This window comes from Notothenia rossii (assembly GCF_949606895.1).
Source record: "Notothenia rossii genome assembly, chromosome: 4".
Lineage (NCBI taxonomy): Eukaryota > Metazoa > Chordata > Actinopteri > Perciformes > Nototheniidae > Notothenia > Notothenia rossii.
The window spans coordinates 43,365,268-43,437,356 of record NC_136902.1 but is presented as its reverse complement, the minus strand read 5'-3'; the positions used below and the strand labels follow the sequence as shown (position 1 = coordinate 43,437,356).

General features: G+C 41.1%; 3 protein-coding genes and 2 long non-coding RNA genes across 6 annotated transcripts; 3 read left to right on the top strand and 2 right to left on the bottom strand.

Moving 5' to 3' along the window:
- Positions 1-27,894: 27,894 nt before the first annotated feature.
- On the top strand, positions 27,895-32,441 carry LOC307037211 (uncharacterized protein; the record flags this gene model as incomplete). The annotated part of the gene is made up of 5 exons (XM_079677988.1): positions 27,895-27,945; positions 28,296-28,473; positions 29,740-30,171; positions 31,123-31,166; positions 32,195-32,441. 4 exons carry the CDS (start codon positions 27,895-27,897, stop codon positions 31,143-31,145), a joined length of 684 nt encoding a protein of 227 aa, XP_079534114.1. The 3' UTR covers positions 31,146-31,166; positions 32,195-32,441.
- A 12,121-nt stretch (positions 32,442-44,562) lies between these two features.
- LOC307037402 (uncharacterized protein) lies at positions 44,563-47,216 on the bottom strand (the record flags this gene model as incomplete). The annotated part of the gene is made up of 3 exons (XM_079678251.1): positions 44,563-45,893; positions 46,447-46,546; positions 46,777-47,216. 3 exons carry the CDS (start codon positions 47,214-47,216, stop codon positions 45,423-45,425), a joined length of 1,011 nt encoding a protein of 336 aa, XP_079534377.1. The 3' UTR covers positions 44,563-45,422.
- A 357-nt stretch (positions 47,217-47,573) lies between these two features.
- LOC307037403 lies at positions 47,574-51,945 on the top strand. The gene is made up of 4 exons (XR_013807667.1): positions 47,574-47,707; positions 49,229-49,423; positions 50,787-50,947; positions 51,773-51,945. It is a non-coding gene; the product is annotated as an uncharacterized lncRNA (long non-coding RNA).
- A 65-nt stretch (positions 51,946-52,010) lies between these two features.
- On the top strand, positions 52,011-53,784 carry LOC307038307. Its single transcript, XR_013807955.1, has 2 exons — positions 52,011-52,791; positions 53,675-53,784. It is a non-coding gene; the product is annotated as an uncharacterized lncRNA (long non-coding RNA).
- A 5,015-nt stretch (positions 53,785-58,799) lies between these two features.
- Positions 58,800-67,541, bottom strand: LOC307035538 (uncharacterized protein). Of its 2 annotated transcripts, none has more exons than XM_079675009.1 (18): positions 66,079-67,529; positions 65,047-65,158; positions 64,785-64,917; positions 64,611-64,683; positions 64,047-64,442; positions 63,755-63,859; positions 63,414-63,646; positions 63,156-63,334; positions 62,473-62,566; positions 62,156-62,391; positions 61,824-61,938; positions 61,305-61,422; positions 61,133-61,224; positions 60,564-60,681; positions 60,365-60,466; positions 60,093-60,266; positions 59,451-59,627; positions 58,800-59,223 (listed from the first exon to the last, which is right to left on the bottom strand). In XM_079675009.1, exons 5-18 carry the CDS (start codon positions 64,312-64,314, stop codon positions 58,901-58,903), a joined length of 2,334 nt encoding a protein of 777 aa, XP_079531135.1. In that variant the 5' UTR covers positions 64,315-64,442; positions 64,611-64,683; positions 64,785-64,917; positions 65,047-65,158; positions 66,079-67,529; the 3' UTR covers positions 58,800-58,900. The 2 variants fall into 2 exon arrangements, with proteins under 2 accessions (XP_079531135.1, XP_079531136.1); XM_079675010.1 differs by having other exon boundaries at positions 59,111-59,249; positions 66,079-67,541.
- Positions 67,542-72,089: the final 4,548 nt, after the last annotated feature.

The following is a 72,089-nucleotide window of genomic DNA, read 5'->3' as shown; positions in this document are numbered from 1 at the left end:
GAATAAACAATTTTTGACGATTTACATGTCGCAAAGGACTCAAACTACTCCAAATTACTCAAATACAATTGTTCCAATATTCATGAAACGCTATATCTACATTACTATTATGATTGCACACATATTTCAATTTGCTTTCTATTAGCCCCGCCCCCCGGGAAGTCGGCCATTTTGAAATATGTGCGTTTTTCATGCATTTTAAGCACATTCTTGCAAACTCCTCCTAGGGGGATGATCGGAAAAATTCCAATGCAGGACAAGTTCAGCCCCTATCCAATATGATACTTAATTGCGGAGCATATTTTGGAAAAATTACTCGTGGAGGTCGTAAGCTAAAAGCGAATACACAATTTTTGACGATTTACATGGCGCAAATTGCTCCAAACTGCTCGCATATAATTTTTCCGATATTCACGAAACGCTGTATATACATTACTATTATGATTGCACACATATTTCAAATTGCCTTCCATCCCCCCAGAAAGCTGGCCATTTTGAAAAATTTGCGTTTTTCAGCCATTTTAAGCACATTCTTGCCAACTCCTCCTAGGGGAATGATCGGAAAAATTCCAATCTAGGGCAACTTAAGCGGATTTCCAATGTGATGCAATATTGCGAAGGAATAGTCAATCGCTTGAACATGGAGCTCGTAAGCTAATGGAGAATGTACCATTTTTGACCATTTATATGTCACATACTACCTTAAAGGGGACCTAAAAACAGGGCTGCAACGGATTTGATACATGCGGATTCTGATTTGCACCTCTATGATGTCACAGAGGTGCACTCCACCTGTATGGTCAACTCTCCACCTATCAGGGGAATGAGAGGTTGCAGTGGCATGGCAACAGCATAGCAACAGCATGGCAACAGCATAGTAACATGACGCTTGTGTCTCGCCCCCTCCTTTGCATGGGGGGGGGGGGGTGTCAGCTCCAGCTCATGCAAAGACAGAGCTGGAGTTAGGCAAAATGAGGCATGGCTAAAATGCATGATCTGTTTGGTATTTTGAAAAATACAACTTATAAATATACCTTATATAGGTATGGCCCTACAATATATTATTCAAATATAGCATGATAGGTGCCCTTTAAGCTACTGAGACCCGCCTGTCTGCCCGCACCTTCAACTCTCTCACACACACACACACACACACACACACACACACACACACACACACACACACACACACACACACACACACACACACACACACACACACACACACACACACACACACACACACACACACACACACACACACACACACACACACACACACACACACACACACACACACACACACACACACACACACACACACACACACACACACACACACACATGGCTCTCCTGAGCAAGAAGAGAAGGACGAATCCCCCGTTCGGTGCTGTTATATATCCTCTGCTGGCTCCTCCCCGCCAGCCGTCTCGCCTCGCCTCTAATGTCCGTTGTTGCATTTAAACAGAGGATTGGTACTTTTCACCTTTAACATATGCTTAACACGCCTTTTCTCCTCATATTCTCTTTCATCACTTTTCATGTAACACATTCTAAACGCTGTAAGCAATACTCTAAAACATACAGAAAATGCTTCACGGCTGGTTTGGTTTCCGGATATTCCGGATGTTGTCACATGCTACTCTCTTCTGTAAACAATAGTGTATTCAAATAAACTGTACTTTCATTTAATATTCAGCATGGTAGTATCTCGACATCTATAGTTGTAGTGTTAAATCAGTAGGTTTCGGTTTTCACCACACCACGTCATTTCGCTACTCAATTCACCTCTTTAGGAAATCGTATATTAGCCACATGCTAAATGCTAACCGTAGATGAAGGATTTTCAGAATAAAAGCTTAACTGCTTGTGCACAAGAATTTCTGGTTTTTCAGTATAAAAGAGCGTTTAAACTAACGGTATCTTTAAGCTACATTATACCATCAAAACATTGATTTTAATTTCTAACAAGCTACGGCCCTTGTATATTTTATTATGTGAAGCACTATTTGGTTTCATGAAAAATATCTACAGTTTATTTGTAGATATCTCCTAAAGCCTACAAATAAAGTGTGAAATGTAGGCCTGTTACATTATTGAGCGATATATATTATACACACTGTTCTGCTTTCTGCACTGACCTCAGCAGCTGTTCTCACTGTAAACATCGCCTCACAATGAAAGCATAACCTAACATCCAGGGGAGATGTGATTAGTGAGTAAACAAACAAACGGTAAAGGACAGAAAGTCTGATGCACATTTGATCATCTTGAATAACTTATAATCACAACGGGAACAGTTTGCAGAGCTGTGCTTCGTTGACATCCAGCCATGCGTCACGCCTCTTTTAAACATCACTGTTGGCTGAAATCGTCTCCGGAGAATACTTCACTGTACCCTCGGTTATAGCTCCTCCAGAGACACAAAGTCGCACTACAACTCCGAATGACTTGATATTTTGCACACATATCCGGGTGGACCTGCTCTACAAATAATCCTCTTGGAATTCTAAGCTCCGCCTACATTTTTTTCTTCTAAATTAGCATAATGTTCAAAACAGTTAAATATTCACTTACATTTCAATTTTCCGTTTTTCAACACCAAACTTCATATCCAGCATCGGTGGAGAGTCAGAAACAGTACCGTAGAAAATGAGCATGTTAGGACGATAAATATTGCCGCCGTCAATCAAAACATACTCGCAAAAAGGCGGGGCTTAGAAAGAAATGCTCCTAACTCATCAACAATGTATCCAAACAACACAGATTTTGGTAGATAGGTTCAAACTGTCTTGGGAAATAGGCACACCAAAGCATTTCCATTTTGGACTATAGGGGGCGCCAAAAACACCACCAATTTATAACTCAAGAGCGGATGGACTAATTGTTTAGTTTTTTTTAGACATACTCTCAGGGTGACTACGAACTCAGATTTAAAGTGTCGCAAAAAATGCAGAATGTGGGCGTGTTCTATACATTTTTTTAAAATTGCGATAGCATAAAATGAGCTTCGGACACAAAACGTGGGACACACGTCAGAGCCCACGACCTTTTCGAGAATGTTAAAAAAAACGTAATTTTTCAAAAAGGCTGTACAGTAGCGCCCCCTATTGTGTGGTAGTCACATATAGTTTCTTAGAACTTCACGATTTTTGGCATAGACATTCCTCATCGAATTGCGGACATATTTGTAAATAGATTCCATTAGCCCCGCCCCCCAAAAAGTTGGCCTTTTGGAAATATGTGCGTTTTTCAGCCATTTTAAGCACATTCTTGCCAATTCCTCCTAGGGGAATGATCGAAAAAATTCCAATCCAGGACAAGTTCAGCCCCTATCCCTAGCACATTTTTGAAAAATCACTCGTGGAGGTCGTAAGCTAATAGCGAATACACCATTTTTGACGATTTACATGGCGCAAATTGCTCCAAACTGCTCGCATATAGTTTATCCGATATTCACGAAACGCTGTATACACATTGCTATTATGATTGCACACATATTTCAAATTGCTTTTCATTAGCCCGCCCCCCAGAAAGTTGGCCATTTTGAAAAATGTGCGTTTTTCATGCATTTTAAGCACATTTGTGGTAATTCGTTATAGGGAAATGATCTGAATAATTTCAATCTAGGGCAACTTAAGCGCATATCTAATGTGATGCTACATTGCGAAGGAATAGTTGATCGCTTGAACATGGAGCTCGTAAGCTAATGGAGAATGTACAATCTTTGACCATTTATGTCACAGACTACCTTAAGCTGCACCATCCACACACACACACACACACACACACACACACACACACACACACACACACACACACACACACACACACACACACACACACACACACACACACACACACACACACACACACACACACACACACACACACACACACACACACACACACACACACACACACACACACACACACACACACACACACACACACACACACACACACACACACACACACACACACACACACACAGCTCCTAAAGCATAACTAAATATCAGGCTACAGCCCTTGTATATTTTATTATGTGAAGCACTATATGGTTTCATGAAAAATATCTACTGTTTATTTGTAGATATCTCCTAAAGCCTACAAATAAAGTGTGAAATGTAGGCCTGTTACATATATTATTGAGCGATATATATTATACACACTGTTCTGCTTTCTGCACTGACCTCAGCAGCTGTTCTCACTGTAAACATCTCCTCACAATGAAAGCATAACCTAACATCCAGGGGAGATGTGATTAGTGAGTAAACAAACAAACGGTTAAGGGCAGAAAGTCTGATGCACATTTGATCATCTTGAATAACTTATAATCACAACGGGAACAGTTTGCAGAGCTGTGCTTCGTTGACATCCAGCCATGCGTCACGCCTCTTTTAAACATCACTGTTGGCTGAAATCGTCTCCGGAGAATACTTCAGTGTACCCTCGGTTATAGCTCCTCCAGAGACACTCCTCTCTCCTCTAAATCAGTGTATCCTCGGTCACGGCTCCTCCAGACAGCCTCCTCGATAATCGATCCTCGACGAGCCTTCAGAGAAGTTAGTTTTCCTTCCAGACCGCGCGCCGACATCCGTTTCCGGGTTGCTGCCGGAGGACCTGGGAGTCTGGGACACGAAATTAGAGAAATGACAAACGGCTCATTTCCGAGGACTCGCGCCCGTCTGATTGACGCCGGGACAACCGGCCGCCCTCCCCGAGAGGCGCACGGACCGCAGTGCGACCGCAGTTTTAATTATTATTATTTTTAGTCGCCATCTTTCCGGTTTTTGAGGCCTTTAGGATGCTGACGGACGCCAGGACCGGTAAAAATTGCAACATTCTGGAGTCAATGGGTTAAAAATATTCTAACGTGCTCAATAGCGCCACCTATCAAAATCCCATTTCGGAATCGATTTACATTTTTGATAGGTCAATCGTGGAGGTCGTAAGCTAACAGCGAATACACCATTTTTGACGATTTACATGTCGCAAATGACTCCAAACTACTCGGATATAGTTATTCCGATATTCACGAAACGCTGTATACATATTTCTATTATGATTGCACACATATTTTAAATTGCCTTCCATTAGCCCCGCCCCCCAGAAAGTCGGCCATTTTGAAAAATGTTCGTTTTTCAGCCATTTTAAGCACCTTCTTGCGAACTCCTCCTAGGGGAATGATCGGAAAAATTGAAGAACTCATTGATTTCAGTATTGTTTACATACCTTGAAAAGGTATGTAAGGAGGGATTGTAAGAAATTAAAATCAATGTTTATATGGCGTAATTTAAATTAAATACACTGTTTTAATTAGGGCTGTTTTATTCTGAAAACCGGAAATTAAATACACTGTTTTAATTTAAAACTGTTTTTATTCTGAAACCGGAAGTTCACACAACGACTTCCGATTTTGCTAGTAAATATTGTTAGCTTCAATTTAAGGTTAGCATTAGCATGTGGCTAAAGACTACGTTTTGAAACAGTGAATTTAAGGTTAAATTACACATAGTGTTGCACACTAAAAACACTGTCTTTAACCTTTACTTATTGACACTGCAATACTTTTATTAGGGAATGTTTAAATAACCACAGACATTAGAATATTATAAAATTCAAAGAGAAAAACGACAGGATTTGCATTGGACACGCCCCCGTCGACGCCGGCCAATAGGAGAAGACCACAGATGAAAACAGGAAAAGCAAGCCAAGAATCGACCTCTCTTCCACCCAGGACCCCACGCGAACCAAGCCCCCAGGAAGTGCGCCGGACTGTGAGGAAAATATTCGTTGTGGCCAAATGGCGGTACTACACTTCCGTTGCTGGGCCCGGAAACACTGTTTCCCACTGACTAACATTGGGAAAGGGTGGTCTGTAAATGGTTGGATAATTTTTTTGAATCTAAATAAACTACCCAGTAGGAACGTTTGTATAGCCCTTATTAAAATCATTCGGTCCTCAAGTTGTAAAATGTGCTAATAACTGTGCTTATTCTGAGAGTTATTCCCCTCGGCATTATGAACGCGCATCTAACCCACGGGACCGAGCCGCCCGGTACGTTCATGTTACGTGTTCAGTACTACATGCGTTTTACCTTTACCCATGGATGCACAATAAGAACGGACCATATCGCCTTACTGCCAGCCCACGGAGCTGTAATAATGGATATATTGCACATGTTTGCTGTAATTCATCATTTGTAAAATATTATACTACATGGGCTGTATGATATAAATCTTGTACCGTAAATCTTGTATTAAATAAAGTTAATATTACAGACGTAGATTAACGTCCCTGTAGCTTCTTATTGCACTAAGAAGCTTATTGCACTGTTTGTGTATATATACAAACCAGTAGCGTAGGCAGAAATGTACTTTAGGGTGGGCCTGTAAAAAATAGGGTGGGCCAGATTTTTCTTCTGCGCATCAGAAGCTAACAACAATCCCCGCCGGTACCGGTGGCAGATTACTTTTAGAATACTTTTGGAATACTTTCTTTTTCCATAATAGATGGGTATGTTTTGGTGAATAGGAGACACTTATTTTACTGTTTTAATGGCTTATCAAGAGCACAAACACAACATCTTGGTGTCATTCTGGACAGCTCCCTCTCATCTGCACCCCACATAAAAAACATCACCCGGACTGCATTCTTTGTACTGTCTTAAAACCTTTCCTTAGAATATGTTATGAATTGTAAGGTGTCCTTGGGTGCTTTGAAAGGCGCCCCTAAATAGAATTAATTATCTTTATTATTATTATCTGAAACGATGTAATAACTTTTAAAAACATTTCCAGTCACTTGCCCCATCCCTTCAGCATTAGCAGGCCATTGACTTTGATTTGATCCCGTTATAAATGTCATAATTTCGACAATAAAGAAATGCTACATAATGCTATCTTGCACATTTTATCTAACCATCTCCGTTTCTAACTTTCAATATATTTTAAGAGATCTCTCTCTCTCATCTGCGTGCGGGGGCGGGGCCTCAAAGACACGCTGCATATCTCTCTCGATCACTGACATGCTGCAGCGCTGTGCAGTGTGCACACAGTTCTGCCGGTAATGAATATTACATTTTGTGAGGAAACTTTTCCACCAATAATTCCAATAAGTATTCCAAAATGTATTCACTTCAGGTTTACGAAAGTAACTGTTATCAGATTACTCGTTTTTCAAATGTAACGCCAGCGGAATACACTTGATTTGTGTATTCTGATTACGTAACGCCGTTACATGTATTCCGTTACAACCCAACCCTGTGAATATCTCTCCGGACTGTCCACCAGCAGATCAAAAACACCCACCTCTCCGCCTCTTCCAAGGGACGAGGGAACCGTGCGGCAGAGTTTCCGTTAACATTTTTTTTCTTCTGACAGCCCAGCGGCAGGAGAGGTGGGGAGAAGGAGACGTGGGGAGAGGGAGGCGGGGCTATTTCATCGTTATCAGAAAATGATCGTAGAGATCGCTGCTAGATGAGGGCAATGGGGGCTCTTCTTGGAGTCTGGCTTTTTTTTAAAAACCAAAGTTCATTAGCGAACTTTGAGCCATCATTTATTATGCAGGCAGCTCTCTGCCTCTCTCACGTTATTATCAACAATCAGTTTTTACCGTAAATGAGTATGGTTCAGAGGATAAAGCACATACAACATTAATTAAACTCGATATTCGTTCACTTGAATTTCACTTTGAATTCTTGGATATTCACAATGGGTGAATACATTTTTTTATAACAATAATAAAAAAATAAAGGCCCACCCTGGCCTTATGGTGGCTACGCCACTGATACAAACAGTCCTCTGTGTTTCTGAAAGAGAAACAACGTGCAGACCGGGGGTAACACTGCCTTTCCTCTGCACCCCCGGGGCTGATGGGTAATCACTCCCAAATGAGTTTAAGGGAACAGAGACAAGGTATTTGAGTGCTGCAGGATTTCCCCGTTAATATCAGTGTCTCGAAAACACATGTTGGCGACTGAAATACATCCAGTGTTTGGTCTTTTCCTGAAGCATCCATTACATTGCATTTAGCTGACGCTTTTATCCAAAGCGACTTACAATAAGTGCGTTCGACCAACAAAATACAAACTTGAAGAAAACAGAATCATATAAGTACATCAGGTTTCATTCGTAGAATATCAGGAGCGATAGTTTGAAGGAGGTTTGAAGGGATAGGGTCCAGAGGACAGGTGGTAGGGCGGGCAGAGGTAATGAGGGTAAGAACCTCACTTGGAGAGAGAGGGGAAAAGGAGGTCAGTGTGTGGGTGAAGGGAGGGTCTGGTGACCCAGCGGTGAGTAAAGGTGAGTCAGAAAATGAAGAGCGAATATCATCAACCTTTTTAAGTGGTTAACAAAGTCGCTTGACAGAAGGGAGGAGGGGGAAGGGGCTTTGGGGGGGTCCAAGAGGTGGAGAAGATGGAAAATAGTTTTTGGGGATTGGAATAGGAAGATTGGATCTTATATTGAAAGAAAGGGCTTTTTGCCTGAGACATCGAAGCAGAGAAAGAGGATAGGAGAGCCTGATAGGTTAGGAGGTCGTCATGGTGTTTGGATTTCCACCGTTTCCACTCTGCTGCCCGAAGGATGGTTCTATTAGCACGCAGTGCATCATTTAGCCAGGGAGCAGGAGGGGACTGACGAGCCTGCCGAGATGAGAGAGGACAGAGAGAGTCCAGAGAGGATGAGAGAGTAGAGAGGAGAGTTTCTGCAGCAGAGTTTGGAGGCGGAACGAGTCAGAGGAAGGGAGGGTTGAGAGCATAAAGTAAATATGTATTATTCTAAACTGTATTAAAGTAATCCTATATATATATATATATATATATATATATATATATAAACATCTCACTTACACTCACTGATCCAGATACCAGCACACACACATTATTTTCAAGGTTCTTTCTGGGGCCAATATATCTTTGTACAATGTTTGATTGTCTGGGAAAGAATAGTTTGTGTGAAATATTCTTTGGGAAAGTAAAGGAGTGAATTCAGGTGCAAGATAAAGATTGACTCTGTCCTTGTTTACTTCCGAAGCTCTCATGCTCTGTTCAGAAGTAAAATACTTTTTCCCAGAACTCTGATTCGCTGTATTGGGCACGGCCAGAAGTGAATCCAACCAGTAAGAACACCTAGGGGAGTGAGCAGCCGACACAACTCCTCCCCACGGTCTCTCTGTTTCGCTTAGGAGTGAAATCGACCAATTAGAGATTTGGGGGGGGGAGGGGGGGGGGCGGAGCAGCCGACACAACTCTGCCCCCAAATATGTCTATGTATACTGATGTTTATTCATGCACAATGCCCCCTGTTTCTGATTGGCTGGTCCCGATATCTGTATCGCACGGCAGTAGAGCGTGGAGCCCGGAGTGCTCTGTTAAGGGGGAACTCTGTATTTTGTATTGTTGTTTTTTAACATTAAAATCAGATTATTGTTATAACTTTTATTCCAGTGTTTTGAACTCCTTCTTTTATTAATCTGACCAGGCTCATCTAACGGACGGCGCGGAGCGGAGGTGGGCTTTAAGCCACCACCACTGTGTTTGCTCCTACAAGCACCGATGAGGCAAAGGTAGAGGGGGAGAGGGAAAGAAAGTTGCGGCGGACAGGTGCAGAATTAGAAGAGATGAGTTTGTTATGTTTGGAAAGGGGTAGAGAGAATGAAATGAAGAAGTGATGCGATGTGTGGAGCGGGTTTACAGAGAGGTTAGAAGTAGTGCAGTTCCTTGAGAATATGAGATCAAGGACATTGCCAGCTTTATGAGTTGGTGGGGATGGAGACAGTGAGAAAGCAAAGGTGGTTAACAGAGATGTTAGTTCAGATATCTTCCCTGTCTGGAGGTTGGAGTCTCCGAGAAGTACAGCGGGAGGGCCAGTTTCAGGGATGTGTGAGAGTAGATTATTTAATTCCTCCAAGAAGTCCCCCAAGGCGCCTGGTGGATGGTAGAGAACAACAATGGTTAATTGTATAGGATGGGTTACTGTGGCGGCATGGAATTCAAAGGTGGAAGGAGTGAAGTTAGGTAGTTTGAAGAGGGAAAAGCTCCATTTGGGTGAGAGCAGGAGACCAGTGCCACCTCCTCTGCCAGTGGGTCTGGGTGTATGGGAGAAGGAATATGCTGTGGAGAGAGCTGCTGGGGTGGATGTGTTGGATGGAGTAATCCAGGTCTCAGTGAGAGCAAGGAAATCCAGAGACTGCAGGGAAGCGTAGCCAGAGATGAAGTCGGCCATAGGAACAGCTGACTGGCAGTTCCACAGGCCCCCTGAAACTAGATGTTGGATCTCAGTGGAGCATGTGGGATAGACGAGAGCAGGCCGGTTATATCGATTAGGAAATACACGGGGCCAGTGATAATTGCGAGAAGACACATGAACAGGAATGGAGAAAATACACATGATTATAGCATGAGGGGCTAAAAAAAACAAAATAAAACACCAGTGATACTTAGCTCAATCAAAGTAGGATTTGCCTCCTCTTTGTCACTTCGCAGGACTCTAATGTCTTGGTCAGTCTTCGTCTGTCTGACGCTGAATCTCCAGGAAAGAGCTACCTAAAATGAACACCTGATTGCTGAGTTCTCACAGCTGTGGGGCCACGCCCCTTTAATTAGTTAACTCTCTGCAGCTGGTGGTCCTCAAAAGGAAATCTAGACTGGCTCCCTCCTGAGTTGTTATTGTGTTTTCAGTGGCACAATGGTTTTACAATTACATTAAACCCTAAGTTATAAAGTTATGAGTTTAACCCTTAATACAGTTACACCTACTCAATAAAGCTCTTAGTATTCTACAAATGTTTAAACCAAAGTTAACCCTAGCAGTCAGTTAGTTCAGTTTTAAGGTTTCAGTCAAATTACTTGTGCCAAGTTTCTGCCTGACAGATACTGTCAACCCAGTCTCATGGCATTTCGTGTTCACCAACACGATTTTTAATCTATTGATTCGTGTTCACCAACACGATTTTCCCCTTTTTTTCGTGTTGCACAGCACGATTTTAAAAGCAATGTATTTCTATTGGTAGTCTCACGGCATTACGTGTTATAGGAAGACCGGAAGCTGTGTGGTTCATGAAAACATGTTCTTACTCAATAGCAAGCCACAATTACTGCTTTGATTTGATCTCACCAGAATGCGTGACTCCACCACGACTCCTTAACACCACATTGCGTCGGGGAGTCACGACATTTGTTACATTTACGTGTCGGCACCACGCAAACAACGCCAATGTAAAGTGAATGAGGCTCCTTTGTCGTGGTGCACACACGCATTTCTACAACGTCCTGCAGTGAGCTTTTTATTCTATAAAACGTTTTTAAAATCTACTTTATAGCTTGTAGTAACTCACGGGAGGCTTGTTTTATTTTATTTGTATTGATAATTATTTTTATTTTTCGTCAGAATGTATTACGGTGCATTATTTACCAAATTTGTGTTCTCAAAGACAGTGCATTGTGTGTGATTTTTATTAAATTAGTTATTTTTTAAGGAAGGCCAGAGCTTCAGCTGTGTCAAATAGATTGTTCCCTTTAGTTTACGTTATTTAAAAGACAATTATATTCCTATTTGATCAATAAAGGGGTATTGTAGGCCAATATTAGTCATTTAAAAAATATATAATGATGATAATGATGGTGAAACCCACTCCCCCCACATCGGAATGACGATGGCTACTGACTCTATTTTAAATGCTTTTTGTTTAATAGTAATAATAATCATTTTTATTATAACAACAATAAACCAGAAGAAGATTCCGTCGTTACCACGGCAACGTTACGTCGCGCTTGACGGCAACGTGACGTAGCCACGTTACGTTACCCACAATCACCTCACTTTCATTAATTTCATCTGACAACGGACTACAGTAAGTATCGAAAATCAAGGGGAGTTTATTTCTTTAAAACACGAAATAATATTGCTTTTATTTATTCCACTGTAGCACAGTCTCTATAGCGTTTCATTCATGGATATTAGGTTGAGTTTTGTATTGTGTTTAGCTTTTACAATAGGCTACGCGCAACCTACAGTAGCGGCCACGTCCAGCTACCAGCTACTAGCGGCCTCCGGCCTTCCGGTCAAAGTTTTCAGCTGGATAGCATTTATAGTTTATACAGCTACATGACTGTGGCAGGGGGTGTGGTTTGGGCGCTGGCTAATGGAGTGAAGGGAGTGGCTCGGCCGGAGGCCAGACAGCTGATCGGAATCAGGTAATCAGTGCGGGAAGAAAAGCATGTCGCAACCTGGTTCTGGTCTGTTATGCAGTAGGCGGGATCCTGGAAGGTCGCCAAAGGACCTGTGAAGTTTCCCACCCGGGCAACGTTTGAGACCCGCGCATATTATTGTTTGGAGTTAATAAACGCCTGTGTTCCACCAACCTGCTCTTTCCGTCCCGATTTGAACCCTGTTTGAGCGGAGAGGCTCACAGTGGCACCTGAACAGGGACCTGATGTCGGAAGGAGAAACCCCGCTGGGTCAGGCCCTCCAACGTCTCGCTCACATGCAGGAGACCACCACAGCATTACAGCGACAGCAGAGCGAGGCTCTGCTCGGGATCGCCTCGAGCCAGCGCGAGGACCGGGCTCTCCTACGGGAGCTGCTGCAGCATCCGGCCGCTCGGGAGGGCGATCCCGCTACCAACCCGGCCCGACCACCTTCAATTGCCCTCCAGAAATTGACGGCAGAGGATGATCCGGAGGCATACCTGGACATATTTGAGGGCACAGCGGCGGCGTGCGGGTGGCCGGAGGAGGAGTGGGCAGCGCGGCTATTGCCTCTGCTATCTGGGAGTGCATAGCTAGCCGCCCACAGCCTGCCAGCAGCCTCTCGGCATGTGTACCGGCATCTGAGGAAGGCAATCCTGGACCGGCTTGGCAGCACGCCAGAGGGACATCGCCGCCGGTTCCGGGCCCTCCCCTTCGAGGACACTGACCGGCCCTTCTCCTACGCGCAGCGGCTCCTGGATGCAGCGAGCCGCTGGCTCCAGCCGGGGGTGCGCTCCGCTGAGGAAGTCGTCGGGCAGGTGGCGCTGGAGCAGTTAATCGCCGGCCTGCCATCTTCGACGGCGAATTGGGTCCAGTGCCATCGCCCCGCCAACCTGGAAGCAGCCGTCGTCCTTGCGGAGGACCAGCTCTCGCTTCCCCGGCGGAGCATGAAAGAGGAACCCCGACCACCAGCCGTCTCAGCGGGCAGACCTGTCCCAGCCCCGAGGAGGAGGTTTCCTGGAGCAGCTGCCCTTCCCTCCCCACCATCACACGGCCCCAACCCCGCAGCCCCGACACTTTCCCCCCTAGCTCTACCTTACCCTCCTGTTTTTATCTCTCCCCAGGGTCCGGCCTACGCTTCTGGTCGTCCGGCACCACGGGGGGCTCCTCAGACGTCAGGGCAGGATTGCTGGCGGTGCGGGCAGCCCGGCCACTTCCGACGTGAGTGTCCTCTCATGGAGGTCGGACAGCTGGTTCGGGTTGCAGGACCGCCAGTTGCCGCCCCCGATTTGGAAGGGACGTACCGTATACCGGTATGTATACAGGGGGGTACACACCAGGCTCTGATGGACACGGGCTGTAATCAGACGATGATCCATCAGCACCTGGTTCGGCCTGGGGCATTGATTGAAGCATCGTGGGTGAAGGTGAGGTGTGTGCATGGGGATATTCACCAGTACCCGGAGGTGACGCTGGAAATTTCTTATAAGGGGAAAAAGCATAGAGTCAGGGCTGGAGTTAGCACTCGCCTTACGCACCCTCTGATTTTGGGAACGAATTGGCCGGGGTTTGCTAAGCTAGCGGGGGCTATGGGGGTGCGTTCACGGATTGCAGGGAAATGTGAGTTGTGTGCTGTGTTTAGTGGAGAGTCGGAGGCAGCTGACGACATCGAGGGGGAAACGGACACGGAGGGGGTCGCGGAGGTCCCTCTGGACCCGCTGGTGTTTCCCGTGGAAGATTTCCCCCTCAAACAGTCGAGGGACGGGACCCTTCAGCACGCCTCCGGCCAGGTGGTGAGTATTGATGGCTACACCTAAACGCAGCACTCACTCACCCACACTTTACGGTGGTTAGGGACAGGTTGTATCGTGTAAGCCGTGACACGCAGACAGGAGAGATAAATACCCAGTTGTTGGTGCCAAAAAGCCATCGGGAAATGGTTTTCCAGGCGGCTCATTATAACCCCATGTCAGGTCACCTAGGGTACGACAAATCACTACACCGGATAATGGCCCGATTTTATTGGCCGGGCATTCGCGCAGATGTGAAGCGGTGGTGTGCATCTTGCCGTGAATGTCAGCTGGTTAACCCGCCGGCCATCCCCAGAGCGCCTTTGCGCCCGTTACCATTGATTGAGGTGCCTTTTGAGAGAGTTGGAATGGACCTCATCGGGCCATTAGACCGGAGTGCACGGGTATATCGCTTTGTACTAGTCCTAGTGGATTATACAACGCGATATCCCGAGGCAGTGCCGCTGCGTAATATCTCTGCAAAGAGCGTCGCGCAGGCACTGTTTCACATTATCTCCCGAGTCGGGATCCCGAAAGAGATCCTGACTGACCAGGGCACACAGTTTATGTCACGCACACTACGCGAGCTGTATGAACTATTGGGCGTCCATTCAATACGGACTAGTGTTTACCATCCGCAGACCGACGGCCTGGTGGAACGGTTTAACAAAACACTAAAGAACATGGTTCGTAAGTTCGTTCACGAAGATAGCCGTAATTGGGATAAATGGCTAGATCCTCTGTTGTTTGCAGTGCGGGAGGTGCCCCAGTCCTCCACGGGATTTTCTCCCTTTGAGCTGTTATTTGGTAGGAAGCCCCGGGTTGTTTTGGACCTAGTTAAGGAAAACTGGGAGGAGGGTCCAAGCACCAGTAAGAACGAAATACAGTACGTTATGGACCTGCGAGCAAAACTCCACTCACTGGGGCAGATATCACGGGAGAATTTGCTCCAGGCTCAGGAACGTCAGCAGCACCTGTACAACAGAGGGTCGAAACTGAGACAATTTTCACCTGGAGATAAAGTGCTTGTATTACTCCCATCCTCTAGCTATAAACTACTCGCCAAGTGGCAAGGACTCTTCGTGGTTACACGACGAGTGGGGGACGTAGATTATGAAGTGGTGCGTTCTGACAGGGGGGGAGCAACACAGATTTACCACCTTAACCTCCTGAAAGCATGGAGGGATGTGGCGTCGGTTTCTCTGGCCACCACGGTGATTGAGAGAGATGAGTTGGGACCGGAGGTCATAAAAAGCAACAAAGTAGCCCCGGTCTGTTGTGGCGACAATCTCTCACCGGGCCAGAGAGCAGACGTTGCTTCGTTGCAAAGGCAGTTTGCCGACGTGTTCTCTACGCTGCCAGGGCGCACCTCTCTCATACACCACCGCATAGAAACATTCGTTCACGGCCCTATCGGCTGCCTGAACACAGGAGGAAAATTGTTCAGGCGGAGCTTCAGGCTATGCTAGAGATGGGAGTGATAGAAGAGTCTGGTGTAGACTGGTGTTGCCCCGTCGGACTTACGTACCAGCACGACGGGGCAACACCAGTCTACACCGGTTCTGTGTGGACTACAGCAGGGTGAACGAGGTGTCCAAATTTGATGCTTATCCAATGCCCCGGGTCGACGAACTCCTGGATCGGCTAGGCACTGCTCGCTTTTACACAACGCTGGATTTAACCAAAGGCTATTGGCAGATTCCCCTTTCTCCAGAGTCTAAGGAAAAAACAGCCTTCTCCACTCCGTATGGTTTATACCAATTCATCACACTTCTTTTCGGGTTGTTCGGAGCTTCAGCCACCTTCCAGCAGCTCATGGACCGGGTGCTGCGTCCCCACTCTGCATATGCTGCTGCTTACTTGGATGATGTCATCATTCACAGTGAGACATGGGAGCAGCATATGCAGCAGGTGGGGGCGGTGCTCGAGTCCCTGAGGCAGGCGGGGCTCATGGCCAACCCGAAGAAGTGGACGGAGGGAGGTACGGTATCTGGGGTACCACTTGGGCGGCGGGCAGGTGTGGCCACAGATAGAGAAAACAACCGCCATTTCAGCCTGTCTGGCGCCCAAGACGAAAAAAGAGGTCAGGAGGTTCATGGGGCTGGCCGGCTACTACAGGCGGTTCATCCCGTCCTTTTCGGAGCTGACCAGTCCCCTGACCGACCTGACCCGAAAGGGTGCTTCAGATCCGGTCCAGTGGACGGAGCGGTGTCAGCTGGCGTTTGAGAGGGTTAAAAAAGCCCTCTGTGGTAAGCCGCTTCTGTATTCTCCTGACTTCTCTCTCCCTTTTGTGTTGCAGACCGACGCCTCGAACAGTGGAGTGGGGGCCGTTTTGTCCCAGCACGTAGAGGGGGTCGACCGCCCCGTACTGTACATTAGCCGTAAGCTCGCCCAGAGGGAGGTGAACTACAGTACGGTGGAAAAGGAGTGCCTCGCCATACGGTGGGCGGTGGGCGGTCGGCGCCCTGCGGTACTACCTCCTGGGGCGCCCTTTCACCCTCTGGTCGGACCATGCCCCGCTCCAGTGGCTCCACCGCATGAAGGATGCCAACGCTCGGATCACTCGGTGGTATCTGGCGTTACAGCCTTTCAACTTCAAGGTGATCCACAGGCCGGGTAACCGGATGGTGGTGGCTGATTTCCTCTCTCGCTCGGCGGAGGGGGGGGGGGAGAGTCAGCTTGCGGCCGGCGGGATCCCGGCCTGAGTCGGGCGGTGGGGGTATGTGGCAGCGGGGTGTGGTTTGGGCGCTGGCTGCTGGAGTGAAGGGAGTTGCTCGGCCGGAGGCCAGACAGCTGATCGGAATCAGGTAATCAGTGCGGGAAGAAAAGCATGTCGTAACTTGGTTCTGGTCTGTTATGCAGTAGACGGGATCCTGGAAGGTCGCCAAAGGACCTGTGAAGTTTCCCACCCGGGCAACGTTTGAGACCCGCGCATATTATTGTTTGGAGTTAATAAACGCCTGTGTTCCACCAACCTGCTCTTTCCGTCCCGATTTGAACCCTGTGTGAGCGGAGAGGCTCACAATGACATTAGCTGTCCCCGGCACAATTGGATAGTGGAGGTGCCTGCTAGGAAGATATGTTTAAATTAGGGCCGGGACTCGATTAAAAAAAATAATCTAATTAATTACAGGCTTTGTAATTAATTAATCGCAATTAATCGCATTTTAATCACATATAAATATTTGACCTGAGAACAGTGAGAAGCAATTTTTTTCACATGGATTTTAGTATACCATTGAATAATGACTGAATACATAAGCTTAAGCAACAAAACATTGTTTATTTTTTTCAAGGTGGTGCTTAACAAAGACCAACAGAAAAGTGCAATTTTTGCCATAAAGTGTAGCAATAGCATATTTAGGAATATAGTACATTTCAGAGATTCAGGTAGCCTATACAGATGGAGCACTGAATTTCGGACTCCAGTTTACAACTTCCTGCCTACGGCCTGCCAAAGACCAGTATAGAGGAATGTTAAGCCCTCCCACTATTTTCCAAGAGGGCGTTGCCAGATTTTCAATTTCAGGTTTTAACCAGGAGATGGCGCTTCATTCACAAATACAGAAAGACAAGTTTCATGGACTTTCAGTTGTGTTTTGAAGAGCATTTGAACACATAAATATTTTAGATCAACTAAAGTATATCTAATCTTGTAATTCAATAATATATATTCTTTATATATTAAATAATCATAATTATAATGTAAATGTTTACATTACACTTCTTTATTTGTTATGCTCATAGTTTAACCTTTACAATCGTTTGCTTTAATATGCAGTATATTTTTGTGTTTGCTTCCTCCTGCTCCCTTTCAGACACATACTGTATGATTTATTATTATTATTAATATGAAGATATTATTAAGATAAGATAAGATGTTACTTTATTGATTGAACATTTTAGTTTAGAATGTGCTGTCCCACGGTAATTCAGAAGGCTCACAGGTCACATTCCGACCATTATTTAAAACAATAGGTGCTTTCACACCTTCTACAGTTTGATTTGTATAGAGGGAGCTCTTTCAGTTTTCGAATTATCCATTTGCTTTCGGGGAGCCCTATTTTTCAGAGCACATCCTGCTACTAAATATGTCACACGCACGCTCTGTTGACTGGCGCAGCAGCGCGGATGCGATCAATTTCTATAAAAACACTCTTCTACTAATACAGACGGTGTCACTATGCCAGCGGATGTGGCCGTTGTTGAAGCCTCTTCAGGCTCCGCATCGGCAGGCCTCTCCCTCGGTGTGGAGCTGTCAAACTCGACCCTAACGCCGCTTACAGCCGGCCAACTAAAAGTTGTTTTCCGTTCACGTTGTCATTTTTAGACTCCTTCGCTTCTTTGCTTGTGAATCCAAAAGCTGTGACGCTTGGCTGTTTTCGTTTTGCCATATTTTTTTATTACACAGCCAGAGTTAAAAAAATATCAATATGAACATTTCAAATACCGCGCCGGCATCACCGCCATAATCATAGCAACGTAAGTAAGAATGCAGCGCCGCCACATACAGATGGCAACACCCAGACATATTCACAAATATAAAACAAATATTCAGAAACTGTAATGAACAATAACTATTATTTATTTCAAGAACTGTTATTTACAGAAACTCAACATTTCTAATCTGTGTGACACAAAGTCAGCCTTCAGGGGAGCTCCCTCCCTCTTCGGGGGAGCCAAGCTCCTCCTAGCTCCCCCCCATTTCGAACAGTGTCTGTGGCTGAATGGCCAGCGATTAGGTGCGGCGCATTTGTCATAGGTGATCAGAGCTAACTGCCTGCCGTCAGATTTCATTTAAAAAACAGATCTGATTTTAAGACTATTTCTGCGCTCATAAAGAATGATAAGAATAAGAATAATGCGTATTGAACTGGTTTCATTAATTAGTGAGTTTATTTAATACTAGAACCGCCAATCGGGTCAATTTGTGTGATGTGTTTTGTGTGTGTGCAATGTAACTTTTTTTCAATAAAATATTAAAGTCTCCCAGTCCCTGACTTTTCCTGAAAGTGTGTTATGTAGCACCCTATGTTGTTAAAAATTGCATTCTAATAGCGGGATTTGACAGGTTTAGGTAGGCCTATACAAAAACCTCTGGCGGTTCTAGTGTTAAGGTAATTAGGTACAGTAGAAGCCCTTTTTTATCAGTAACGAATTTAGCAGTTGAACATAAAAGTCAACTAACTGAGGGTCACTTGCAATGACAGTGTTGTGTCTAACTGTAAGCTTGTCACTCAGAGTAACCTACCGTTAATTTAGCTGCTGGAGAAGAAAGATCAAGGGGGGAGGGGGGGGGAGAGCTGTGGTTGATGGGCCATTAGTTGTGTAAATACACAGCTGAGAGCTGCCGTTTCATTCAGACTGCTTAAAAAACTGTAACAACGGACTATTTTTCTTACCGGATGCATGTCAATTTAAATCAATACATACAACTATTTTTTAAATCAAGACATACAACTATTTTTTAAATCAATAAAAGACATTTTCTAAATCCATAAAAGCATTTCAATTAATATTGGGAGTCATGTCGTTACTTTGTTGAGAATTTGGCCGTGTAATAAGCGGGATAATTTGCAGCGACTTGTTCCTTATGGGGAAAATAACACCCGTCATGTGTGTGTAGAGGTGTGTGTGGTTAAAACACTTTCATGAAGTGAAGGAATTTCCTTCTATAAAACAGCTGTGGGCAGCAGTGAGTGTCACGGACATGAATTCATAGATCAAGGCAGACTGGTGCACACACTCTCCTGTCCTGCCAGGCGACACGCACGTTCTAAGCCGTGTCCCTCACTCCTCACATCCCAAGCATCCCCACAAGTGTATTATGTTGTTACATCGTTACAGATGTTATGTTTCAGTTGTGCTCTGTCTATGTTCACTGATACAAACTTGTCACCTTTCGGCGAAATTCGCCGTTTTCAATCCAAAATAAGTCGTTTGTGTGATTCATGTAGATCTGCAATACAAATATTTTTGGGGTATGGGGGGGGCTGGGACCCGGAGTAATCTGCGGCCGTGAGCTGTTATGTGCCATCATGACACGCATGGTGTTTTTTTTATATATTATAATGAAGTACGAGCTGTGTGCTCGAGTCTTCCTGCCTGTCGGCTCTGCTCATGGATGTATAACGGTACGTCTACACTACAGGCATCAAAAAATCTTGAAGCTGGGCGTGTCTGAAGCTTGGCGATTTCTCGCGCCCAAAGCAACCAACAACCAATCAGGAATCTCCCGCCCGCCCCCGGCATACAAAGCGAAAAAAAAGCCCTCTTCTTCTCCACTATTGCCAAAATGGATGCCGGTTTTGTAGGAAGGGTAGCGTTGGTTTATGCAATGTCTCGCAGGAGGCCACGTATTGTGCGTCGCTGTTGGGTACATCCGATACTCAGAAAACGTCTGCAACGGGGGGAATACCACGTTCTTGTCCAAGAGCTCCGCCTGGATGGTGTACTGTTTCAGCAGTACTTCAGGTGTTCAACGAGTTGCTCGGAAAAGTGGGTCCACTGATTGCAAAGGCAGACACCCGTATGCGTTTGTCAATCCGACCCGCCGAGCGACTCGCCATCTGCCTACGGTACGTTTTGTGTATTTCTACTTCTTTAATATGACTCTGTATATAAAGAGAGAGAATGCATGCAATGGATGAATTATGAATGAAGTCTGTGATTTAGTTCAGATGAATGACATTCATTAAGATAGCTAGGTAAACACAGTATTGCTCCCCTGTGTGTGTGTGTGTGTGTGTGTGTGTGTGTGTGTGTGTGTGTGTGACATTTTTTTTTTTTAATCATGTATATTACTTTTTTCTCAGGTACCTGGCAACCGGTGACTCGTACAGGACCATAGCATTCAGCTATCGGGTCGGGCATGCAACAGTGGCTGTCATCGTGAAGGAGGTTGCGAGTGCCATCTGGACCGCGCTGGTCGAGGAGACCATGCCAGTACCACAGACAGAGGACTGGAGAGCCATCGCTGCTGGGTTCCAGGAGCGCTGGAACTTTCCGAATTGCGTTGGTGCCATTGATGGGAAGCACGTGGTGATCCAGGCTCCGGCAAATTCTGGGTCCCTGTACTTCAACTACAAGTCCTCCCACTCCTTGGTACTGCTGGCTGTCGTGGATGCCCAGTACCTCTTCAGGGTAGTGGATGTCGGAGGTTTTGGAAGGAGCAGCGACGGTGGGAGCCTGCGAAATTCCGCTTTTGGAGAGGGCCTCCGAGATGGCAGTCTGCAGCTACCACCTGACAGCGTCATCCCAGGAGCAGAGCGGCTGGGCCTTCTTCCACATGTGTTTGTTGGGGATGAGGCTTTTCCGCTGCTGGACAACCTGCTGCGTCCATTCCCTGGACGTCAGCTCACGCGTGAAAGGAGGCTGTTCAATTACCGCCTCAGCCGGGCCAGGTTGGTTGTTGAATGTGCGTTTGGCGTCCTTGCTTCACAGTGGAGAATGTTCCGACGTGTCATCAACACCAGCCCGGAGGTAACAGAGTTGTGTGTGAAGGCCACCTGTGTGTTGCACAACTTCCTCCGCAGGAAGACAATAGGAAAGCCATCACGCACACCTGTCGTCCTTGTAGTCGCAGAGTCGAGTGATGACGCTCCAACCCTGCGCGATGCACCTAGGATGGGCTCAAACAACGCCACACGCCGATCCATCCAACTGCGGGAGACCTTCTGCTCCTATTTGAATGAGGAGGGTGTAGTGTCATGGCAGCATAACGTTGTGTAGGGTCACCATGGCTCCTCCAAACCAAAAGCTCTTTTAAGAGCTACCCATTTTCTTTAAAGAGCAAATATTCCAAATGAGCCATTTTAAAATCAAACATTCCTAATAAACATGTTTCTTGAATTGATATTATTATATTATGAGATGACTAACAACCTTTTTCTTTCAGCCCTGTTTTTACTGATAAACCACTCATAATTTCAATAGGTTTTCACAAAAAAAATTACAGAAGAAAGCACATTATATATACCGACATACATGAAGCTTCTGGTATGTTGCAACTGACAAACCACATGAACAAGTGAAGAAACAGTATAGTCATAACATACTTTAATGTTTTATGTGGTAATGTTGTGAGTGAAGTGTGTGTGATGAGTGTAAAAAAATGTAATGTGGATCAGTATGTGTGAAAAAATTATTAAATTATAAATTGTCCTGATCCACGTCAAAAATTAGCTGGTGTATCCCGAGGCGGACTCTTGCCCTCTGTCCCCTTGTCATCAGCCTCATGGTGGGCAAGAGGCTCTTAAAAAACTGCAAGTCCTCGTCCTCCTCCACCACTGGTGGGGTTGGCTGGGCATTTGCTGGGTAATTGCTGACAGCAGACAGCAGACTTCGTTCAAACGAGGACATCTCCCTCTCCCTCCCCCGTTTTTTGCCACGGACCTCAGCATTCTCCTCCTGGCTGGCTGCTGCTGGCTGACTGGCGGCCTGACTGGTGGACTGGCTGGTGGACTGGCTGGTGGACTGGCTGGCTGGCAGGGTGGATGGAGGCAGGGTCTGCCGGGGGACATTGCTGGACGTCGCACGGTCTATGATGAATGGGGTTAAAAACCCCATCACTGCCATGAAACGCCAGGGCTTGTACCCCCCTGCAGACCCTGCCCCGCTTCTTTTTGCCTCCTTCTCCATATTCTTCTCCTTGCGGAACCTGTCCCTCAGAGTCTTCCATCTCTTTTTGCACACGTCCTCTAATAAAATGAAATAAAATAATAAAGTTAATAAATAAGTTAATTTCTTGAATTTACTAAATTATTCCTCCAATAATGAATGCTATTTTTATGCTACATGCTGGCTAAATATACTGTCTATGCTTGATAGCTGTGCATGTATTATACGTTATGTTATATATTATGCTTATACTTATTATATTATATATATTATTATTGTATTATTATATTAATATATATTATATGTTATGCTACATTACTAGCTGTCCATTCAATGTTAAAACGAAGTAAACTGGATATAAACTCCCCAAACAGTTGAAAACATACCAGTTTCACCAACTGTCTCTGCCACCTCCCGCCATGCCTGGTTCCTCCGGTTTAGGTCCCGGTAGGTGAACAGAGTACAGTCATACAGTACTGGGACACTTGCCACGGCAATGATTAATTTATCCTCCATTTTATGACATATGGAAAATAGTCAAGACCTGCGGTATCAGCATACACGCGGTTTGATTGGCTTGCGCTTGTACTGGCGGGAATTGCATAAACGGGATTTGATTGGCTGATGCCAAGCATCAAGCCTCAAAAGTTGAACAATGTTCAACTTTTGATGCCGATAGATGCTCGTGATGCTTGCAAAGCCATGCCATGCTCCCCACAATGCAGTTCGGCGAAGATTCAAAATCTCCTACGTCACCCCATTCAAGTGAATGGGCGAAGCGTTGAAAGCATTTTTTGATGCCTGTAGTGTAGACGTACCGTAATAAGGCTCTGCTGCTCCGAGATGATGGTCTAGCTTCAGCAGCTACATTACCTACGGGTGCGTTCGTTAATATTAACTGTGCATCCGGAGTCACTGTGGCACAGACTGGACCGCTGGTGAACAGCTGTTAGAATGGGCCGTTCAGGTGTTCAGAGCAGAGCTCCCTGTCGGAGCGGCAGAGCGTGATGTGAACTGAAAAGTTTTTCTGTGGCAATATTATTTAAGGAATCGTTGAGCTAGCTAGCTAGCATACATTGTCACTATCTGCTAACGTTAGCTTTAGCCTTCTATTTCTAATAGTTTTTTTCATAGGCTATAAACAGAGGTGGTATAAGTATATATATTGTACTTGTGTAAAAGTAGAAGTACTCAGATTTTTTACTTGACTAAAAGTAATAGTCCCAGAGTGTAGGAATACTCTGTTACAGTAAAAGTCCTGCATTCAAAATGTTCCTCAAGTACAAGTAGAAAAGTATTATCATCAAAATATAGTGAAAGTAGCGACAGTAAAAGTAGTCATTGTGCAGATTGGTCCATTTCAGAATAATAGATATATGTTTTATAATGATTGATCATGAAAGTGTTCTCAAAGCTGCTAAAGGTGCAGCTAGTTTGAATGACTTTGTATACTGCAGGGTAGCTTGTGGATTTACTCCAGGTGGAACTAAAGTCTGATTTAACACTTGATTATATTTCACTTAATTAATCCAGATCTGTGAAGTAACTAAAGGTATTAAATACATGTAGTGGAGTCAAAGTACACCATGTACCTCTGAACTGTAGTGGAGTAGAAGAACAATGTAGCAAAACATTGAAATACTTAAATAAAGTACAAGTATCTCAAAATTGTGCCCAAGTATATTACTTGTTGAGTTTATGAACTTTTTACTTTTCACCATTTGGCTATAAAGATAAAAAGACTTAAGCCTTGCACAGAGGCATGAAAATACATTTTCAAAATGCTCAACAGTGCTGCCAAAATTATAAACTGACTGCTCCACAATTTGAAATAAATGCTTTTATATATTTCTATTAGATGTGACTCTTTGGCGTTTCTGTTATTATTAACACTGCTGCTTTAGTTGTTCTGACTGCTAAAATCCTCTGTCATTCCGTGGGGTGGGGGAGCCGGGGGTTCGGATCCTTGTCACCTTTTTCATACCTGATGAGTTTGCATCCCTGTATGTTAAAAAGCCTCAGTCACCTTAATTCATGTAATAAAAACATCTCAGGTCAGTAACACTCAAAGCTAAATGTGCAATACCATGTTCAGCTATGTTACTATTTATAATGTTATTGTTGTTACATCAGAAGATGTACATATTGAAATGATTTCTTAACTTACAGTAGGCTATTTTTTACAATGTGTGTTGGAAGGATTTATTAAATTACAATGAATATTGTCATTGTTGAAGGCTTTTAGAGAAGGGTGAACTATAAGCCTGAATTACATAAAATTTGATACCTAAAAACATAAAAGCCACAATAAATAAGTCACAATTATTTTAGTTATTTTTACCTCCCGTATTGCTTTCAACCCACCAGCTTTTATGGTGTTGTTACCTCACTAACTGTAAGCTTGTCACATACAGTCTATGGTCACTCAGAGTAACCTACTGTTAATTTAGCTGCTGGAGAAGAAAGATCAGGGGGGGAGGGGGGGGAGGGGGGGAGAGAGCTGTGGTTGATGGGCCATTAGTTGTGTAAATACACAGCTGAGAGCTGCCGTTTCATTCAGACTGTTTAAAAAACTGTAACAACGGACAATTTTTCTTAGCGGATGCATGTGAATTTAAATCAATACATACAACTATTTTTTAAATCAATAAAAACATTTTCTAAATCCATAAAAGCATTTCAATTAATACTGGGAGTCATGTCGTTACTTTGTTGAGAATGTGGCCATGTAATAAGCGGGATAATTTGCAGAGACTTGTTCTTTATGGGGAAAATAACACCCTTCATCCAGATGAGGATCCCTCCGCTACACTTTGGGATCCCGATCGACCGACGAAACCCCATTAAAATATACATTTTTTTGGTGAATTACTGAGTTTAGGCACGTTAATAACGTTTTAATGAAGTTGAATACAGTATATTCATATGTGTCAGTGATTTCATGTCAATTCGGCGAACATAAACATAAATGATCGTGGTGAAGATGATGATTAAATTAGGATTAAAAATCGAGAGCCGGGCTGCATTTCCTCCCGTTCGTTTTTCTTCGAATAACAAAATTATTTTGTTAAATAACAACATGGTGATGTTTTGTAAATGATTACATGTCTCTTATTTAGCACAGTAGTATGATATCCGTGACATATGGATCTTAACAAAGTTCCGCTGTACATCCAGCATACTGTATCTCACTTTATTTCACATGAGCTCCAGTGTGGAACCTCACTGCACCCCCTGGTGGATCAATGATCCATTGCAGCTGGCTTCATTATAAATACATTTATCTATCACGGGGGCAGTCTCAAGTCAAGCTGGAGGTTTTCCCTTGAGCGAGGGCAGATCATGTACCAATCACGGCCCTCACGTTTCAAACTGTCTGAAATGAATCGCTACATCTGTAGGTAGGTAGACCTTCTGTAAACTTTAACACTTTGTTTTTTAAGTATAACACAATACTTTCAAGTACATTCAGAACATTGGAAACCCTGACTATTAAAAAACATCTCTCTGTTGCTTCAGAGGCCATAACAGACTTTGTTGATTTTCCAACAGTTGATTTAAAAAATCTAATCAATTTCAGTCCAACTCTCTCAATAACCTTGGCCAAAACAATAAACAGTTCAACATAAAGTGCCAGTTGCACCAACAACGTAATAAATAGTTCAACATAAAGTGTACCATTTAAAATAAAATAAAAAAGTGCCAGTGATTGACCTCAATCCCTCCTATTCTTCCAATATCCTGATGAAAAATAAAATCTCTCTGTTGCATAGGCCACTGTTTGATCAACGCAAATTGGGTGTGGGTCCTTGTACTCCGAGTCGGGCTAACGTCCACGCTAGCTTCCACGCTAGCTGCTATATGTTTTGCATTGAGGTGATACTTGAGGCTTGATGTGCTGCGGTGATATGCAAATTCCTTTTTGCATAATTTGCAAACAACCGTGCTCTTATCGATGCTTCCATCCGTCCGTTTTTTAAAACAAAATGTCCCATCCACGGGGCCAACCAAAGCGGTCTCATCAGCTTCTTCGTTCACGTTTGACTATTGTTCACTGTGGTTTGTTGTTGTTTGAAGTCATGAACGTTAGTTGGTGCTCCAGTATAATCGGTACCCCTGAAACTCATCCATTGAGAAACGTTCCGCGGTGCAAAAATAAGTGCAATTAAAATGCCTTAATTTTTTTAACGCGTTCATTTTTGTGTAATTAATTAATCTTAATTAACGCGTTAAAGTCCCGGCCCTAGTTTAAATGCATGTATTTGCACATGTGTTGTAAAGACAGTGTTCAACACAGAGTTTTAATAGTGGCTAAAGGGCATCGGCGATGGAGTGGAACAAAAATGTGGAACTGGAGTTTTTCCAGAGGATTTGACTGGCCAGTGGGGACCACCCAATGTCCCACTCTGAATCAGACATACTTAATTGATCTCCGGGGGAAATTGGGATTGTTACATTGTAGAATTAAAATATATAGTAGAAGATATAAGAAAAACAAGTATGTAAAAAATATGTGCATAATATAACAATATGCAGTGTTTCCCCTAGGTTTACTGCTTTGGAAATTGTTATTGATTAATGCATCAGTGTTTCTTAGGGTCAAAAACACTAAACTCACAATTTAAAATGAAAGCATTTAATTTATTTAATAAAAGAACATGTTCAATGTGAAAAGTGACAGTAGATATAGATTAGTTGCAATTTGGGGCTATATATATAAATTAAACATTTTTTATAAAAAAGTGTTTTTAAACACCTTGAATTTCAGGGGGAGCGCGGGGCTCCGTTGTCGGGGGCGCAGCGCCCCTCCAAGACAATGGTAGGGGATATGATATGCACAGTATAAATGCATAATGTGTGCCAGAGTAATTCTCAGATTAATTATTATTGCATATAGAGTAATGCACAGATTAATTATTATTACATATTGCACAGATGTTACTGTCACCAACACACACATATCCACACACACACACACATATAAAACCAACGGCACTTTTAAGAGCCACTCTCTCTCTCACTGTCTCCCTTTCTATCACTCTCTCTCACTTTCTCTTTCAATCACTCTCTCACTTTGTCTTTCAATCACTCTCTCAGTTTCTCTTTTAATCACTCTCTCACTCCTACAAATGGCTGGAGGGTCACAAAAAAAGACCTGCCCAAACTGTAGAGAAAATATTTACTGTGGAAATAAAATCTGCCCACTATGTGAACATCCACAGCCAAACAATGTGAGACTCAAAAAGAAAATTGACAAATTCCAAAGCCAGCAGAAGCAGTGGTTGTCATCCATGACTAAAAACAGAATCAAGTCCCACGTTCTTGATGACGCCGCACTTCTGGTATGTAGTTTACAGAATTATCTAATTCACCAAAAGTGTGAAAAGTAGTTTTATTACTTTGACAGAGGATTATAAATGAACTGGTATTGCTTCACATCCACAGTATTAATTGTATCATTAATGAGAATATAATTCATGATTAATGATTTTCAAACAGAATTAACTATTATGTGTTGGAAGTTTAGGAAGTGTCTCATAAGTTAAAAATCCCAAATGTATCAAACAAAACATTATGAACAAATCATTGTTTTTATTATGATGCCAGGATATTAGGATAAATTCAAATGTAAACAACAGTTTTGTGTATTTATCTAATTGATCTCTCTCCCTCTCAACAATTATTTTCCCAGCTGGAGAAGTTGCATGCCCTTGGCTTGAAGCCCCTGCTGCTGCAGGCGTATCCCCCTACCAAGAGGGTGCCACGGACATCTAAAATGAAGGTTTTGATGCCCATGCATGCCCAGCTTAGCCCATCAGCCAAGACATGCCTCGACAATGTGGAGGCCATTTTCAAGCTGATGGTTGCAGGTGAGATTGCATTTATTTAATAACCATCTGCACAAGTCACTCATGCATATATTGACTATCTGTTATACAATGAGTGGTGTTGATTTGTCCTGTTTATTTCAAAGCAACAAAGAGAGTAATTTTAAAGAGCTGGGGTCTCATTTATAACTGTTATGTATGCACAAAACAGGGCTTGAAAGAGGTGTATGCCACTTCCCATGCAAAAGTTGTAATTTATATATTTTTTTTAATTGACAGAAGATTATGATGACAGGGGAAATTGTCTATGCAGATGGTGGTGAATTGAAGCCAGATTGTAGAAATACATGTAATAAGCATCATTATACATATAATAAAGCCTATGAGTCCTAATTATATTGCAGGCCAAAACTTAAATAAATACATTTTGTTCACTTATCAAACTTCCATTTTCCAATGATAACCCAGTGTGGGGGATACCATTGACTTTTGCAAATATTGAAGCGATCAGTTTGATTGCTGTAAACATTTAATTACTGTATGATACTCGTAATGCTGCATGGTGGACCACTGGCACTGCTAGGACCCCCTGTATGTAAGAATTAAGAGGGGACAAGTGTTCTGGGACATCCTCCACCACAATCAGAGTCACAGTCACACAGTCAGAAAAAAAATGTGTTTTTTCTTCAAATAAATTGCGCTGAGCAGTGGCTCTTTGGACAACCCTCAGCTTCTCTGGCTCCTCTGCCCTGATGCCAAGCAGATACCTGTGGGTGAAATCATACTCAATCAATCTTTTTTTTACAGTTTAGCTTGATTAGGGTTGCCTTTGTTTGCATGTTTTGCACATTGGCCTAATTTCATATTTTATTTCATGTGTGTGTATTCCATGTTCCGGTTTTCAAACATTCAATGTTCAAAGGTGTTATTGTCATATGCACCGCTACAACGTAGTTGTTGGAAATGACAATCTTAACTCCCAGGCTCCTCCAACAATGCAGCATACAAATAGTACAAGAAGAAATAAAATAGTGCAAGAAGAAACTAGTCCAACAACGTAGGTGCAAAACTAACATGCAGGAATAAGTCAAATATATACTTATAAAATAGAATAAGATAAGACAGAAAGTAAAATGAAATACTAATATGGGGAGGCATGAATGAAAAGGTTGTATAAATAGATGTGGATATGTATACATATATTATATATGAACAGATAACTAACCAATGCAACATTGTGGTATTATACATAATAAATAAATAAATATGTGGGCTTTTAAACAGATTTGTACTGCAAACACTTTGTAGGTTGGACAAGACTCAACCCAGACCAAGAGGAGAACCCTGACACACCAACACCACCCCAAGACCCACCCAACCAACTGCCAGATGGAAGCTACATCTTAAATTTGGTGCCATGTGATCCATCACCCATCACCCATAGACAGCAACCACAGGAAACAGCAGATCCACCACCACACCGGGCTCCAAGCACCTACCCACCACCACACCAGGCTCCAAGCACCCACCCACCACCAAACCAGGCTCCCAGCACCCACCCACCACCAAACCAGGCTCCCAGCACCCACCCAACACCACACCAGGCTCCCAGCACCCACCCACCACCAAACCAGGCTCCCAGCACCCACCCACCACCAAACCAGGTTCAAATTATGCTGGAACAATCACACCAAATCCCACCAATGCGGCAGCCACGTAAAAGAACCAAAACAATGAAAGGTATGTTTAGCTTATATTCTACTCACATTTAGATGCCACATAAGCATCAGTAAGTTAATGTTGCGATTTTTGTAGACGTTCCAAACATTGATTTATTAAAGGCCGGACTCATATTTGCCTTCAAATGTTATGCATGGATGCTATATTTATGTTTCGCACACATGCACATTTTGGAGTTAAAACAAAGACACAACAGAGTAACCTGTATGTATGTTGTCTGATAAGCTGAAGTCATATTCATTAAAACCTTTCTATACTTTATAATTTAATAGAAAGCTTGCACATCATTGCTTAATGTAATATAGTGCTACAGAGCCCAAGTCCCAGTGTAATGAATATAATGTAAGACTAAAACATATCCACTCAGTAGCAAGCAATGTAAGATGTAATCAGTCCATTAGCAGACACAGCAGCATCCCGAAGGAATGGCAGAGAAGCTAAGATTTTGAATAAAACCATGTGTCGACTCTTAAACTTCTGTGATTTCTCAGTAGGAAACACTAAATGTGCTTATGTCACACAGTGGAAATGTTTGTGCATTCTGAGTTGAGCCCTATACAAAACGTACTTTACCTGTTAATAATGTATTCCATACAATTACAGATTGCTCTCACAACCATCTCGAGGTGTTCCCTGTCCGCAAAATAATAAAGACAAGGAATATAGGATAATGATTACCTTGATGACAGTGTTTGCTGTTGCATAACTTTTCTGAATGTGTATAGCAATTACTTTATCTTACCTTGAAGGAATGCTGTTGTCCAATTCACAATACTAAGCTATTTGTGTAAACATCCTGTAAATCCCTGTAGTCAGTCAGATGTCTTTTTTCATGACTATATTTTTAAATATATGCAAACTATTTGAACAATACATATATCATAAGTACTTGTGAAAGTACAAAGTTCAAAGAGCATACAGATGTACAATGTCTTTGTCTGCCTGCCACAGGGGGGGACGGAGCATCTTTATGACTGGGAGCCCTGCACCATTTGGTATGTTAATTGGCATTTGTACAATTACATCTATGTGTGCTGTTAACATTTGTGGTAATTGTCGGCACGCCATTATCTTAGGTGGCATTTGTTAAAGAAAAATGCAAAAAGTTCTGTTGTCTGTAGCACCAGCTATACACAAGTTATTTTAAATGTGCAAAGTCCACACTAAACGATAAATTGAAAAATAGGTAGTTTATTTAATTAAAGCTGTGTCAATATTTGATTAGACCAGAGACACCAGGTTCACGTTAGCTACTCTGGCGTTAAGTCCACACTTACTAAAGTATTAGTAAATAATCACCAAACAACAACAGAAATGTAAAGGAACTAGGACAAAGAATTATGATTAGACATTCATCTACAGATAGTGCAAATTAACAACAGTGACAATCAAGTGTTGAAACCGTAAACTACAACAGAGGGTAATATATCGGTTTGTTATCTATCAAATGCTATTTTATCCCTTATCTTGGAATACAATGTGCCTGTTGGAGGAGTTATTATTCACTTGAAATGTTGTGCTGTAAGGCTCTAGGGATGCAATGATTTTACATTTTGATGTTATGATAATAGTCTGAGGAAACATCACATTTGTCAGGGTTTTACAATTATTACACTAAGGATGGATGAATGTGTTCTTATAATTCGAGGTTTTATAGGATTTTTCCACAACATTTTTGGCATTTTCAGCTGCTGTGCCTATTTACCTTTATTAACACGATTAACCCGTTTTCCATATTTTTCAATGAGCAACAGTTGCTGTAAGGAACCTTAACGTACCATAATGTAGTTGTTTAGAGAGTGAGAACAAAAACACTCAGTGTAGCTGAACTGTTAAAAGTGACATTGGTTAATCGCTGCATCCATACAGTGGAATACCAAATACTTCATACAACACTGCACTTGTCTTCAAACGTTTCTAAAACAGCATAAACATTTTAAAGTAGCCTAATGAAAATCAATTGAATGTGTATTACTGCTCACTAATTCTTCTTCACCCTCCCTTTATTTTATTTTTTTCTCAGTGGTATGTCCTGGCCTCCATCCTGGCAAGCAGCCTAATTCCCACCACATGCAAATCCCATTGCCAAATAAAACAATAATTCCCTATATGCTCACGGCTCCATTTCCCCCTTTAGATATACCATTTCAGGATCGGGGTCTAATCGCCAAAGACTTAACATTTATCGTACGGCATGTGTCAATAAATGTTCTTTAAACAAAATGAAGTCTCTCCTGATTGAAATACACAGAAGCAGCACACAAGGGGTCCTTGAGATGATAGTACATTATTGAAAACATTAATAACAGAATGCTTAATGCACAAAACATCAAGAAATAAGTAGCCAATGCTTCAATCCTTTGAGAATACACTGTTTGTAGCCTATTTTAATTTAATAATACATTACATTTATAAAGCGCTTCTCCTGGTCCTCAAAGCGCTTACAAGCAAGTAAAAAAAAAATAACAAAAGTAGAAATTGCTAAGCCAGGTGGAATAAGGGAAAGGGGTTAGTTGATTAGGAGTTGAAGGCAAGAGTGAAAAGGTGAGTTTTGAGAGATTGTTTGAATGATGTGAGAGTATTGGCGGATCTGACGTGGCTGGAGAGGGAGTGGGGGAGGCTGCTGTGAAGGCCCTGTCACTGCAGGTCCGGAGGTAAAAAATTTAAGGTAAAACCTAATAGAGGTGTCATACATAATAACCTAATAAAAGTAAATGTAACAACTACTACAGTGCAACAAAACAGGAAGATTAAATGCGGTCTCTTAAACATAAGATCTCTAGCATCTAAAGCAATATTGGTAAATGATTTAATATCGGATTATAATATTGATATATGCTGTCTCACTGAAACTTGGTTGAGACATGAAGAATATGTCAACATAAATGAGGCCACTCCACCCAGCCATATCAATACTCATATTGCCCGAGGCACGGGCCGAGGAGGTGGAGTTGCAGCAATCTTTGACTCAAGTTTACTTATCAATACTATACAAATATTAAATTATACCTCCTTTGAAAGCCTCGTTTTTACTCTCACGCATCCAACCTGGAAAACTGTGCAGCCAATCTTATTTGTTACAGTGTACTGTGCACCAGGTCCTTATTCAGAATTCTTATCATAATTCTCTGAGTTTTTATCAGCTTTGGTACTTAAAACAGATAAAGTAATTATCGTAGGTAAATTTAATATTCATGTTGACGATGATAAAAATAGCCTTACTGTTGCATTTAACTCCATATTAGATTATGTTGGTTTCTGTCAGAGTGTAAAGAAACCAACCCACTGCTATAATCACACTCTCGACCTTGTTCTGACTTATGGTATTGAAATTGAGCAACTATTAGTCGAACCGCATAATCCTGCTTTATCCGACCATTTCTTAGTAACTTTTGAAGTACTGTTACTAGACTACAAAGGATTAGTCAAAAGCTCCTGCAGCAGAAACCTGAAATCTGTTTGTGCTATAGCCAAATTTAAGGAAGAGATTCCACCAATACTTAACTCGATAGCATGTCTGCATGTCAGGGAGGAAACTTATACAAAATGTACACCACCCCAAATTGATCATGTTGTTGATAGTGCTACAGATGCGCTGCGAATAAAATTAGACTCTGTTGCTCCTTTGAAAAAGAAGAAAATAAAACAACATAGATTAGCTCCATGGCATAATGCCGAAACCCGCAAAATAAAGCGAAAGTCGAGACAACTTGAAAGGATACGGCGTTCCACTAAACTCTAAAAATCTCGTTTAATTTGGCATATTACTCTCAATGAATATAAGAAAGCAATGCGTAAAGCGAGAGCAGCCTACTACTCTTCATTAATAGATGAGAATAAGAATAATGAAAGATTTCTTTTCAGCACTGAAGCCAGGCTGACAGAGAGCCACAGCTGGATTGAGCCTTCTATTCCCATAGCACTCAGTAGCAATGATTGTACGTGCTTTTTTAACGATAAAATTGTTACTCTTAGAAACAAAATTAATGACCTCTTGCCTTTGACCAGTATAGTGTTATCAACAGCTCCCGGAAACGTAAGTTCTAATATTACACTAGATAGTAAACTAGAATGCTTTTCAGCCATAAACCTTGAACAATTAAATTCAATGATTCTCTCTTCTAAACCATCAACGTGTATCTTAGATCCGATTCAAACTAAGCTGTTAAAATAAGTTTTTCCATTAATTAGCACTTCTTTATTAAATATTATGAATCTGTCTTTATTATCAGGCTATGTTCCACAATCATTCAAAGTAGCAGTGATAAAACCACTTCTTAAAAAGCACAACCTGGATCCAGAGGTTTTAACCTACTATAGACCTATTTCTAATCTTCCGTTCGTCTCAAAGATTCTTGAGAAAGCAGTCGCAAAACAGCTGTGTGATTACTTAAAAAACAATGATTTATTTGAAGATTTTCAGTCTGGCTTTAGAACACATCATAGCACAGAGACAGCTCTGGTTAAAGTCACAAATGACATTCTAATAGCCTCAGACAAGGGACTTGTCTCTATTCTTGTCTTGCTCGATCTCAGTGCATTTGATACTATCGACCATGATATCCTATTCCAGGCCTATTCAACTGGCGGCCCGCGGGCCAGATGCGGCCCAGAACCAACTCCCGAGTGGCCCAGCCTCCCGTAGCCAAATTCCTACACTAGTACAGACCATGAACGCAACACTCCGCGTTGCATAGAAACCACCAAACCACAACGCAGCACGTTTTTTGGAAGTGCATCTAGTGGTGCTAGTAACGGTGGTCCTATTATATCAACTCTAAAACATGTCTCTCTCAACTCTGAAGCGTAAACAGAGACAAAACGGTCATTGATCTTGTGGAGCAGATCCAAATCAAGCTGGACCTTTTCGCGACCGACTTCAGCACGGGTCGGATAATGCATTTTCCGACGCTCCCCAAACACATCACATCTGCGGCACAAATCACGGATGTGATGACAGATTTCATTGCGAGGTTGAAAGAGAACTTTGCCGGTCGATTGGATGGACTTGCTCTGCCCACAGAGGTGATGATGGGCTTTGCCAGAGACCCCTTCACTGTTGCAATAGAGGGGGACGTATCAACCAGAGCAAAGGAAGTGGTCCCCTGCATCGACAAGGGGAAATATACACTGGAACTTATTGACATGCAGCGCACTAACGGGCCTGCGAAGTTTTGGAGTGATGTCAAAAAGCAGCAGTTCCCTAACGTTCACAAAGTAGAGATCTGTGTGCTCAGTATGTTTGGATCAACATACACATGTGAATCAAGCTTTTCACAAATGAACTCAATCAAAAATAGCACTCGCTGCTCCCTGACTGACAGCACTCTTCACCAATGTCTTAGGATTGCATTGACATCCTATGAGCCAAAAATCACTGCTCTTGTTCAAACCAAAAAATGTCCCTTCTCCCATTGAGAAAGTCAGCGATGACAAATCACAAATGAGGTGATATTAAGCACCTAGAGTAGTTTACTATAGTAGACGTGTAGTGTAGTATTCATTCATATAGTTACCCGTATCCCTTGTTATGGGTTTGTGCACTGAAGGGTTTGACAGTTCTTTCTGTATTCATTTAAATGCACTTTGTAATGTGTCTGGGTCAAATGTGACCAAAACGTATGATTTTTTTGTTATTACTTTAAAAGTGAAAAAATAGTATTGCTACCTCTTTGTGTTGCATTGGAGCTCTTTAGCTGTTTTTTTTGTATGTGAGGACATTTATTAACCTCTTAAGCACAAGGGTCCCCCCAGTGGACCCCCTCCCCCACCGTTTTTTTACGAGACTATGTCTCAGGGCTTCTTAACATTTATGAAACTATTAATGTTCCATACCCTTTTAACGATAAGAAACTCAGCTAACTAACAATATGAACCATTTTTAGCTAAAAGAAACACAAGAGTAATACCAAGCCTTTGAATTAGCATGGAGCGAACAAATGCTAACTAATGCTAACGGACTTTTGCACAGCACTCACGGTAGCAATGCGCTTATTACTTATCGTCACTGCACAAACAAGATATCCGATTAAAGCTGAGACTCCACAGATTCCACACTTGTAATGTCATCACTGTAGGACCCCGAATTGCGGAGCTATCAGCCAGAAAAGAGAAAGTAAACAACATCCGGTTTCAAAAATATTACAATAATTACATCTTACCTTTTTTGATTTGTGATCAAAAGTTGTGTTCACCGGAATAAAAACGCCGCTCAAGGTTAATCCACCATCATATTTATGGCAATATACTGGGTGTAAAGTTTTGCCGTCCAGGCTTGTACTTTCAGATGTGCTTTGTTTGCTTCTCTATAGAGAGGCGAAGTCCCTCCCCTTCCGGGAGCCTCCATGGGACCCCGGAAGCGGAAAATTATACATTGAATTCAATGGAGAGAGAAAACGTATCTTTTGATCCCGTTTGAATTGTGCCACGAATGACACATATGATGTTTGTCAATTTAAAAGAACATTTTGCAAGTCAACATTTTTTAATTGTCTCGTAAAACTGTGAAGTAACACCTTTTTTTGTGTTAAGCCGCTCAGTGAACTACATGTCTCTCGTCCCGCACAATACGCGTCACCAACACAAAGATGACCGTCACGTTGGCACATTTCACCTCATTCTTTCAGAATGAGAATAAAAGTATAAAACGAGGTGAAAACCACTACAAGTCTGGGCACGTTGAGAGCTGTACATACACGAAAGGGGAGTTAGTTGGTTCTGTAAGAGCCAGCATGCGGGACTGGCTTTACAAGGTTTCGGTGAGTAATATGAGTGCAATGTTTAAGGTTAATGTCAGTCAATAAGGAGGAGAATGAAAAAGAAGATGATGAACCACAGACCCGGCATATAATGACTGCAGTGTGCAGGGCTGTGTTAATTTATGTTACTGTTATCAATAGCATTAGTTGACTGAGAAAACCGTCAAGAAAAAAAGTTTAGCGATGTTACAAGTCGACTAGCATAATATGAACCACGGCTGTGATTGACAACCTGGACAGCCAGTCAGAAGCTAGAATGCCAACTTAGAGAGCCAATCAGAACCTAGAACGGGTGTACTGTATACGGGTGTGTATGCTGTGGATAACATTAGTGTTCACAAGAACAAGGTACACTCCCGTGTTTTGTTTTACTTGCTCTTCAGATTGAAGCGGCCAGTTTTATATCGACTATATGTGTGATCTTCTTTTTACATCTCGTTGTGTCATTTGAGTTTATTTGCTGTGTGTAGATTCAAGGATTTTGGTTATCTTGTCAATTTGTTTGGTTATCTAGGCACAGCTGTGTGTGACTCCCTCTGGTACACTGGTATGTTTTCCTAATGTAGAGAGCATTGATTCATTCATAAACTACACACTGAGTCTAGATCCTGACCAAATCCTTTTTTGTTGATCAAATGTTTTTCAAAAGTGTAATACACATTTAAAAAAATACAATGTACAATCACAACCAATATAACACAAATTACAAAAAATTCAGAAAAAACAAACAACAACAATCAGACAAGAGGACAAAACTATGGAAAAATCAACCCTCCCACCCCCAGATCTGGACCATCCTTGTATTGCTCATTCAATCTATTATAGCATGTTAAAAAACATGGTACTTACTTTATTTGTACAGATCTACATGGGAGAGGATGGCGTGATGCAGAGCGCTGTCTGTGGTTGTGCACGGGGGATGTACAAATGCAGCCACGCTGCAGCATTGGCAATATTTGCCATGTGGCAGATCAGCTCCACAGAAGTTGAGTGCCAGTGGAGGAAGCCTGGCACTTCAAAAGTAGTCCAGCCGGTGTCTCAACTCTACCAACAGCAAGAGGAGACATACAACCCACTGGCCAGAGACATCGCCACTGAGGAAGTAGACTGGTTCAGGTCTGCACTGAGGGGCGCAGCGTGGCATGGCATGGCTTTTGTCACCTGAGCCAGAGCTGCAGCCTCAACATCAGGCCATTTTCAACGTGCCGGAGCTGGTGAAGGAGCGTGGGGGTCGGGGGCTTGAGGCAATTCTTGCCTCAATGCGACTGAGCAGAGACCATTAAGCTGCCATCCAGACAGCCACCGTAGGACAGCAGACAAATCCTCAGTGGCAGTTACACAGGCAGGGCAGGTTGACAGCCAGCAATTTTGGTGCTGTGCTGAGGTCGGGACTTTCATCAACTCCATGCGCGTCCCTCATGAAGAGGGTGCTTGGGGGGTACAATTTAGACGGAGTCATGGCTGTCAACTGGGAGTTGTAAACGAGGTGTGTTTGGCCAGTGTGTTTGGCCTTTTAAGTGTGACACATATGTAGTGATAAATGCTTCACCTGACCACTGTTCCTAAATAAAAAAAGTTTTCTGCATCGTCAGTCATTTTTTCCAAATAATTACCAATATTTCACAAATTCTTCATGTCAACTTAAGAGCACAGCTGTATGTTGAGTGTCAGCTTTGCTTGGTTCATCTTACTGGGGGGCAGCTACATGGATGTCGGTGCAGTCCACAATCATTTTGCAGTTGAAGGCAGAATGAATTTATTATTGACTCAGAATGAAGCACAACTTCATGTCATACAATACATTGACTTTATTTGTAATTGTGTAAAAAAATAAAGCATTTATTAGCAAGCAGGACCTGCAGGAACAGAGAATGGTGATGGATGGAGCTGGGAAGAGAGAAGAATAAAGAAACCAGATCAACTTTATTATCGGATATTAAAAATTCAATTTCAAAACAAGTTGCCGCTCCTACAGTTTTCTAGTATGTAAAGATGATTTCACATGACCTATGCAAAATATCACACTCAATACATGTGTCTCTCTGGGGGGTGCATTGTGGCTTTGATGTATATAAATAATATACCATAACCAAATACTATTACATACAGTGGAAATCAGGTTGCCAGAGCAGGTCAGTCCAGTGTGCATGTTCCTCAGGGTCTCAGCAGTTACAGGTGAGGTAAAGAAAATAAAAGAGAAAAAGGTCAGTAACAACACTTTAAAGTAACAACATTGAATAATTATCTATTTTAATAATTTTCTCTCAGTAATCACTCAACTACTGTCTTTCCAACCAACAGATTGACTCACTCTCTCTGTCATCACAATGACACATGTCCAGAAGAATGTCATGCAAAGCTCCCTGCCTGCCTGCCTTCCTTCGACTTTCCCTGAACTGCTTCCTTAGCACCCGGTGGAGGGCGCAGTAGGCCACTCTTCAAATGTTTCACGAAATACTTACCATGATGACTACTCTTACTGTTTAACATTTTGGTGTACTTCATGTAATAAAATAATAACTTAATGGTAAGGCTACTAAAAATGACAAGGCTAAGTAATGTAATGCTAACTAACGTGCTCGCTACTCGTCGCTACTAGCTAGGTAGCTAACTTGACTATGTTCCATGCACAAAATGTATATTACCTATGATATTACCTGATATGTCTGATCCAGCGACTCCTGGTCCTTTCATAAGAGGGGAAGCGATAGAACGAGCAAGTGGTATGATCACTTTTGTGATTACAACATGGTACAAAGCACACAGGCATCTTGTAAAAGTGAATTTATTGGAGCAATCTCTTATATTTATTGGAGGGAATAAATCAGTTATGAAATCTTCTTCTTCGCTTTAATTACGAGTCGCAACCACTTGGAGCATTATCGCCTGTGACATCACATGCGCGACCCAGAATGGGATTTGGGATTTGTAGTCTTTGTAGTCGCTTATTTTTCATAGTCTTATATTTCAACAGTTTTATGACAAAATGTGACTTTTTTGACATGGAAATGATTGTTTAAGATTGACAAACATCATATGTGTAGTTCGTGGCACAATTCAAACGGGATCAAAAGATACGTTTTCTCTCTCCATTGAATTCAATGTATAATTGTTCGCTTCCGGGGTCCCATGGACCGGAAGTAGATGGGCGTGACTTCGCCTCTCTATTATATAGTTCTATGGTAATGTTTACGTGGATTTGGGAACTGCCCCTCGATTCTATTGGATATTTTGGTTAAGAAAAAGGTGTAAATCACCCAAATCGATATGGTCCTGCGTAAAGTATGAAGAATGCCAGCCGGCGTAAGCACTTTACGCAGCAGACTTTACTTATTGTTTACTACGTAAGGAGGACCCAGAGCGCACGGAGCACAGAGCGGACAGCAGATAACGGAATTGCAGTTTTATTGCTTATTATAGATTATCAGAACATTTCAAAGGGGACACAGCCACATTGCATATTAACCTATGGATTAACTACATCATGGTTGTTATCGTTTTAATGCCATTGAAGACCAGTTTAGACCAGACAAAGACAAAGGTAAGCCACGTTAGCATTATGTAGCTACCTAGCGCCACTTCTTTTGATTTACGTTTTTGATGATAACGTTGCAAGTGTGTATCTTTCAGTGTTGAGGTGGGCACCGTTAGATTCTGTGTCTTTATGATCATAAACAATGTGTTGGATGTGCAGCTGGGATAAGTAATAAGGGAGCTAGGAGTGATTTCCGGTGCATAATAGGTTAGCATTTTTTGCTCGGGGCTAATCCAGAGGCTCACTGTTAGCATTGTGGGGCCTAAGAGGATAACAGAGTATGTTTTTTACATTTTTTAATTTTTAATTTTTTCACAACAGTTGTATTTGGATGGAATGAATACCTATAGTGATAATTCAAAGTAATACAATTATTTTTAAAGTGAAAAAGGTCAAATGGAACCGATGGTTCCCAAATTATCCAGAGGTGAGTCCCCCTAGACTTTATTTTTCTAAACCTCTATAAAAAGGTCAAATTTCACTTGTTTTGCATCAATCTTGATACAGGGTACTTATTATATGTTATAGTTTGGATTCCTAAAGCTTTTAGTCTACTAACCCATCATTCAAGGGTGGTTTTCACTATGAGTAATGTTTTTTTTTAGGCGGACATTATGACATTTAGGCGGACATGTTTTTACTATGTTCCATCTGAATTTACTTTAAAAATAAAAACATCTAGATTGATTCTGACACTTCTACATCCAACTCACAGATGTAACCTTGCTTTGAGAGAAAATATTATTAATTTACCCCTTTTAGAAGTGAAGATATAGTCTTTGCTGTTTTAGTGGTATTTTGGAGCCTGAAACCTGAAAAACAGGCTCAGTGCTTAAGAGGTTAAGACTGCTATTATTGTATTCAGTAAATGCACTTTGTGATGTGCCTGGTTCAAAAAAAAATAACCTGAATATTTGAATTCTAAAGCAAACAAATGTTATATACAACTGTGCACTTTTTTTCAGATTCTGTTAAATTAATGCTAATTTGTTGTGTTTTTATGCACTTTTTGACCTACCTTTGTTAGATGAACAATGAATAAAAATTGCATGTTTTTCATCGCAGTAATATGTGTTGGTTTAACATGTGTCACTACCCGCTTTTTACAGGCCGCTGAATGTCTGGCCCAGCTGAATTTTGTAGTTATAAAATCTGGCCCAACTGAATGTGTAGTTGAATAGCCCTGTCCTATTGCAAAGACTAGAGCACTTAGTTGGCATACAGGGAACTGCTTTAGGCTGGTTTAGGTCCTATCTATCTGAACGCTCTCAGTTTGTACGTGTCAACGCTGAATCTTCCACGCAAACCAAAGTTAGCCATGGAGTGCCACAGGGCTCAGTGCTCGGACCTATTTTGTTCACATTATATATGCTTCCGTGAGGCAATATTATAAGGAATCATTCTGTAAACTTTCATTGTTATGCGGATGAGACTCAACTATATTTATCAATCAAGCCTGATGAAATTAATCATCTAAATAAAATTCAAGACTGCCTCAAGGACTTAAAAACGTGGATGACCTTACATTTTTTGATGTTAAACACGACCAAAACTGAAGTTATTGCACTTGGCCCGAAGAATCTACGAAACAAATTATCTAAAGATATACTAACTATGTGTGGAGTCTATTTTTATATAACATTGCAAGACTGATTCTTATTATTACATTATATGCTTATTTTGCTCATGAGATTGCTATGACTATAGAATAAATAGACACAATCACTAATCCCAGGTTCTGATGGGTTAGATACCAACGAGGGGAATAGTCAGAAGAAAGTTTAGCTTGCAATATTGAAAGTAGCAAGGTCGAGTGCAGAGACTGAGAGAACACAAAGAGGTAGTCAGAACAGCACATCGCACCGGCCTTCACTTTGTATGGGAGCCGCGCTCCCCCGCAAATCTAGGAAGCAACATTATGGTTTCCCACTATATCTGAAGAAACGTTAGAGAAAACAAATTACGGATGATGGTGTCAGAGTAGGGAGGGACTTCCACAGGCCGGCCGAATGCTGATTGGAGGATCGTGTTGCCAAGAGACTCTATCTGAGTCTGCGCACCAACCAAAGAGAACCAAGTCTAAACCATGGTATCTCTTCAGCTAGTCTTGACCAATCATAAATGTACGGGCAACGCCCTGTGTAATAAAATGTATTGTCACACGAGGTTCGAGGCTCTTGACGGATTTGGTGGTTACAGATTACAGCTTTGCTGCCTGTGATTCCCAAAGACGTGATGAGTCCTTGGCCAAGTAAATATATATTTTGCTCTCTTTACAATAAATAGTTAAACTTAGAAGTTGTCTGTCTTTTCTGGAATTCTGAACCCAACATATTGATGGCATTAATTTGGCCTCCAGTGAGACTGTAAGGAATCTTGGTGTTATATTTGAGCAGGATTTATCCTTTAACGCCCACATAAAATCAATTTCAAGGACCGCTTACTTCCATCTACGTAACATTGCAAAAATCAGGCATATCTTGCCTCAAAACGATGCAGAGAAACTAGTCCATGCATTTGTTACTTCAAGGCTGGATTATTGTAACTCCTTATTATCAGGGTGTACCAAGAAGTCAGTCAAGTCGCTTCAGCTGATTCAAAATGCTGCAGCTCGTGTACTAACCAGAGTTAGGAAAAGGGACCACATTACTGCTGTTCTGGCTTCCTTACACTGGCTCCCTATAGAACACAGGATAGAATTTAAAATTCTTCTTCTCGCCTACAAAGCCCTTAATGGGCAGGTGCCATCTTACCTTAAAGAACTCATTATACCCTACTGTCCTACTCGGGCATTGCGCTCCAAGAATGAAGGGTTGTTGGTTGTTCCTAGAGTCTCTAAAAGTACAATGGGAGCCAGAGCCTTTTCTTATCAAGCTCCACTTTTGTGGAATCAGCTTCCAGTTTGTGTTCGGGCGGCAGACACCCTATCCGTTTTTAAGAGTGCGCTTAAGACCTTCCTTTTTGATAAAGCTTATAGTTAGGGCTGATTAGATTCAGCCCCTAGTTTTGCTGATATTGGCTTAGTTTGTCGGGGGACATCTTACTTCTTCCTTCTCTCTGTCTGTACCTGTGTACTCTCATGTTCCGATTAACCCAGCTTCCCCAAATTTCTTTCTTTTTGGTGTCTATATACGCCGGGATCCGGAGTCATGGATGATCCTGCGGTCCTGTGTCATGGATCGCGAGTCCTGGATCTTGAGTCGTGGCTATGGTCCTGGATCATAAGTCCTGGATGGATATCCTTGTGGATTCATCTTCCTATTATACACACATGCATTTCCAAACATTTGGACTACCTATGTTGCAAATGTATTATCTTTTAAATTTACACACGGCCAGTGGCGGCTGGTGGAAAATATTTTTGGTGGGGCTGTTGACATAGTGAGTAAAAAAATTTGTTTCGGTAACAGAGTAGTGTAACGCGCTACTTTTATAATTCAGTAACCACACTACAGTTATTAACATTGCCCCGACACGCGTTACTTCCTTACTTACTAAAATCAGGCATAATCAAACCTCAACACACCTGCAAAGAACACGTGCTAAGGTGAAGCTAACACACACAGATATAAACAAATAGAAAACAACCGGAAAACAGAGAAGAAGAACAGACTACGTTTTCGGGTTGTTGCCTGTTTTGAATGACGAATACACACTACCGCCGCCTGCTGGTAAGGAGAGTTATTGCCACTCACGCATGCGCAGTTCGTACGTGCTCGGCTGAAGTCTTTGTGGTGTGTTCCAGTGCGAAGCTTTATGTAGAGACTAGAGTAACGAAGTAGTGTAATATATTACTTTTTTTGTGGAAAATATTATTTATCAACCTGAACATCTACCACTGTACTAGGAATTTGTATTCTCAGAACTGGTCTTTGTTTTTTTCTTTCTTAAAACTGTTCATGTTTGACCCAACACCTCCACCAAGTGGCTTTACAGTGAACTGCATGTGGGATATAAAAACTTTTGAAAATGTGTTTCTGGTCATTAATAGCATCTTTTCAGTAGCATTAATTATAAATATGTAAGTGGTTAAATACAAATCACTACAGCATTTCAAACTGAACTGTGAATAAATGCAATTAAAAAAAAAAGTAAAGCTTTAAATTTGTATAAGATTTATACAAAAAGAAAAAACACATTAACCAAGGCATGTCATACATTGTGTTTTTTCTTTGTTTCTCTGAGGATTATTTACAAACAGGCTTATTTACATATAGCAATAACTCAGAAATGAAAAAGCTACATCGTCTGACACAAACAACCAGTTAGCATAATGATAATATATTTGTACAATGTAACTGGCAAGGCTAGAGCAAGAAAGGTTTAAATAACTTCAAGTATCTGTCTTCAGATTACATGGAGGTTTTAGTCCGATGGGAAGCAGATTTTAAGCGACACCGAAGATAAACCAAAAATGTGGTGGGACAGGACAGGAGGAGCTATAACCGTTGGAAAATACATCACAGACAATGCAACAAAGGTGGAGAGAGAACAATCACTTCTGTGATAAATGCCCACTTATTAATACACTTCTAACACAACCATGGGAAACCTCCTCTCTACATATAAAGTGATATCCAGCTTATTGGCCTATAGCACCTTTTTTACTGCTTTGAATAACAAATGTGCAACAGGCAGAAAAAAGACAAAAACAAAAGGAAACAAGAAACGACTTCCTCTGGGGAAAATGAGTCGAACGCAACAGGTTTCCAAACAGTCCTAATGTTCCTGTACTTTGTGGTTGAACAAAACATCTTAGGTATCCAAAAGTAACTTCACAACATTCTGCGGCCGTTTAATTGTCTCTCTAATGAAACGCATTGGTTTAAGGGTCGGTCATCTGTGTTTGCTGCGAGTGTGTGTGTGTGTGTGTGTGTGTGTGTGTGTGTGTGTGTGTGTCTTTATTTGTAGAGGAATTTTGCCCTTCTCTCCTTCTGAGTGGCAAACCTCTCAATGACTCAGGTGTTGAAGTCAGGAATGCTCATAATGAGTTTTTTCTCAATTGACAGCATAGCCAGAGCATTCAGGCGATCCTGTGTCATGCTGTTCCTCAAGAAAGTCTTTATTCTTTTCAGAGTGGAAAAGCACCTCTCTGCCTCAGCCGTAGCCATGGGTGTGGTTACCAGAATCTTCAGAAGACTGACAGTCTCTGTGAATGTCTCCTGGAGATTGTTGTCAATAAAGAACTGGAGCAGAGTAACAGCACCACTGCAAGCCCTGAACTGGTCATTTTCATAGACGAGGGACAGTTCCGTCTTGAGCTTTGCCTTGTCCAGTCGAGGGTAGGCTTCCACAGTTGTTTCCAGCGCTGCTTCAGGGAATGTTCGGCTGTGCTGCTGGAACAGGTCTCCTTGCAGGAGGGTGGAGCTGATGAGGTGTTTGGTGAAGGAAAATCTCTCCTTTGCGTGACTCAGTATGGTATCACATACCTATGAAATAATGCACAATGAAAAAATCAAGACATAATAAATAACAGAATCACCTTTTCACATCTATCACTCATAATATCATTAGTGTCCCCTCATAAGATGTGTAACAAACAAAGAGCTTTCTTGTGAATGGAACTGAATCAGAATAACAGGACTATCTGAGCGTCAACAGAACAATATTACTGTTTAAAATTAAGTCACTACAATATATACATTTAATGACTATGTTTACACTTCATTCATTCATTGTTGGGCCCTTTCTGTCTACTGTGGTTGCTTCTGGAGGCCTAAACCTTTTCTGATCTGTCTTGATCCCCTTTGAAATGTAGAGACTGTGGGACACTTTTTGCAGTTTAGGCCTTGTTAAGTGTATACAATTCAGAATGTAATAAGCAATAGGCCTTTCCATTTGGATATTTTAACTAGCCTACCTATTTATTGAATTTACAGAAAATGGGCTTTCTTGTGAAATGTATCATTATTGTGATATGAAATTATCTATATATTATGAAAGGAGCTTTTGGTCATAGAACACGTTCCTATTACTGCTTACCTCTCTAGCCAACAGCTGTTGCTCTTCATGTCCAAGTCCCCTCCTCTTTGTGGGCAGCTGCTGCACAGATCCACTGTTTTCACCAGAAGGAATGGAGTCCCTGATCCAAACCACAAGTAACCATGTACAATTACTCATTGTGGCAAGAATTGACAAATTAGGTTTGACTATTTGAAATAGTAGTCAGAGATACACCTTATAAACGTTATATAATATATACATTTCCAGTAAGTATGTATGAGTTGGTCTATTGTGTTCAGCTAAATCACATTAAGGTTTCACAGATTTCCTATAATAAGCACATCTCAGCCATTGTAAATAATGATTTACCTGATTGTTTGTATGCTGCTGGTGAACCTCTTGATGAGTCCTGTGATGTAGACAGAGTCGATGTTCCTCTTCTGCAGTTGGCTAAACAGCATGTCTACATGTGGCATGATCTTGTGGAACAATGTCAGGAAAAAGCTAAAAACTTCATCTTCCATCATTCTCACAAAGCCCCCGGCTTCTCTCACTGTTATGGGATCAAAGTCACCTGAGTCTCTGATTGTCTGGAAACACCTCAGGATGTTCTCCTTGTGCTCATAGACAGTGCTAACAGCATGACTGTGAAAGTTCCATCTTGTTGTGGAAGTGCCAGGAAGTCTGTGTGCCACCACTTGATCCAGGATCGCAGTTCGCTTAAATGACCTGGAGAAAAATGCAGCAAATCCACCAAGGTCTGAAAAAAATGTTCTTATCTTGGGGATGTGGGATGTTGCCTGCTGCATAATGAGGTTCAGCTGATGAGCATAGCAGTGGATGTAGTGCGCACTACTCAACAAGTCCTCCAACTAATACGACCAAATAGGTCGATTGTCTTCCTCGTTTTCCGACCCATTAATACGACCCAGAGCAGCGTTTTCAATCAACGGGTGCGTCAGCCTGTATACCTTTACGACCCACGGGCGCGTTTTAAATCAACGGGAGGCGGCGTAATGACGTACAACGTCCTCGACAACTTCTGTTAACAACCATCGTTTTTCAGACACGTACACTCTTCAAAAATCACGGCTTTCTGTCGTAGAACAAAACGTGATCCGCCTCTTAAATTTGTGTCGACCACAGACCTTATTTCGAGCTATTTTCCCAAATCCTATGGAGAAATCTCATTGGTTCTGACGCGAGGGAACCGGAAGTGGTCAAATGCTAACTCACCGGGGTTTTGGACTCGTCACTGCATCAGACAACATCCATTTATTTCCCAGACAAGCTAATAAACGTGAGTAGTCAGATATCAAAAGTATATTCATTTTGGGATATGTATTATGTTGTTTTATTTTGTCGTCTAGTACAGTGACTAAGATTACTATGTTTACCTAGGAATAATGATAGCAAAGCTAAATTAGCCAAAAGTAGAATCAGCTAACGTTAACGTGAGCATGGAAGTTATGTGATCCATCGGTTCATGCGGTTGATCCAAATGTTATCAAACGTCACATTCTTTATAACTATATTAAATACTATTTATCTATTAAGTGAAGAGTGACCAGGGGTGTAATACTGCCGGAACACCGCTCCGGCACCTAAAACGGGGATGGTTGTTAGCATCTGGTGCTAGCTAGCTATGATAACGGATAGGCTAAGAGGCTAATGTACCTAATGTAATGTTTACACAGTTAACTTTAGTCTAAGTTATCTCAGTGGGTCTGAAACAGTTTTGTCACCATATATGGAAATACATATTTCCAAGGCACACTTTTATATTATTGTAATGTTCCACAATAGGAGTCGGAAATTCAAGTTCTTAGGTTCAATAGCTCCTTTGGTAGTATACAAATACAGGTTCATAGGTCACAGGTTGCAGGTCGCAGGTTCAACGTCACACAGCACCCTAAAAAAAATCGAATGAATCTAAAACATCGATGAAATCATTACAATTCATACTATTGGACATACAACAAATGCATAAAAAAACAAAACAGTAAATAGTTAAATATGCACAAAGATACATTTAAAAAAAGTATTATTCTTATCATTTTTTTTATTATTGAAATGTATACAGTTAAGTTTCATATGGGTGTTGACAGATGTATCAATAGATTTAGTTAATTTTGCCCTCAAGTGCACAAGATTGATGCATTTAACTTCACGGGGGCCTCCGGACCCCCCTAGAGGACATGAGGTCCACCCCCACTTAAAACATATTCACATGGATAGGATACTAAATACATGTGCACACTTTTTATATAGTAACCTTTGTACCTCAGCAGGAGGGAGTTAGTTTATAAAGGTCCTTCACTGATCACTTAACTATCACGCAGCTGTGTGCAGCATTTACTGTAAGAATCACACATTTATTCAATAATGCAGACTTAATAAATGACCATTCTTTGTTGATTCTGGCTGGAGTGTTAATTGACAGTAGTTACATAAGCTTCAAAACAAGCCACAACTGCGCGTGCACACGTGCAGAACTTATAGAATTAGCAATACACCCCTGCTAATGATGATTTTAGTATTATTTTCTGTGATGATGGAGCATCAACTTTTGGATCAACCAGATATTTACAGATTAGGGTTGTCCATAACAGTCAATTTAAACATGTGACTGACTCTGTATAACATTGTTTTCCTTACTCTTGTGATTTTTGTTCATCCTATCTAAAAGATAAAAAAACATGAGTTCATTGTTTTAACAAGATTTTTCACGATATAATAAAATACATGAATCCTGTAAACATTTGTAGTATAGTATTCTTATTTTTGGTATTCCCTGACATTATCTGTGTTTCTGTTACAGATGCCTACTCAAAAAGTGTGCCAGACATGCAGGCAAAGCATAGGAGTAGCAAGTAAAAAATGCAAACAATGTGGTGCCATCCAACCCTACAAAGAGAAACTCTCCAAGCAAAAAGAAAAGGTTGCACAGGAGTGGAAGGCCACGCAACAGAAAAACCACAGTGTCAACAAAGTGTATGACTCGACACATTTACTGGTAAGCTTTTTTCTCTTGCAGATGTCAGTTATCATAAAAAAGTGTGTAAATAATCCCTGATCTTAATCTTTTTATACAAATTGTTAAATTACTGAATTGATTTATACTTTCCAACAGTCGCCCTCATTTACTTTTTAAAAATAATCCTAATTTCTTAAGTAAGTTTATGTGAGAAGTACAGACTAGTGCACGATTACTGCACTTCATGTAATGTGTTAAGCAAAATTGTTGTCACCGTTGTATTTAAAGCTGTAAAGGCATAACACATTTTTTCGAACTGATGTTAGATAGTGTTTGTACTTGCAAGCACCCAGTTTTAGTAAAACATTATTTCTTAACCAGAAGTAACATAGTTCAGGCCAGTGGTAATTCCTAGAATCAGAGCTTCAATGTACATGTTTTTCTAATTATATCTTACAAAAAAACCGGCATTTTGGTGTTTTATATTTTATTTTGGAACTTCATGGTATGGAAAACACATAATTATGTGACTATGGTTTCCAAAAGTAAAATAAATGAAATATCATATACATTTTTGAATAAATGGTAAAACCAAGAATGTCACAGAATCAAAACCAGCCCATATTAATATAGTGCTTGAAAGACAATCAAGACCTGGAAAGAGTTAGTATTAATAAAGAGGCCCTTAAAAGCACTTTCATTAAGCTTACCAGAGTCTCTGACTTTGAGCCGTGTTCGAACAGTCCTTTAAAAATTCCCCTGTAACACCAGCTTTACATCTGAAGTGCTGTTAATGCGGAACTTTGAACCTGAAATGATATAGGTTATAGCTTGCTGACATGTTTCAAAGCTAAATGTAGCTTATTCAGATATCTGAATGTGAGAGTTAAATGGACCCATATTAGGGATGCCAGAAACTGACCATGATCAAAATCGGACAGCCCTGGCGAATATTAATTGATTATTCGCCGCCGAATTGAAACTAAGCCAGGAAAAAAAAGAAATACATAAATAATAATAAAAATATATATAAATAAAATCGAATTTTAAAAATAATTTTCGATTATGGAGACTGTAACGAATATTCGAAAAATAGAATAATCGCTGGCATCCCTAACCCATATAAAAATAACTATGCCCATGTAAAAAAAAGTCAAAGTGAACCCGAGCTCGATAAACTTCTTTTTTTTTTACAGTTCTTTTTTAGGGGCTCCCCTAAAAGGGGTCTAAAATCACACCTGGTTAATTGTGGGGTGCCTTCCTCAATGTGCACACGTATCACCTCAGTGCATTTTTCACTTATGCAAAATAAATGGAGTTATAATGGCTTTAGGTGTGTGAAAATGTTTAGAACTGTTGTGTACATAATATTTCTTGTTTTTTTGTGTCCATTGTGTTCCAGCTTCACAAATGGAAAATGTTAGATCGGCGTCCCATCCTCCTTCTTGCCAAGAGAGGCACAAATGGTTTTTGCCGATTGCATCTGTCCATGGCAAATCGAGACAGAAGATGGTAACAATGCACTTGTTACCATAAAGAGGATTTACGAAAGCCTAATTAATGGTAAAGTATACAAATCTGCATGCTATATTTCAGCAATTTATCTGTTAACATGTTTTGTAAATTAGTTGCTCAGTTATCTGGTTTTAAATGTAAAAAAATGTGAATCACTGTTTACCAAGTAGTACAAATATGTCGTTATGTCTTGTTTTGTCAGTTAAAGGGCCCATGTCATGCTTTTCTGGTTATTACCCGTCCCCTTGTGTGTTATGAAGCTTTTCCTGCATGTAAACGGTCTGCAGAGTCACAAACCCTCAAAGTACACCCTGTAGCGAGTAAAACTCTAACACAGAAAATACCTGTCTATGCTGCTCTTTTTCAATTTTTTTCTTCCTGAGTATAGTGACGTAACGGGCATAGTGACGTACCGGCTCACACACACACACTCACTCAGCCTTATCTTTTCTCAGCCGAGGCTCCGCGGATCTCCTCACGCACACACGCACACACACTCACAGCCTGGCTGTGAGTGTGTGTGTGTGTGTGTGCGCTCAGGCTGAGTTCCTCGCTGTCTCGCAGACCCCACACAGCAACCAGGAAACAACACCAGTAATCCAGCTCACACTGTCTGCTCCTCGAGCCTCAAAGGGCGGAGCAGCGAGCCCCCCAACGTCCCGCCAACACGGCACCCAGACCCCACGCAGCATTCTCATCTGTTTGTCCTTACTGGTGTCATTTCCTGGTTGCTAACAAACGCCATTGTAACACAGAATCACTGATGTTCCGCTGTTTCATTTTTAGCTGTAATTACTCAGATTATAAATGTATATGGCGGATTATACTTGGTCATTTACTCACCATGCGTCTACTTTTTTTTCTTCTCAATAGTGACTTTGGCAGTTGAACCTGAGGGCCCTTGTACCACACAGGCAGAAATGGCCGCAGACCCAGGATCAGACTTGTCTGTACCTCTTACCACCGAGACTGACACTGAGTTCACTCTCTTCCTCACTCCTGTGTCCTCCGGCCTGACTCCTGCTCTCTCCTCCGGGCTGACTCCTGCTCTCTCTCGACTGAAACTGTGTTTGATTTTGCACATTGAATTAGTTAAAGAGAGAGAAAACAATCATCGGTACAATTAGAATACACCACCTTTTGTTTTGTTTAAGACTTTGCAGTATCAAAAGTCTCAGTGCCATTTTGAACAGTTTAATTGAGCACAATGTGATGTTAGGCAATGTTTAGGAGGTTATTGCTGAACTTCAACTTATTACCATCTTTTAATTCCTTGCAGAATGTCCCATTCATCAAGGGTCAGACACTTTCCCCTACAAAAAACTACTGAGGGAACGAATCAGGGAGGTTTGTTTAGAAAATATTTTTAAATAAATAAACAATGACAATAATGTTTCCGTGGAACCAAGTCTTATCTTATTGGATTTTCGTATACTTTGTTTAAAAGGAGTGTTTCAGTCTTAAGCATGACTGCTAATGTAAATATTGAAATTACAGTAACAATAATTTATTATTAATTTAAGGTTGAGGTACTTGTGTAATGCTTCATGTCGCATTAATGCATCATGTCCAGCCATTTATTTGTATATTACATTTTTTCTTGTAATCCTTTGTAGGTGAATTCCTATTCTTGGCAGTACAAATATTTTTTTAAATAATAATAGTATTCCAAAATATTAAACTGATGGGGAAAATGCTATTGACTATGTTACAGTCCTTCATATGTTTGAGTTAATCGTACCTACTATTATTTCAAATTATCATTTGATTTCACTGGACTTTTTGTATTTACATGTATGACATTTGAAAAAAATGAAGTTTACCTAAAATCTGTGTTTCTTTACTCAGGGCCATACCGAGGTGTTGGTGCAGTGGCAGTCTTGCTCTGGATGGTATGTATCTAATCTGAAGTTTCCTTCAGTGTAGCTGATGGGTCTGGCAGAACAGGGGCCACAAAGTAGTCTTACCAACCAACTTCATCAACCCTGAGATCACTAACTTAAACATTTTGGGTTCCTCAGCAGTAAATTGAATTTAGTTGATCACATGGGGGTGGGGAGCCATGTCATCAATGGCTCTATCAGACGTTTGCGCCATAAAGTAAGACATCCAAGTTCTCTGCCCTTCGTCATTCAGACATCGCGCCCTAGAAACGCTGTCTGATTGTAACACATAAGCAGGGAAGTAGCCTACATTGAAATAGAAATTAAAATATACAATAGAGTTTATCATTGATCAATATCACTAAAGGTTAAATGATTGATATGTGAGGCTGGATGGTATTTGATCTCTTTTGTAATTACTGACTTGTTACATTTGTTCTTAACAATTATACTATAAGTATAGTTAGTAGTAATAAGTAGTATTATTTCTGTGTGCAGTCTTGCAGGCAGTTGTCTAAGTTTAGTGCTGTATGTTTGGGCATTGATAAGACAGCAAATTCAAAGAATTGGTCAAATGAAACATTGACTTTGAAATAAAAAATGTACCTTGTATTATATATGATGTACGTGTTATATATAAATATATACATTATACTGCACTTTCATCATGATATTTTTGAGTGACTTAGTATATCTTCTCATTTGAAATAGCATTGTCAACATACTGTAGAACTACATATTCCAAAAAGTAATACTTTTTGCTGTGTCAGTATTGTCATACTGATATTCTGTACAAACTGTGAAGTCCATTAAGACAAATGTAACATTTGTGATATTGGGCTATATAAATAAACATTGATTGATTGATTGATTGACTGTTTCTGTTTTACAGTGGGGCGAAGTGGAAAAATTCCTGGGAGCCAAAGGAAAACTTTTCCAGTTAAATATGGCTGACTTTTTTTTTTCTATTTTGGAGTAATAAAATACATATAAAAAAACATCTATGTAAGTGTTGTGCCTATTTGTGTTCTTATGTTATCAGTGAGCTGAAGCCAAGACAAATACAAATATGTTTTAAGTGTATCCATACAAACTCATTCTCTAAAACTGTCATGATTGGTCTGTTGTGAATGACACCCATGAGGAAAAAGGTCCTATACATTATATCACATCGGCAGGGCTGTGATGTGATGAGGCCCTCGCGAGCGTCGACGGGGGGGTGGTGTGTAAACCCTGGACACACCAAGCCGATTACAGCTAGTGGAGCCTCGCAGCAGAAACTGTGGCGCGCTCAATTGCGCCGCATTTGCGCATCAGATGAGGCTCCCTCCACAAGATGAGGGCGAGAGGCAAACGCAGTCTGTGTGATCGGCGTGTATGGAGGGGCGGGCCTGCACATCGGCATATCACAGACTGGTGCATACATTGTACAGGCGGCAATTTGAAATGGAACGCAGCCCACACACGGCAGACAAACCCAAACACTTTTGGAACACGCCACCTCCAGACACATTAACATGCACTCCCCTAACTTTCCCCTAATCTGACATTGTATTTCATTCCATAACATATAAATATACTGTTCACCCATGTGAAACACACACACTGAAACCAAAATAATTTACAAACATGTGAAAATCTTTCATATGCGATGGAAACTTCTGAAGCAATGGAAACAGGAGTCAGAGAGACACGAGGAGAGCAGGAACTTTGATGGCAAACTGATGGTTTATTCACAAGACATGTTGTGTGCCACGAATTGACACAAAAGATGCCAAACCAATTCTGAAGATCTCTACCCCAGACCCATATTTAGCTAGTTCTGAGAGAAGAATCAACATTGTGCATAACAAGATAAAACCAACACCTCTATCAGCCCACGCCAATAGGCAGGAACAGGGAGACAAAACACTGAGAGCACAGTAGCCAAGGCTACAGGTGCCTGTGCTCAGTCAGGACAAGACCTGGGGGGTATACCACGAAACTGGTTCAACTGGATATGTTTGAGTTAGCCGGTTGGCCTAATCCAAAACATACGCCCTCTCGCTAAACGGCACTACGACACGGGTTATCAAGTGGATCGCTCAAGCCAGCCGTGCCTATCTAGTTAGGTGCGCGTTCACATAAAAGGGGTAGTATTTGGAGCATTCGACCAATCACAAACATGGAGAAGCGTACTGACAGCGCAGCGCGTATACTTCCTGAATGAAAAGTCAACTATATAATTAGACAAATATGAAGACTTTAAACATCCATGACTCAAACACTTTATCCAGGATAAAAGCCACATAGCTGCACCTGCAAGGTGAACACAGCTGGTAAAAGAAAAAGTGTTTGAATGCGTACATTAACAGGTTTATGATATGCCCCGTCTAAGACACGATCTGACTTTAATTACATTTGACTCGAGTGTTTCGTAATGTGTTGCTTAAAATAATACTTCTGCATACAGTATGTGACACTGTAAGTGTTGCACGGCCAGATACGGCTCAGCTGACTCAGATAAGGAGATATATGATACATTATGATGTGATATGCCGCGGACTGTACTGTTACTTTGATCCAGTTACTTATGTTGTGGCAGATATTTAATTAAGCTTTCTTAACGCTAATGTTATAATAGTCAGATTGCTCTGAAGATGGGAGGTGATATTCTATTAATGTTCACATTCACACGTGAACACGTTTGGTTCTATGCAAACTCAGTAATATCCATTGTGATACAGTTATAAGGCCTTCACAAGAGACTGTCAGTGGAGATTAAAGGGGATCAGGAGCTCACGTCTTCTCAGAGTCCTTGGTATCTGGCTTGATGATTGTCTCACATTTCTAAACTTCATGTCAATAACCTGCTTAAAAAGCTGAGGGTTAGGCTAGGTTTCTTCTACAGGAACAAGTCCTGTTTCTCTGCTTGAGGCCAGGAAAAGGCTAGTCACTGTGACCTTTTGACCTGTGCTGGACTATGGTGATTTGATCTATATGAATGCACCTGCCAATTGCCTGGTCAAGTTAGATGCTGCGTATCACATTGCACTGAGATGTGTGACAAACTGTAAAGCATTAACCCATCACTGTACCCTGTATGCAAGGGCTGGTTTGCTTTCACTAACTGTACGGAGGCTCAGTCACTGGTACATTTTTATATACAAAGCCATGTTAGGGAAACTTCCATCTTATATCTGCTCCCTGATCTCACGGAAAATTGTAAGTGTCTACTGCCTGAGATCGAATGCTGTGGTTTTATTAAATGTGCCAACTGCTAGGACTGTCTTAGGGAAGACAGCTTTTAGATGCGCAGCTCCTCTGTCTTGGAATAGTCTGCAAATTAAATGGAAACTGAGCAATCTGGTGCCACTAAATGTTTTTAAAGCTCGGTTGGATGCTACTCAATCGGAAGCTATTGGTACCTGTTTATGTGGATAGTTATGTAAATGGTGCTGTATGATGTCCTTTTGTTGTTCTGTTTATGTTTTTATGTTTCGTGTGGAACCTACTTGAGCAGGTCTCCCTTGAAAAAGAAATCAATGATCTCAATGGGATACACCTGTATAAATAAAGGTTTGAAATTAAATGAAATGAGAGTCATCATCATCATGTTCTCTCTGCTGCTGCTGCTGCTGCTGGCAGCTGGAAGTGAGTCAACACTTATTATACTGCTGTTTAACAGGATAATCTGTCATATAACTTTTTTTTGTATTTGTACAGGTGTGAAGTGTGAACAGTTGACACAGCCAGCTTCTGTGACTGTGCAGCCAGGTCAACGTCTGACCATCACCTGTCAGGTCTCTTATTCTGTTAGTTAATAATAATAATAAAATTCAATAACATGCTTTAACCACTAGGTGCCCGTTTATCAGCTGTGCACCGTTATGGTGTAAATACTGCCTATCTACCAATTGGATCCAATATAAAAGTCAGCCGAATTACTGTTGATATTGCAAGGAGACATATTGTGTGAAAATAAATCTAAGATGTTGTTAAATGGCTGATATATTTGTGATCCACGTCACGTTTTCAGTTTTGGCGGCAGTTCTTCCTGTTTGTATAGAAGTCTTCTCATCAGGGCTCTATAAATAGATAACTACGGCAGATATGTAATATGTAATGCAGCCGAACCATGTATTACAATGCCGTTATGTGATTAGCTCCAAAGAGAAAAGCAAGCAAACTCGGAATAAAGTATTATTATTATTTTTTTAAATGTTTTCGGATTTCACATCGCATAAACACCATTTCCCAACGTGCATTGCGGCTAAACCATGAATCACCGAGCTGAGGATCTTGGTTATGGCTAGAAAGGATCCGTCTTGTGTAAAACTCTCGCGAGAGTTCGGCTGAATGTCACGTGGCTGAATGTTTACGTTTGGCAGGCAGCCTTTCAGTTAGGATCGTTAACATCAGTTGGCCACAGCAAATGATGGTGAGAAGCTAAACTATCTATTAATTATGTCAATGACAGGGAGTGTGATCGTTGAAAAGCGGTCTTGCTGGTGTTCAAAGAAGAATGACAACACTGTAGATCACCAACACTATGGTTTATTTTTTATTCACAGGCAAGTCAACGTTGTCGCAGTAAAAGTCCCAAGATAGCTCCTGGTGCAATAAAATGTTCCCTTGCAGTGTTTTACTATTATGTCTGATGTTTCTCTATTAATATTGCTGCTGCATTAATGTGTATGTTGCATCATGTTACTGCTGTAGATGTGTTTCCGAGCCGCTCCGATTACAACGAGAGTTACAACGAGAACGTGACGTCATATTTACAATAGAAGGATCCTTTCTAGCCATAACCGAGGATCTTGCCTACGTCTGTTTCCGGTATTGTTTTTGACGGATGTATTTTGTTATACACACATTCCTTCACATTTAAATTAAAATGTACATTAAAATATTTCATGAGGCTTTCTAAAATGTTTTAAAATATAACTACGGTTCGAGTTGAAGAGTTTATAAATTAACATGAACCGAAGCTGTTGCCTGGTAACGCAATCGTGCAACGTCACGTCCGTTAATTCCACATCCACACACATCGATTTAATAAATGAATATAGCCTTTGTATCTGCTAAAAGAGGTGCCGACCAGCTGGGGCAACAGAAAATTGGCGAAATTGAGTGTGACTTTTACAAATGAAATCATTATTATATTAATATTGATAATAATAACAACCGACCGTCGGGGTAGCATTTGCTTGGCATTTCCGGGTATATCTCCACTGGTTGGGCCACGTTAACAATACTGTGTAATTGTCACGTTTGAAGGGACGAAATCGTGACAGCTTCACGTCTCCCATCATGGTAAATCGTCACATGTTCACGTCTTGCCGTGATACCGGGTTGTGCTGACCATGTCCATGCCTTTATGACAACAGTGTACCAATCTTCTGATGGCTACTTCCAGCAGGATAACTCACCGTGTCACAAAGCTCAAATATTCTCCAACTGGTTTCTTGAACATGACAATGAATTTTACTCAAATGTCACAGTCCACAGTCATCAGATCCAAATCCTACAGTGCACCATTGGGATATGGTGAACGAGAGATTTGCGTCATGGATGTGCAGCCGACAAATCTGCAGCAACTGTGTGATGCGATCAGGTCAATATTGAGTGAAATCTCTGAGGAATGCTTCCAGTACCTTGTTTAATCTATGCCATGAAGACTTAACGCAGTTCTGAAAGCAGATGGGGGTCCAACCCATCCTAGCAAGGTGTACCTAATTAAGTGGCTCGTGAGTGTATTACTTAGCTCAATTTGTATTGTTAGTGTGTGTCTGTAGGAGTAAAGTCTAGACACATTCTTTGGATGTAAGCATTGGCTAATTAAACAGATCATGATTAAATGACATGATGATAATAAGGGTGATCACCAAAACCTTATACCAGGGGTGGGGAACCTCTGGCCCTCGAGGTAACTCGGATCTGAAGGTGACTGATAACTGCTAATGGCATTTACTTGAATACCAGACATAGTAAATGCAAAGCAGGATCATATAAAAAAAAAGGTAATAAACAAGCCATTCAATCGTAATACTCGTTTTAATACGTTGACATGCATACAACACAATAGACTTGTTAAGTCCTGTTCGTTGTCCTGTTTGTTGTCCTTATCACCGTCCTGTTAGTTTTCCTCATCACCGTCCTCATCACCGTCTTGTTCGTTGTCCTCATCACCATCCTCATCACCGTCTTGTTCGTTGTCCTCATCACCGTCCTCATCACCGTCTTGTTCGTTGTCCTCACCACCGTCCTCATCACCGTCCTGTTCGTCGTCCTCATTACCGTCTTCAATGTCTTCCTCCATCATGAGAAAAGACGAGTCCGAGCCAATACAGCTGTAGGTGCTGGTGACTCTGCTCAGTTTCTGCTCCAGAAGATATTGATGGTGTAAAATACAGCAGTGCAGTCCCCTGTATCCCTCTTCTGTTATATCGCTTGGAGAAACTAAAATAAAAAGACAAAATGACAGTCTATGTAAGGCAACTTTTAGTTAGCATTGATGTTGGTTCCATATAAGCAATTTGAATGTTTAACTCCGAGGCTGTATATTAGCTAAAAAGATTTGTGATTCAGAAAAAATGCAATCATTACAGATGCTATTCAGTGATAGACATTTGACACTGGGAGGGGGGCAGTGGCAAATGTTATAAATCGGTATTTGTGGAACATACTTTGGTTTCTGATGTCGTCTTTTGTCTGATGAAGGAGGCGGTCCAGTTTGTCCAGTGCCTGCCTCAGATTTTGACAATGCTGGGTCATCTCCTTCACAATGATGACTTTCTCCTCTTCCATACGCCTGACCAGCATAACCTGGTCAAAAAGTCGCCTCTTTGTGCCCAGGTTCACCACTATAATGGAAAAAACACAAAATATAACAACCACAATGGTAAGGCTAATAAAACAAATAATATCAGTTTGTATTCAATCTTTTTTAATTAAATTGACCAAAACCTTAAAATCTGGTAAAAAAAAATTCAACCTCGCCGCTTGCTGAATTTTTTCAATTCTGTCTATGTTGGCAGAATTACATTCAGTATGTCTTGAGATTCAACATTAGTATGCAGTTCAGGGTGGTCAGGAAGGGTTTTACTGTTTCCATAGATATGCCTGTCCCAGTGAGACTAGACTATTAAGACTTGATAGGGCAACATCATACAGACCTTTCAATATAATTATTTTAAAATGATTTGTTGTGATCATGATGATTTGTGACACCTATGTTGATAGCTCTGTGTTACATTGGTGATTGTATTCTAGTACTTCAACTGAATTTATGGAATATCTAGGGCAAACAAAAACAAGTTGTTTCTTACCATCTCCTTGCGCCTCCCAGGGCAGAATGACATCCTCAGACAGACCGCATGCTGCTTCTGTGTCAATTTTCTCTGAACAGGCATCAATGGTGTTGTACTGCAGTATCCTCTCTCTGAGTTTCTTCTTGAGCTCTGTCAGTCTTCTCCGTTTGCGTTGCCTTGTTTGGTTGCTGTCTGTAAAGTAAAACAAAATACAAATAAACTAATATTAATAATACAAACAACAACAACAAGAAACAAATATTGTTTCTAGATAACGTAATAATAAATACCATTTTGTCGATAGAGGTCGTGTTTCTTTCTTCGGAGGGAATAAATAATTTCATCTATTTCTCTCTGGAGCTCCTCTTGGCTACTCTGGGCTCCATGTTTCTCTTGAAAACAGAAACAACAAGGTGTAATCATAAAACATGAAGCCAAATGTTTGGAAATATGGAACCAAATCTATACCACAGTGATCATATAACATACCAGTGGCTGCCCATTGCTTGACCTCCAACACCCACTGCTCCGTGTCCTCCAGGGAGATGTTCAGCTCTTGCTTGAGACTCTCAAGATTGTCCACTTCAGTTTGTGCTCTCTGTGTAGTCTGGTTAGAATGTTTAAAAGGAAAAAGTGAATATGCGTTCCAGTTGGTTGAGAAGGTTGTTTTTTTACTGAATTCCTTTATGCACATTAACTGACCAGACAACAACATGAAATGCTAAACACCTTCTCTTCAAGGTTGGCAAGTATCACCTTAGTGTCCCTTTTTTTTCAAGATCAAGCAGGATTAACATTATTATTATTATTATTATTATTATTATTATTATTATTATTATCCAGAAATTCAGATGAATCAACCTATAGTGCTTTATTAAAAACAAACAGAACAGAGACTCTCTTGGCAGAACAGTGTGCCATGGCAGCACCATCATAATGAAATGATTGCAGAATACATTCAATTCAACAACATGTAGCTAAGGATGGTGTTAAATTACTACAACAACAAACTCGGATAGTCTTAATATACATTTTGAAATGCAGCATGGACGTCTTACTTTGACAAATCTCTTTGAGAGTGTCTTGTGGAGATTCTCCACCTTCCTGTGGTTCCATTGCATAGCCAGCACGGTTATCATATCTGCTCTAGCTGTAAACACAAAAACATGAAAATTCATATGAGCTTTACAATGTGGCACTACTTAAAACTATTTGTTTTCCTCTACCAACCTGATTTGGTCATGTATTTTGTTGTCAGAGCTGCCCTTGAGAGGAAGCTGTTAACCTGTTCCACTTCCTCGCCGACAGTATTTCCAGCACCTTCCTGGCTTCTGCCACCCCACTTCACCTGCTCAGAATCATAAACAATGAGATCTAGCTATTTAGTTCAATATTATAATTTCTTGTACTGTACATCTTTAGTTATCATCAGTGTCAGGAGCAATTTCAGAAAGTTAAAATGTTCTGATATTGAATTATGCTTTGAACTACAATGTCACAACTGCAGTTATTTGAAGCTCTATTCATTCATTATTTCTACAGTGCGGATATATTTACTAAAATAAACATAATGGGTTTTGGAAGCCTATCCTTGTGACAGTCTGTTTTTTAACAATTTTGTCAACATTTGTAACTATTACAATTATTCCACAGGCTTGAATAGAATATACTACATGATATTCTTATGTGCACTACAATTTCTAAAACATTTGAATCTAGTGACACAAATGTTTAACTTGCATACTGTACCTCGCATTTGCCTGTGTGGGCCTTGGCGTGCATTACAGAGAGAAAAGGTTTCATCTCTGTAAGTGGTTGGAGCTCAGGCAACTTTGCTGCCATCTTCTCCAAATAAGGCCAGTACCTGTAATGACAAAATCAATTAGCTTTTCCAGTTGCATGATGGCATAATAGTAAAAAGATAAACCAGGTCCTTAAAATTACCAGTACAATCCTTGTAACCAACATCAGCATTTATCCAAATGAATGCTTTTTTTGCTTTACATCTACTGGATGTGCAAGAATTAAATAGATAACACGTTTCCCACAAACACTTCCAATTTTGCAATAGTTATAACTACCTGCAGGCAACATCCATACAAAAGAATGTTGCATTCGCAACTTCAGCCAGCTCCTTCTGCAGGAACATTGGGTAGGCATATATTTCACCACGGTAGTGATTTAGGCCTTGTAGTAAGATGCCATGTCTGCACACAGCTATTTGCAGTCCTTCCTCATCCACCTTGGCCCTGGACTTGTGTGAGGTTTCTCTGCAAGCTGTGAATGTTGCCGGTCCACAAACATCACGACCACTTTTCTGAAATAGACACAATCTGTTACATTTAACCCTGTGCTAAGAAAAATAAATAAAGGGTTAGGGGATTGAATAGATTCTTACAATCGTCATCTGGCTCCTGATTTTGTCGACAAAGGCAGACACTTTACTGTCCTGGGCAATGAACAGTCCATCAAATAGAGACGGTTCATCTGTCCTGCGAAATTCGAGAAAGACATTGTAAGCAACATTATCATACATACATAAGTTTGATTGTGTCCTCTATTTAATGTGGCCAATTTGCTTTTGCCATAACATTTTCATAAATGTGGAAAAGGTCTTTGTGAATTTGATCTGTAATTCTGTGTAAAGTCTTTTGCCACCATTATTTAACATTAGTGAAAAGTTTACTGACTTCTTGTAAAAAGGTAAAAATAAAAGTACATCCTTTATATTGATGGGCATGGAATAGGGCAGAGGAAGGCATAGAAAAAGGTTCCTGGGCAATTTAATACATTTTTCATGAAGCGATTATATCCAAAACTGGTTCTTAGCTCCAACATATCCAACTAACGTCAACCATTTAACATTTTAAAGTTGAGTTAACTTTACAGGCGTCATATACAATAATGTTTATGAATTGGATTTATATAATTATGTGTAATTTCAAACCAACTATTGTTTTCTGATGGTCTACAAACTTTGGAAAAATAAATTGCAGAGTTGGGGAAAGTTAGACATTTCAGCAAAGACATTCAGCTTAGTCAATAAAACAACAGCTAAAATGAGAATATGATTTCACTGACCCTCTGGACTTCTTGAAGCGATAATGCTTTCTATTGCCATCTACAGCAATAGCCAGCATGTCAGGTGTGCATGCTGGGCATTTAAAGGGCTCCACCAGGCATAGATCTTCTTGTCTGTAATTATAGAAGGCAAACTCCCGAAAGACTCTGTGGAAGGTATCGCTACAGATTCTGGCTGTCTGGAAACAAGAATGGTATTCATTTGGTTAATTAAAAGTTTGGTATTCAAAAATCTTGAAAACCACATTTTATTCTTACCCTTCCTGTGGAAAACGATCGATGTTCAAGCATTTTTATAAATACTTGCTGGGATAATGCTGGGCTGGCCAATTTCATTTGCTCGAATGATGTGAACACATCAAACTTAAAAATAATTTTGCAGCTGTCGGTTGCTGGCCAGTATTTGTATCCCAGCAAGTCACCTATGCTCGGGGACCATTTGGCGGAACAAATTGGGCAGCACACAGAAGGCAGACGAACGTTGTATGGACCTGAGAAAAAATATAAATGTGCAATTTGACAGCTATCTATGCAATGTAGGACAAAAGTATAATAGTAATCCTGTATTTCTGCTTGATCGTCTTCTGGTGGCAACAAACCATTGATAGTCACCAACACGGTCTGCTTTCCTGGGATGATGGTGAAATCTTGGCTTGGACCACAGAAGCAGATTTGGGATGGCGGAGGAATTGGAAGCAGACACACTGCAGCAAAGACAATTTCAGAGATTCATATGCATGTTAGGACATGTTAGGAAATGTAGTCAATACAAATTGAGACATTTTAACTGTTAAAGCAAACTTCCGACATGGTGAAAATGATGCCGCTGTATATGTAGTGCACATTAGGAAACCATGCTAAGGGAATATGTAATACATTATTTGAACCCACCTTGTTCACAGAGTCCATATTGGCCACTTTCATCCACAACCACTAAGGATGTGGGAGGAATAGGTCTGTAAAACCCATCAAACATGGCTTCCCTGTCATGGAAGACATGTTTACCATGGATAATAGGGTCACATGCCGGACAAAGAAAGGGAGTTCCTGGTGGAACACAGTCCAAGCACCGGACCACAGCATCAGCAGTTTTGCATTGGAGACAGGAACGTGTAGTGACAATCTCTGCAGCCAATTTCAAATTAAGGAGCTCTGGCATTGCAGCTCTGAATTTTTGTTCACGTTTCAACTGTCTTTGGGTCCATGTTGATGCAGTGGGTGTTTCTTCTGATGATGCAGGGACAGTGAGAGAACCCAACAGGTTTCTCAGTGTCTGAAGATGTTGATCTAAAATAACAAAATATAAAACAAATCATGGAATTTAGTTTAATTAAAAAAAGATATTCCATACATGGCTTTTCACTTTACAATGTATCATGAACAAAGCTATTACATACTACAAACAATTACCTACATTTCAAGTTGAAGGATAATTTAAGAATTCATTGTGCATACCAAGACTTGGGACCTGTAGAGGAATCTCATGTGTCTCCTCGACCTCTGGGGACTTCTGAGCTGGAAGGTTTAACTGCATAAAACAAAGTACGATGATATGGGAAACATTATTGAGGACCGACCAACGACATTAAAACTTAATGAAACACTAGAACTAGATTATATTTTACAGACCAGATCGATTCTTATTCCAATGTTGGGCTATAATGTTCCCATCCAGGTCCCTCTTCCTCCAGGAAACATTTGATCCTTGCGTTATTTTCTTTGGTATCTTCTGTATCTTCGGTTTCTTTGGTTTCTTTGGTATCTTAATATATAAATATATAAAAGAGATTATATATTTCCCTTAATTGTTGCACACACATCTTTGTAATGTGTGTGTCTGTTATCATTTGAGTAAATGTTATAATACATTTTTGGATAATGTTGTACTTGCCTTATTTGCCAACTCATCTGCGAGGGCATTCCCTATCTCTAGCCATTCATTCAGTTGCTTGGATGCCATTTTTAAGTGAGGATAAAAAGGGCAACAACAAACAAAGGATGAACTGACATACAGGGAGGGAGAAAAACAAAACAAAAGACAAGAAAACGAGAGGGGTGAAAGAGAGTAGGAAGAGGAATATGGCTCTGAAAAGAACCGTTGATTTTTTTATGATAATAGGCTACTTCATATAATTGAATTGATAGATGACCTGAAAAAAACCAAACAGATGAACTCAGATTAGCTGTGCTACCATGTAATTTAATTGTTGCTTCATAAATAAGCATTTGCCAAAATAAAGCTGGCACCAAAATCAATCAAGTCCCAGGTAAATCAGTAATTACAGGGAAATATATTTCTCTTTTTAACTAGATGTGATGCTTTCACAAAACTTAAGTTGAATTAGCGAATGTTTAAAGTAGTAAAACAACTATGACCTGATGATATTCAAGTGTTGAACTTACCCTAACTATCATTAATGCAACATGTTAGGTGACATTTCGAAGAAAGAAAAAGTGTGTGCATTATAAAAAGCGCCATGTAAATGTCAACTATTATTATTATTATTATTAAAGTGCCATTTCCTTTCGCATTGTTTACGTTCATATCATGTCCTGGTCTGGTTAGCTGAATATACATACTTTTGCCATTGTTATGTGTTATGTCACGTGCTACCAAGGGTTTTGTTTTTAGGCAAGATTTTAGCTCCTTTTGTGCGAAGGAGAAAACTCTCCCTCCAACTTGTTGTAGACGAACCTTCTTATATTGCAATACATATCCGTTAGCGCATATAAGCTAAGCGCTAAGCGCTAACCTTTACAGCCATGCTATTGCTAACAACATGCATTCGCCTATACTGCCTATGCCACGGGCCAGCCCTAAAACGTAAAACTGAAATATCGTGGTTAAACATGATTAGTAGAAAAACGACAGGATTAATTAAAAGCGTAAACAAATCAAATGAAATACAGAAATCAGATTTACCACTTGTAAAGCTCTGACGCTCTTTAACAATTCTTCTTCTTCTTCATCTTCTTCTTCATCTTCATCTTCTTGGCTCGTCCCACTTTTATTGATGCGCAAGGTTAAAGTTCACGGGATTACGATCGTGACAAAACGTGACAAAAGGTTGTAATAAACTGCTGCTAGAAATGAATAATGGGAAAGCTACGTGGCTATGGGTCGTAATATCGTGATCAACACTGCTTAAACAATCGACCTATTTGGTCGTTTTTTGTAGGAGGACAGGCTGGCACTACTGTACACATCCTTCACTTTCCGCTGAACTCCACCTCATCACCGCTGCACTGTCATAGGCTTGGGCAATTAGTTTGCCCTGTTGTCCATCGGGGAGGATAGTGCCAAGCCTCTCCATCAGCGCGGTGGCAACTGTGTCAGCATTTGCATTCTGAAGAGGGATGAACTCAAAGAAACGCTCCTGGACGTTGTTATGCGGGTCAATGTAGCGTAGCACAAGCACTAACTGGCAGTGGGTGGAAATGTCCGTTGTCTCATCCGCCTGAATAGATAAATAACTGGCATTTTTTACTTCTTCCAGAATGTAGTCTTTACAAACTGATAACATGCAGTCCAAAAGTTCATTTTTCACCGTCTTTGAGGTGCCTTTGAAAACGGTACCCGTTTTAAGGTGCTCCTCCAACACGCTATCTAATGAGGCCAGAAGATTAACTAAACCCCGAAAAACGCCGGGGTTGTCGGATGTGTCAGTCTCGTCGTGGCCACGTAAAGCTAGGTCAAAGCCCCCACAAAATGCCACACAATCAATTATTTTAGACAAGACGTGCCTATTCTTGTCCACTTCTTCATTGTGTTTTTTCAATGAGATCTTGTACCCTTGATCTAGCTGCGCGGTTAGCTTTGCCTAGCATAGCTAGCTTGAAGGTACTTGTCATATGTAACTTCGTGCACTCGTGCTTTTTAATTTTTTCGGACAAATGCTTCATATCGTTCACCCCCTTCACAGTCCACGGGAACATCGTATCTGTTCCCGGCTGTTTGAAGAGCAAGCATGGGAAACAAAAGACAGCATTCACCTGTTTGCATCCAATTAGCCATGCCTTTCTGGTGTACCAGCTACGTGAGAAGCCTCGTTGATAGGTTTAGTTTTTTTCACGAGCTTGCTGCGATATATATTCAAATCGGTTTGGTCCGGTCCAAGATCTTTTAGCAACTGTTTATCTCCCAAACTTCTCCTTTCGAAAGGATTAGAGATTAGCTCTTGAACTGAATTGGGTGGGGACAGAGGTCCGGAGACTCCACCTGCACACGAAGCCATCCTCTGCTCTAGTGCGTCACCTGGATACGAGTCACTGTCCAAACTACTCACAGATTGGACCAGGCGCTGACATTGGCGCCCGGTCAAAATCAGATTTGACGACGCAGATTGGCTGAAATTATGTTTCGCAACAGTCAGCTGCTAGTGGCTGCTGCTGCAGTGGATGAAGGCTGATTTCTTAGCGGCCAGGCGAGAGAGGGTAATGATGTTGATACATGGGCAAGGCCAGGCAGGCAGGAAACATGTGACTTATCAGTAACTTTAGACATCGTAACACAATTTTAAACGAGATTTTATTGTAGATTATACATTTTACTGATACAAATTATATAATATTTACCTTTTTTATTAAAAATAAAAAAATATATATATTTTTTTTATGTGGGAAGAGGTGGGTCGGCGCCCCTAGCGCCCCTATGGACCGGCCTCCACTGCACACGGCATCTAATGCACGTCTGTCCGTCCTGGGAGAGGGATCCCTCCTCTGTTGCTCTCCCTGAGGTTTCTCCCATTTTTCCCTTTAAACTGTGGGTTTTCTCCGGAGGTTTTTCCTTGTACGATGTGAGGGTCTAAGGACAGAGGGTGTCGTATTGTCATACTGATATTCTGTACAAACTGTGAAGTCCACTGAGAAAAATGTAACATTTGTGATATTGGGCTATATAAATAAACATTGATTGATTGATGTTTGATTGTCATTAAAAATAAAAAATAAATAAAAAAATATATAAAAAAAATAATATATATTTCTTTTTCTTTTTTAATGAACAAGGTAAATATTATATAGCTGGTATCAGTAGAATGTATAATCTAAAATAAAATCTCGTTTACATTTTTTTTACGATGTCTAAAGTTACTGATAAGTCACATGTTTCCGGCCTGGCCGCAGCGTGTATCATTACCCTCTCTTGTCCGGGCGGTAGAAAGTAGCCCTCAGCCAGAGCAGCAGCAGCCAACAAGCTGACTGTTGCTATCTGTAAACTATGCCACCGAAACATAATTTCAGCCTATCAGCGTCGTCAGATCTGATGCTCATAGGGCGCCCTGTCAGCGCCCTGCTCTGTGTGTCTTTGAGTTGTTTGGACTCGTATCCAAGGTGATGCAGTAGTTGTCGAGGATGGCTGCGTCTGCAAGTGGAGACTCCGGTACCAGTGGATCGCCGGAGATTAACATTTACATGCTTATTGTAGTTGTAAGGGCAATGCCTGTAGCACCATGGAGCATATGTGTGGGCTGGACCTGTATTTTACAGGAAAGGAGTGAGCAGAGGGTGAAGTTGTTATGAGGGGCTGTGTAGGCCAAAATTCTAACTCAGCTCGCACACACACTACTGAAAACATCTGGCCTTGCACACACACTACTGAAATACTCTCACATTCACTACTGAACACCTCACACACACACACTACTGAAAACATCTGGCCTTGCACACACACTACTGAAATACTCTCACATTTACTGCTGAACACCTCACACACACGCAACTGAAAATTAACCTCACACACACACTACTGAAAACATCTGGCCTTGCACACACACACACTACTGAAATACTTTCACATTCACTACTGAATACCTCGCACACACACTATTGAAATCCTCTCACATTCACTACTGAACACCTCACACACACACAACTGAAAATTAAGCCTCACACACACACTATTGAAATCCTCTCACATTCACTACTGAACACCTCACACATACACACTACTGAAAACATCAGGCCTTGCACACACACTACTGAAATACTCTCACATTCACTACTGAACACCTCACACACACACAACTGAAAATTAAGCCTCACACACACACTAGTGAAATACTTTCACATTCACTACTGAACACCTAACACACACTACTGAAAATTAACCTCATACACACACAACTGAAAATATTTTACTGAAAATGTCTTAGTCAGGAATGTGCATGTATGTATGTATGTGTGTGAGAGGCAAACCCGGTATCACGGCAAGACATGAACATGTGACGATTTACCATGCTGGGAGACGTGAAGATGATACACGGTATTGTTAACCCATGTTAACCAGTGGAGAAATAACCGGAAATACCAAGCAAATGCTACCCCGAAGTAATGATTTAGTTTTTAATAGTCACACTCGATTACGCCAATGTTCTTGTTTCCCCAGCTTGTCGACACCTCTTTTAGCAGAAACAAAGGCTACATTAATGTATTAAATCGATGTTAATCCATGCGTTTGGATCAAAGGTGTGGATGTGGAATTAACGGACGTGACGTTGTGCGATTGAGTTGCCAGGCAACAGCTTCGGTTCATGTTAATTTACAAACTCTTCAACTACAACCGTAGTTATATTTAAAAACATGTTAGAAGGCCTCACAAAATACTTTAATGGAAATTAAAATGTAAATGTGAAGGAATGTGTGTATAACAAAATACATCGGTCATAAACGAAACCGGAAACAGACGTAGCCAAGATCCTCAGCTCGATGATTGGATGGTTTAGTCGCAATGCATGCTGGGATTTGGTGTTTATGTGATGTGAAATCTGAAAACGTTTTTTTAAAATAAAATAATGATTTATTCCGAGTGTGCTTGCTTTTCTCTTTGAAAGTCTTCACATAACGGCATTGTAATGCAATGTAATGCACGGTTCGGCTGCATTAAGTATTACATATCTGCCGTAGTTCTCTATTTATAGAGCCCTGCTGAGAAGACTTCTAGACAAACAAGAGAACTGCCGCCAAAACTGAAAACGTGACGTGGATCATAAATATATAAGCAATTAAACAACATCTTACATTTATTTTCACACAATACGTCTCCTCGCAGTATCAACACCGCTAAACCATCCAATCATCGAGCTGAGGATTTTGCCTACGTCAGTTTCCGGTTTCGTTTATCACCGATGTATTTTGTTATACACACATTCCTTCACATTTACATTTTAATTTGCAATAAAGTATTTTGTGAGACCTTCTAACATGTTTTTAAATATAACTACGGTTGAAGTTGAAGAGTTTGTAAATTAACATGAACCGAACCATGATAGTAGCCTATATAAAACCATGCTCGTTCAACCTATAGAAATGCAAAACGGCGTCAGTTTAGAGGTAATTCTGTCTTTCTGAATTACCGCATCATTCATGAAAATACATTTCATAACATGTAAGAGAACATATTTGAGGGGTGATCAATAACATATCAGTATTGTTGGGGCAGAATCTCTGCTCCGCGCCGTTCCTATATGAGCGGGTTCTCAAAAGAAGGAAAAATTCAAAGCAGCCAGGATAAGGGTTAAACAATAATCTGCTTTAATGGTGCAAACATACAAATACTTCACCTAATCACGAAGCACTCTGCAGAGTACTCCGGGCTCAGGTTCTACCACCGTGTGAGACACGTCTCAGGAACGGCAAGTCAAAAACAAGAGCGCCGATCTTCAAAATGATCACAACATTTATACACCGAGTTCACTTCTGAGCGAGCTAGACAGTGAGTTGGCAGTATTCCATTGGTTGGTTTCACTTCTGGGCGGGACCCCAAGTAGTAAGTCCGCAGTTGTTGATTCCATGTTGCTTCTGTGCGTGTGTGTGTGTGTGTTTCTGTCCCTCTGCCCTTAGGCAGATCCCCCAATCAATGATTTGGCGTCATGACAGAGGACTCTTTGACAGGACACATACTCATTCCCCCTAAACATCTTCAACACACACATCCTATCATGTATCTTTAACAGAAGTTAATTGTTCTTATCGCTTAATGGCTTCCCTGAACTTCCCTTCACCCCAAAGTCAGCTTACTAGGAATGAATACATTTTATTGATAAGCTCAAAAGGGCCTTTATCTCATTTACTGCTGGGTGACCCAAGTCTCAAGGCCTCTTTAGGGGTCTGTAGGAGATAAACATTAATTCTACAAGACTTTAACTGCCTTATATCTGAAAATGTATCCGGGAATTCCCCTGTTAATTGCAAGGACTATTGATAATTAACAGAGAGACCCTAGGGGCCTCTTCTTGGTAACTGCTAGGCAGAAGTCACTCAATGCAGAAATCACAAGTTTAACACACATTCTATATAAGGTGACATTAAAATGAATATACCAGATTGAACTTTCCTGCCATAACACGTTACTTTAATCCTTCAAATAATTCAAATAATACTTCAGTATTTATTTATTTTTCCAAGTTATGTTTTTGTGTGCACTCATCAAACAGGCGTTTGTTAAATCATTTTTAGATTGGTTTCAATTCATCTTTGCAAATGAATTCCTCCTAATACATGAGTTAACATTTTATTTACGGTATTATCTTACATGTTTCTCTCCATTCTTCCTTCTGCCAAAGGTGTCGCAGTTTCTCATCTCTCCCGTTTTTGTGCGTACGGATGGGTCAAAGTGGAGGACCGCACATTTTCCCATCATGTTTGTTTTTTATTAATCGCAAAGATTGCTTCGAAATTGGCGTACGCCACGTTTATAAATCAGGCCCCAGGACATTTTCCCGACTGCATTGAGGAGATGGCTGAAATTATTTCTGCCTGAGATATTTGCTCCTCCAACGTCCTCCTGAAGTCAGGTGAAAGTTTGGGAGAATTGAGACTGCTTAAAACATTTGGAATTTCACTGTCATCCGTTTGAGACTCTGAGGTGTAGAGCTGAAAGTAGAAGTAGCTTTTGTGTGTGGTCAGATGTTGTATGGCCATTTTACCTTTTGATAC

Coding starts and splice junctions, on each gene's coding strand:
- LOC307035538 (XM_079675009.1), bottom strand. CDS start 64,314: ATGCCAGAGCTCCTTAATTTGAAATTGGCTGCAGAGATTGTCACTACA. Junction 60,682..61,132: donor TCTCAAAGAGATTTGTCAAA/GTAAGACGTCCA, acceptor CATTCTAACCAG/ACTACACAGAGAGCACAAAC. Junction 59,224..59,450: donor AGACGACATCAGAAACCAAA/GTATGTTCCACA, acceptor TTTTTATTTTAG/TTTCTCCAAGCGATATAACA.